This window comes from Odontesthes bonariensis, chromosome 8, assembly GCF_027942865.1.
Source record: "Odontesthes bonariensis isolate fOdoBon6 chromosome 8, fOdoBon6.hap1, whole genome shotgun sequence".
Taxonomy (NCBI): Eukaryota; Metazoa; Chordata; class Actinopteri; order Atheriniformes; family Atherinopsidae; genus Odontesthes; species Odontesthes bonariensis.
The window spans coordinates 22,513,191-22,585,279 of NC_134513.1; the positions used below are offsets into that span (position 1 = coordinate 22,513,191).

Consider the following 72,089-nt stretch of genomic DNA (forward strand, 5'->3'; position numbering starts at 1 on the left):
GCCGCCGCGGCCCCCTCCCCCCCTCCCCCCCTCCCCCCCTCCCCCCCTTTCTGTCTTCTCAAACCCCAGCTGGTCGAGGCGGATGGCCACCCTTCCTGAGTCTGGTTCTGCCAGAGGTTTCTTCCTGTTAAAAGGGAGTCGTTTCTCTCCACAGTCGCCTCAGGCACGCTCAGGACGGGAGATTGGACCGAAAAACAAAAAGTTTTCAGTGCAATCTGTTGGTTTCCTTAGCTAGGAAATTGTTTTTGAATTGGCTCTATATGAACGAATTGGATTATTTTATGAATAATTATGATTACAATTAATTGAATTCCAATTGGCTTGAATTGGACTTTATTATCTAAGTGCCTTGAGATGATATTTATTGTATTTGGCGCTATATAAATAAAAATGAATTGAATTGAATTGAATTTCATTTGTCACTGCAGTCAGTGGACCTTATTTATCAAAGTGGTGTAACATTAAATCCAAGAATACAATAGTTTTTTTTCTTTGGCATCTAACTTCTGTCTGTGGACTGATTGGAACATTTGAACAAGATACATAAATGTCTGAATTGGCTGTAAATATTAGACCAACCTGGGGGCTTTCCATGACTATTGCAGGTTTTATCAAAACCTAGGAACCCTGCAGAATAACCAAGCCACATCGCACAAACACCATTTAACTTACCTCCTGTGTGAAGTCTATGTGAGCAGAGAGTGACATAATCAGAGTCATTTCACTCATGCATATGAACTCGAGATAGTCCAGGTCCAAGGGCAGTCGCTGCAATGCCTGCTCCAACCTGGACTGCAGTCGGTCCAGAATATGCCTGCCCACCATCACGTCCTGCCATAGAGGAATTGAAGAGGTTATCATTTATACCTCCTCCCCATAAGCAAGTGTATAATACATTCTGTGCAATTTATGAACTCCAAAAATATACAGATGTAGCCTATCTATCATAAAATCTAAACATTAGCATCACCAAATAGACTCCTGTGGGAGTATCCATCACAAAAGGTACGCTGCCTGTCAGGTAGGGATATAACAGTCAAATCTTGTAAATATAACTCTGCAGAGTGATAAAAAGTCATTTTGAGACCAAAAAGAAATCCAAATGTCTTTATAAGCCTTAAAGGGGAACTGCGGTATTTTCAACATTAAGCCTCTTTTATGAGTCGTCTGCAACGTTTTAGAACCCCCCTCACCGCTTTTTTTAATTTTCCTGCTGTCTCCGGTATTTGCCTAATTTTGATTAATCTCAACCTGCTTCAGAATGGCAAGTCATATGCATGTCCAAAAAGGTCTGTAAAAGCACCATAAACGTCCGTTTTCAAAATCATCAACTCACCGGAGTGGGCACGATTGTCCTGTAGTGTGTAGTGTTTCCTTGTGCGTTCGAATCTTATGCGATCATGTTGACACACTGATTCAGTGTCACTGAAGCACACATTTAACACTGGACTTTTTTTCAACACCGAACAGCCTAGAGTGTAGTTTTTATATATATTTTTGCCGTGGTAAAGGTCTTAAAAGTCATTAAATTTGTTGATAAAAAATGTGCAGATACCCTGTCAAAGAGTGTCTAGTTACTTATTTATTCTTTACATGTATATTTTAAAAATAACAATGTTTTTCATGTTTGGAATAAAAAGAGGTTTTATTTCATACATTTTTTGTTGGTGACAGATGTTTTGGTGACGAACACTGGTCGGTAGGGCCCCCTAGGATTTTTTTGCTTGGGGCCCCCACAGACTCTAGAATCGCCACTGGGTGAGTGGAGGAGGGAAACATCGAAACAATGAGCTACGCTTTTCAAATTGAACAGACTGTGCGCGCTCCCGGAAATCAATTTCTGGCAGCAATCAACTTTTGGCACGGCACCTGTCATTTCACATCGTTAGGCCTATATGACCGCTTATATGACGACATTGAGAAACTTTTGCTACATCGTGAAATTGCCGATATCTTTAATTAACTTACCTGAGCAGAAGCGTTTGACTCCATCCTGTTTTTCCTCCATCAGTACCAACGTGTACCCACTGAGTGTCGTTGGCGCTCAGATCCCGGCCGGCAGAAATTGCTGCTCCTTGATTGGATGGTTGGTTGGCGCGTGGGTGGGCACCGGGTAGATTGGCAAGTCAGTAAGCAACGTGCTGATTGGCTATTCACTCAGGCGTCAAAACAACCTGTGTGAAGTCGGCACCCCATATGTTGAAAATATGAATAAAAGCATTTTGGTTCGTTTGTGCATCGTTTGTACATGATTGTGCAGGCAAAATCAGCGTTTGTGCACAAACCGTCTTTAAGATATTTAACTTTTAAGAGGTTGGTGACCTTAGGTCACTCAGCACCCCATCAACCTCCGAATGACTCGAAAATGGTTGGAATCGTTTGTGCATCGTTTGTGCACGTTTGTGCAGGCAAAATTAACGTTCGTGCACAAACCATTTTTATGTTATTTAACTTTTAAGTTTTTGAAAGTAGGTCACTCAGCACCCCATCAACATCCGAATGACTCAAAAATGGTTGGAATCGTTTGTGCATCGTTTGTGCATCGTTTGTGCATCGTTTGTGCAGGCAAAATTAATGTTTGTGCACAAATAGTTTTTTTATAATTTAACTTTTAATTTTTTGAAATTAGGTCACTCAGCACCCCATCAACATCCGAATGACTCGAAAATGGTTGGAATCGTTTGTGCATCGTTTGTGCACGTTTGTGCAGGCAAAATTAATGTTTGTGCACCAATAGTTTTTTTATAATTTAACGTTTAATTTTTTTAAAGTAGTTTACTCATCAACATGTCTTGGCAGTCATTATTTACCAGAGGTGTAAAAATGTTGAATATTGTCGCACACTGTTGTGATTACATACCCCTATTTTGCACAACATAAGTTAGCATTGGTCAACTGATCAAACATTAGTATTTATGCAATCACAAGGGTTGTCTTCATATTTTCAGAGTGGTAAAGCATGATTAAGTTTAATTTTGGTAAATAGTACCACTCCCTATTTTAAATGTCTAGCTGTATATCACCATGCGTATACACCAATGTTCATTCTCTTGTCTGCAAAGTAATAGCGTAAACTACAACACAAATAAAATGCAACATGCATGCACTTCATACTTTACTGGCACAATGAAGGAAGTGCTTCATGTGTACTGTGCAAAAAATCATGGCCCGGGAAAATGGTGAAATGTATCAATTTGCTACAGGGTGGGAGGGCCTTGGGTAATAAGACTCAGTTTACCTTAAAGGACTTATGAAACGAATTTTAATTGTTGGAATTTCACAGTTTTTGCTGCTGATTCTAAAGGTTCCAAGCCTTGCGATTAAAATGAGATATTGTCTGGATAATAATTTATCCGGGAAGTCATGTTAAAACGGGCTCAAAAGGAGCCACATTTTGTCTTTTTGTGCGAATTCATTTTTTTATGCGTGACGTCATAGGGTTGACACAGAAGTTCTAGTAGTCTAACTGTAATGGCGGCGTCTATGGCTAAGACATCAAAGCACGGTGGAAAATATTGTGTTGCTGGAGGGCCAAATGGTGTTAGTTGCAAAAATAGCAGCTTCACTGAAGGCATCTCTCTGCACATGTTTCCCAAACTAAAAAATACTGGAACTGAGGCTGACAAGGAGAAGGCAAACACAAGAGCACGGTGGATGTATCACTGCCTGCTGCCGCCTGCCGATAGCTGCACCTGTTACGGTGTTTGCTGCTCGGAAGCAGGGGACTGCTCGGTCTGCACTTCGGTCTGCACACATATCCAGCTATAATTTGGCGACGTTGTGAGTGGCTGGCCGTCTACCTCTGCTAGCTTTTTTTGTGTTTTGTCATGTTTTTATCGTTTTCATCACCACTGATGCATGATCGCCTGAGTCTCTTGAAAATCAGAGATGCTGTGGACATAATATCGATCACGTCAACGATCAGACAAAGCCACCGCCACCTGTTTTGGCGTCTGTGCCCTCTTCTTACCTATTGCATCTACCTGGTCGGTTGCCACGCAACAGCCGTCGCAGAAGACGTGGAAAGAGAGGTGGAGTAATATGCCGGGTGAAAGCCCACCTGGCTTTGCCCTCCACCAACAACGCTCGCCATCTGCTGTCTGGTCTCTCCGGTGATTGCGCCGGCTATGACATCCGAGGCTCCGTGGATCAGTCTTACCGATGGCTGCTGCCGGTCGTGCCGAGGCCGGGTGCCCATCTCCCTGCCGCCGACCCGTGAGGATCCGCAGATGGGGCCGCGCACTGGAGGATCTCCGACCCGTTAATCCACGCCATTGTTTATTAAGCTTACATTAAAACCATGTTATTATCACATACGTTTTTTTTAAGTGGCTGGATTTCAAAGTGCCCCTTCGTTAGGTTTCAAGTGTCAAAGACAGCGCAGCAGAATGCCATATCTGCGAAACCGGCATGTTCAAATCTTTTCCAGTTTACCACAGCAAACATACACTATTGTGTCATTTGATTGATAACATCTTAATAATAATCAGCGTGTAGTAGGAGCGATGGCTGTTTTGTGCCCGTCGATCCTGTGCCGAAAATGGTAACTTTCATTCATTTCCATTACCCATACGGGAGGTGCAGAGAGCCTCTACAATATAGATACTAAATCGATTTGTGTGGCTTAAATTCAACGAAAGTTTTTCCACATAATGTTAGAGGTGTGTTCTTTCGACCTGCTGATGTTTGTATCAGAATTTTGTTTCCTTTATGAGATATAAGTCCATCAAATGTATGTTGTTTTCACAGCCAGCCATACTAGCAAATAAGGGAGTCAACCCTATGACGTCACGGTCATGTGGCCAATTTCGCACCAAAGGCCACATAATTCTTTTAAATGGCCGTTTTAACATAGCCTGGCGACGCCATCCTACGTACTTCCGCCCAAAGATTTTGGCTCCGCACATAGTCTGGCCAAATCCCCCTACCTCGGTTCGCTCAGTGTTTTGCCAATCAGCAAACAGTTGCGAGTGGTGACGCAGAACTCACGCGCGCAGTCCATTGTAGTCCATGTAATTGTAGTTCAACCGCAGCGGAAATAAACATGGCGACGGAAGAACGCTAGAAGCTATCCATGAAGTTGTCTCAACTCTGGAGATCATTGCACAATTAAAACGAGAGCAAGAGAAATGCCTCGTCAATTTTGTTAGTGGCAAGGATGTCGTAGCTCTCCTTCCAACTGGCTTTGGGAAAAGTTTGATTTATCAAATGGTACCGGTATAATGAAAGCGGATGTGGGAAGCGTGATTCGCGAGCTAGAGCCTCGCGAGAGTAAGCATGAAACTCGGCGCATAACCAACGTCATTTCTAAACATTATGATTGGTTAAGGGAACTCCGTTACTCCAATGAATTTAAGTTGCTGGGTAAGGTCCCGCCTTCCATGGAAACGGATTCCTCTTGGGTTTTCCCAGACTGTTTGACAGAGTCAACAGTCGGCTTTCGCCCAGGCTAGTTTTAACAAGTTATGCCCGGAAAATTTAGTTCAAGTTGGATTGATGGTTTTAGAAAAAGACAAAAATTTCATTTGAATGATAGATGAACATTCGTTTCAGTTCATCTTTAAATACAAAAACCATTTCTGCAGCACCAGCCATCTGGCCAAGGTAACTAATTTATATCTATACACTGTTAGATACTGTTATCTTAAATGCCTAATATCTCTACATATTGATGATTGATTTAAAGACAACTACAAATCCAATTCCTAAACGTTTGGGACACTTAGCCCTAAGATGTAAATATAATTTTGTGCAAAGATTTGTGTGAAAGACACATATCGGTGTTAAAACCAAAATTACAGGGAAATAAAGGGATTACAAGGAGTTTTATTTTATTTTAGTAAGCTGTAATAGCTGCAAATGTGGACCGACATCATATTGAGAACAGTATAACTACAGAAACACAAGAGAACACTTACAGAACACAGTGAATGAAGGGTTTCACTAACTTAGTGAAAGATCAGAGTCCAAGACATGAAACACATGCGATTTGTTACATGTATCAAATGAAAATATACGTATTTTCCTCTAAACAATCAGAGGTGTCAAAAGTATTCACATTTACTACTTAAGTAGAAGTATAGATACTTGGGTTTGAAAATACTTATTTACAAGTAGAGGTATCTACTGAAGCTTTTTACTCAAGTAAAAGTAAAAAAGTATACAGTTTCCAAGCTACTTTAAAAGTAAAGTAAAAGTAATAAAACGGGAAAAAATGCCATTGAGGACAATAGCGTAACTTATGGATCAGATATGTGACTCATAGAATGTATGGTTTGGAAAGATATTATTATTATTATTAGGCCTATTATTATTACATATTGTTATTATTATTATCATACTATTTTTCTCTGAATCAACAACATTATACAGTAATACTGTACAAAAATTCGGCCATCTTGAAAGTGTTGGCCTCCAAAATCTAATCAGTTCATGAACCTACCCTAGAGCATTAACACACCGAATCTGGGACAAATCCATCCATCCGTTCAAAAGTTATCACGTTAACATGAAAGACCTAACGCGGCGGACACGGCGGCGCACGCAAAACCGTTACATCCCCGACGCTCCGCGTTTTGGGGATATAATAATAATTACTCCAGTTAAGTACAAATTACCCAAATCTTTACTTAAGTACAGTACTTTGTACTTTGTTACTTGACACCTCTGAAAACTATAAATATCTTGATTTTAACAGCTGGTATGTTGTCTGAAATAAAATTGCATTCATGCGTTTTGCTTTTACTCAGAATTTAGCAAGTGTCCCAACCTTTTTGGCATTGAGTTGGTACACTCAAGCAATGACACTCTACTTTCATTTACACCAGATGCCAAAGTCATCCCGGTATGACAGGGATGAAGTCATACAGGTCATCACCACGGCCCGAGACAGAATCTTAAATGAGAAGAAAATTGCTGGTCTCACAGACACAGTGTGGGCTGAACTCAGTGAGCAGCTAAGGGGGACAGCAAAACTGAAAACTCTCTACACAATTGTAAAATTAGATAGACATGACAGCTGGAAAATACTAGGGATACATTCTGACAATGATAGTGATTTGGAGCCCGAATCTGTGGACAGCTGTGAGGAAAATAAACACACAGATCGAAGTGGAAACAAAAATGAAAATGAAATTAACATTGAGCTAGAAATTACAAATCAGGAGAGGAAGGATGACTGGGTGGAAGAAGTGATGTACAACGACACATGTCAGCCCTCAAAAAAGAGAGAACACCAAGTGTTGAAGCGATGAGTTTGGACACATTCTATAAATATGAAAATCTGGGAGGCCAGTAAATGTCCTTGCACAATTGCTTTTAAAAGGGGAAAGATATATCCAAATGGCAACCTGAAGTGCCTTGATGTAATTGGAGTTTGCACAGACTGTAACGCGCAAATAAGCATTTACAGTCAGAGCTTGCCAACAGACAGTACACCTATGGTGTTACACTGTGAAATAAAGAAGATTGCGCATCACCACCTCAAGAGAAAGAAGAGGAAGTTATTAGGCACATACAGAAAGCAGGTGTCAGAGGAACTGTGGGAAGGCAGAAAAGTGTCACATGTCTGGCGTACTGCAGCTGCCAATGAAATTATGGATTTGAGTGACCCAGAACCTAGCCACCTCCCAAGCCTTACTGTGTTGAGGAAAGCCAAACAAGAAACGGGACTTAAGGAGCTTGGCCATGCCCATCCAGTAATCTCTCTCCAGACCATGAAGTACAGTGTGCCTTACAATGGTAGCATATTTGACATTGGCCTTGACAAGTTTTTCTGCCATTATCACACCCCCTCTCAGCTGCAGGTCTACAAGACAATGTCCAAGACTAGAGGGTCTACTGTCAGTTTTGATGCAAAAGCACAGTTGTCAGAAAACTTCAGAGAGAAACAGGGCCTTCTGGGCATATCTTTTTATATCAAGGTGTCCTCTCCTCACCAGGTGTGCACATTCCAATTGTACAGATGCTCTCAGAACGCCATGACATTGGTGCAATTGCAAATTGGTTAACTGACTGGCAAAGAAGTGGTGCAGCCGTGCCATGAGAAGCAGTGAGCGACTTCTCTCTTGCGTTGTTGGGAGGACTTGTCAAAGCATTCACCACCTGCCCTGATCTGAAGTCCTACATCAACCAGTGCTTTGGAGTGCTGCAGGGAAAAGATTCCAACACACTACCCCCCTGCTACATCAGAGTGGATGTTGCCCACTGTATAAAATTGATCAGTCGATGGGAGTGCCTCCGCAAAAAGGGTAACCGCGTGAGGGACTTCTATTTAAGGGCTATGGGCCAGCTCATCCAGGTCACCTCTCTTGATGAGGCCAGACAGCTGATCAGTTCAATCACAGTTGTGGCATTGAGTGAATCTGAGGGCATGGGTGGTCAAGGTATGCCTGTCAGTTCAGAGACCTGCAAGCTGTCCATCAAAAACCTCATTGCCAAAGGTTCATCAGCTGAAGAGAAGGGGATTGAGGATCCAATGGCAAATGTAGAGGATGAGGACATGGGTCAGATGAAGGAGTGCCAAACTAAATCTCAAATGTGGGCACTGGAAATATGCGAGGAGAGTTGGCGTTTGGCGTCGAGCGATGGTGACCGGGACAACTTGCACTTTCTCCCAGACCTTGTTCCACACCTGATCCGAATGGCAGCGTATCTGCCACTGTGGACTGCAGTCATGGTTCCACACTTTAAAAGTGTCCACATAACAAGTTCAGCCAATGTTGAGGCGGAATTTAAAAACGTGAAGAAAGGCCTCTTCAAGCATGACAGCTTGCCTCTCTGTGTGGACCGCTTTGTGCGACGCCATCTGGATCACATCGAAGGTCAAATGAAGTTGTCCGCCGCCAACATCAAGACAGAGCTGTCGAATGAGGACTCAGAGGAGACGGAAGAGCAGGAACCAGTGGAGAATTGGAGAGGTCTGGTTGCCCCACCTAGAAAAAGAACATCATACCTAACACCATGTCCTGAATGGCAACATATGACTACAAGACAAAAGAAAACACAAATTGGGCTTTTGAGAAATGGCAACTACTTAGCCAACCACACAATTAAAACTGGAAAGGCACAGCTTTCAGTTGTGAACACCTGTGCGTTCGACTCCTTTTGCCAGTGCCTCTGCTGCGCCTACTGCGACAGTGAAAGATTCAGCACATATGTGCAAGGGATCAATCAACCTGTACTGGATCTGGTTAAATCCATTGTGACCAGTGGCATTAACAGCACCACATACAGGCAGAGGGCACTGATCTTGGAGCAGATGTTTTCTCATGAATCATTGAAATCTGGGGCACACCAAATTAATGCAGCATGCAATGTTGCACGAATAGTGACAGACACAATGAAGAATGTTGACACACTGACCTTCACCTCTCACTGCACTTCTCCAAACTGTCCATAGCATGAATCAAGGAGCTTGCCTCTTGTCCCTGTGAATGTCAAAACTTTGGGCAGAAGGGGAAAAAAAGATCTCCAGGCAGCAACTGAAGATGGGCTCCATGTCCACCCCGCAGAGTGCCATCAGCCAGTTGATGCAGCTGACTCCTCATCCGAAGTGCCAAGGTGTGATGGTGTGGTTACACACACTTATGGTACAGGAGAGGCCCTGTTTGTGGAGTTGGGAACAAATCATCACTTCATGCTCAATCAATTTCCAGTGAACATCATGCTACAGCAGGAGCAGTTCACGCTCAGGGGCATTGTTGCTTTTCGGCCGGGGTCAAGCAAAAAAGCAATTGGGTATTATGTGGCCCTCTGTCGGCGATCCTCATGTAAATGGGAGGAATATAATGACCTGGCCAAACGGGTCACAATTGCCACAGAAAAGTCTGTCATCCTACCGCATGTTGTCATCTACACCAAAGATTGATTTGGTTCAACCGCCCTGACTGAGGAAAATGTTTTTGCTTTGGAGGTCCGTCACAAAAGGACAACAAACCCGTCTTCCACTCACAAGTTACCCCCCACGTTTGAATCACTGTTGCTGCAGAGGCAGTTTGACTGGTTTGGAGCCACCCACAGCCTGCAGTTTTCTGAACGTTGCACTGCCAGACAAAACGTTTCATGTTCTAGTCTGGCTTGTTTAAACCAAACTTATTTACAGTTTTAGTTACAGTCTGATAATTTCTGTTCACATCAAATAAATGATTCAACAACAATACATACATACCTAGATAAAATAAGTAATTCACTGACCATGCCATGAGATGAACTCAAGGTGACCTGCTAAAAGGTCAGGCCTAAAAAAAAGAAGTTTGGTTCCGGTTTTGGCTGCAACAAGTTCTGAATCTCGTCGAACATGGAACGTGACTGAACAGAAGCCTTCTTCCAACAAGACGAGATGATATAATCAATGTTAATTTAAAAAGAATGTGCTTACTCATAACGTTACCGATGTATTGCAGTTTGAGGCAGGTGGTAATCTGTCTGTGTCAGCATATTTTCCTTTCTAAGTCTAAGTTTGTATTATACAATAATACAAATAAACACATAATCATTAAATACAAAATTGACACGTTAAAACCAAACAGCTCGACGAGAAATGAAACACACACATATCTCGCTGGCTGCACATAAATCAGGGGGAATGAGTCTTCTTATTTAACCAAAAAATATCTTCCAAAAATCAAATATGGAAAATACTTGGCTTATACCTTATACCTTATAACTTAGTGTGAACTTATAACTTAGCGTGAACTTCTTAAATCTTTCGTTTTCTTCCTTCTGTAAATTGCGTCCCCTGCGCAACAGGTGGCTAACGTTGGATCCCACCCAGTACACAACACAAATAACTCTATACAAAAATAAACCACATGAATAAAATATTTAAACAAACAAAAATAACATACACAGCAGTTATAAACTATTTGTGCAAAAACATTAATTTTGCCTGCACAAACGATGCACAAACGATTCCAACCATTTTCGAGTCATTTGGATGTTAATGGGGTGCTGAGTGACCTAAGGTCACCAACCATTTAAAAGTTAAATATCTTAAAGACGGTTTGTGCACAAACGCTGATTTTGCCTGCACAATCGTGCACAAACGATGCACAAACGAACCAAAACGCTTTTATTCATATTTTCAATATAAGGGGTGCCAACTTCACACAGGCGTCAAAACAGGATCAAAATTCGTACTCGTAACTTGAGTTTTTTAAACTTGTAACTTCAGGGTCGTACTTGAAGGTGGGGAATTTGTGTGTCTGTCGGATTTAGTTTTACACATACACAAAATGTTTTTACAATTTCAAAACTTTGTTACAGATGCAAAAAAAAAATTACAACTTCAAAACTTTGTTACACATGCACAAAATGTTTTTACATAGACACAAAATATTTTTAAAACTTCAAAACTTTATTACACATCATTGTACAAGTACAAAATCTTTCTGACCCTTATTTGATCGCATAGAACTCCACTCGACTGGATCCCACTCAGCTGTTAGGGTTTTCCAAGAGGTAATACCACCTGGCACAAGGTGGAACATTTTTAGCACCTACTCGGTCGGGGTCGAGTTGAGTCCAGCCAAAAATGTGACATTTACAGACTGCAGGCAACTTATTGGCCAGGGAGTGATGTCACTGGATGAGTCATGAAAGCCACTCCTTAACAAGAACCCGGCAACAGCAACAGTTGGATTTGATGTATTCTGTGATCATCAACGAGGTGGATTACTAGACGCAAAGACACAGACCAAGTAGCATGTATACCTTCACCTTGATGTCCTAAATTGTTGTGTCATGTTTTGTCCAATAAAAGTGACATCACAGGACTTTTGGACCTCCTTGCTATAACGACCCCACCCACATTGAGGTGGTTGTGAGTAAGTACGAGTGGAAAAGAGCTTAATGTAGCAGGAGAACTGCCTCATCGCACATCAGAATTGTGTATGTTAATGGGAGGAACTGAAGGCCCGTCTTCAGAGATAAATTCCCTTTTTTCACCATGGCCTGACATGGCTTTCTTCAAGGTCTTCTAATAAGAAAGTAAGATTTAAGCAATAAATTAGTGTCAGGTGTGGGATTTGAACCCACGCCTCCTTTTGGAGACCAGAAGTCCCTGTCCCAAGGAAGGAATGAAGCCTTGAGTCTGGCGCCTTAGACCGCTCGGCCATCCTGACGCCATTACTTCCCTGACTGTGTAAAATATGAGAAACGTGAACCAAAATGCAAAACGCTACTCCACTTGACTATATTCGACTCAGGTTTTAGGGTTTTTCATGAGATAGTAACAGCTGGTAGCAGCTACATTTTTAGCACCTACACGGCAGGGATTCGAGTTGAGTCCAGCCGAAAATGTGACGTCTACAGACTGCAGGCCACTGATTGGCCAGGGAGTGATGTCACTGGATGAGTAATGAAAGTAAGAGAGGGCCAGAGGCCATGGGTTGTTATTCAGATTTTCCTTCATTTGTTTTAAAGTGAATGATCATACTTGAGCAAACGGGGAATACAGAAATGACATGAGCCCAAAGAAAGGTCAAAGTAATGCTCTTGCACAAGTTTGAATGTTTTTTACTCATATTGTGCATTTCAGGAGGTTTGTGATCATTCAAAGAGGCACCACTGAGGACGCTGTGATGGTGGTAACAGAACTGAACTTTGACTTTAAGTGCTGGATCAAACATCTGTTGGCCGTACCTCCTCACGCCATATCCTGATCCAGGAACAAGGGCATGTGCACATGCACATGCACATGCACATGCACATGCACATGCACATGCACATGCACATGCACATGCACATGCACATGCACATGCACATGCACATGCACATGCTAAAACAAGGGCACGGATAGAAATGACCTTTGTCCAAATTAAATACAGGTTCATTGCTTAAAGTTCTCAGGCACCATAGCTGACTTCTGACAGAGCCATCTTAAATTTTATAGTATACTTCATATTTTATACATTTTGTCTTGTGGACAACTTTTCAGGCTGAAGTCTGAGTCCCTGCAGGTTCTAGTGCCTGAAAGGGCTCAGTTTCTCCTGACACAGTGAGGGACCTATACAGGGACACATATTTCCTTTGATCCTTATTGTTGTGACCTTTGAGTTAGAACTTCTTTTCATAATTTAGCATTGACACAGTAGCAGTTTAAGTCAGAGCAAGTGTAAGAAGGCTAAATGGACAGAGATGATTTATAACTTTCCACACGTTTAGCTCATGGCACCCCACTGTGAATATAAATGTAAAAAACACATTTCTAACACTTTGCATGAACCGTACAATAATGACAAGTTTGAGTTCAAGTTGTGTTGAATTGTTTAATTATTATTACATGTTTCTCAAGCTGTGGAGAGAAAACAGAATTAAATACAGTTCACAACACGAAATTCTCCTTTATCTGAATTTATACTAACATCCCTCTCCAGTTTCTTGATCTCTTTTATTTTCAGTTTCTTGTGTTCCATATATAGTTTGCTGCTCTCTTTATTGGACAAACACATTTCTTCAAAGGCTACTTACCACTCTGAAATATGTTGCTGTACTTTACCTTCACCTGCTGCCAGGTATGCTTTTGGCTGTTAAGATAGCTCCTGTTGAGATGTAACAGTGAAAAAATAATATGTGGGTCACACATTCACGATAATATAGTCAGAAAGTATGATGATGCGTGTCGATTATTGAGTTATTAATAAAGTGAGCAGGGCCAGTATATTTGTGTTGTACATCTCATCCAGAGATAATTCAGCATGCTTTATGTAAACACATTATAACACAAAGAGGAGAGCATAAATACATGAGTACAGTAAAATAAATGTCTAACAATTGAAACTTTCAGAACTTAGGCGTTTAGTCTGTCTGCAGTTGTTAGTCATGCCGTTTCTTCGCTTTTTTGATCGCAGCTGTATTACCATTTCTGGTGATGACACTTTTAAAATCCTCATACAGCTCCATCAGTATTACTTGTTCAGCTGCCGAAAAATTTAGAGCTGTTGTCTTGCTCTCCTTTTCTGCCATCTCCATTTTTCCACCATCCACTCGTCAGGGCTTCTTACGTTCCTCGTGCACTCACACTTAGCTAGGCTGTGTAAGCCTTGCTTGGATTAGCCTCGCTGAGATGCAGCTGAAATGTCTTTGTGGAGCAACTTGAGGCTTAATTGGGAGATTGTGCTAGTTCAAGCGACAATTTCTGGCTATAGCCTGGCTTTCTTTAGCTACTTTTGAGGAATACCCCCCTGGTTGTTGACCAGTGGATTTGTTGGTATACACACTCGTCCCTGGGTGGGTTCGAACCACCAACCTTTCGGTTAACAGCCGAACGCGCTGGCCGATTGCACCACAGAGACTTGCTGTAGCTGTCTGTGGGCGTGGCCTCGATCATTACCGCCTCTCATCCCTTCATTAGAGTATGTGTTCGATTTATTTATGTTTTTCATAAGGTTGATATCTGCTGTGTAGGTAACAAGTAAAGTAGCACACAACAAGTAGTCAATAACTTCCTGGTCTGACTTGTTAAAGAAAGAGATTTAATGTCAAATTGTTTCCCAAGTGCCCTCATTTGGTCTCTCAGCCTTTTTGAATTTTTTCTTGTTTGTGTGTGACTTTCATAGCAATATGACAAAAAGGTTGTTTTTTCACTTTGCTTGTGCAATTTTGACAAAAGACAGAGGAGCCTCCAGGTTGAGTCATGCATTACACTGCACTTAACAGGTCATCCATGGAGAAATATTTTGCCAAGGAGCGTGTATAATGCGTAAGGAGAGCGTTTTGGCAGCAGAATGTTTACTTTAACTCACGTAATACACATAAGTCAGAACGTCCCTGGGTGGGTTTGACCCACCAACCTTTCAGTTAACAGCCGAACGCTTTAACCTATTGCGCCACAGAGACTCTGCCTGGCTTTTGTTGGCAGTGGGCGTGGCTTCGAGCTTGACTGCCCCCTCATGGCAGTAGATGCAAGCGTTCTGTATTTTTACGTGATGAGACTCGAGTGAACTGCTGCTGATCTATGTCAAACTTGAACCGAAAAGTAGGAGGTGCTATACAGCAAGATTACCAGTTACAATACAATTGTAATGTCTCTCATCAAAAAGCTCAGAATGCTTTGGCACCTTAACTCTTGTCAACCAAATGACTTAAAGGATAACTTGTGGGTTCAGAGGGACAAGTTAACCATTACAGCTATCGATTTGCTACCAAACCTACAACTGGTTGCTGACTGGTAGATTTGTTGGTACACACACTCGTCCCTGGGTGGGCTCGAACCACCAACCTTTCGGTTAACAGCCGAACGCGCTAACCAATTGCGCCACAGAGACTCTGCCTGGCTTTTGTTGGCAGTGGGCGTGGCTTCGAGCTTGACTGTCCCCTCATGGCGGTAGATGCAAGCGTTCTGTATTTTTGCGTGATGAGACTCGAGTGAACTGCTGCTGATCTATGTCAAACTTGAACCGAAAAGTAGGAGGTGCTATACAGCAAGATTACCAGTTACAATACAATTGTAATATCTCTCATCAAACAGCTCAGCATGCTTTGGCACCTTAACTCTTGTCAACCAAATGACTTAAAGGATAACTTGTGAGTTCAGCGGGACAAGTCACCCATTACAGCTATTTGATTTGCTACCAAACCTACAACTGGTTGCTGACCGGTAGATTTGTTGGTACACACACTCGTCCCTGGGTGGGCTCAAACCACCAACCTTTCGGTTGACAGCCTAACGCGCTGGCCGATTGCGCCACAGAGACTTGCTGTAGTTGTCTGTGGGCGTGGCCTCGATCATTACGACCTCTCATCCCTTCATTAGAGTATGTGTTCCATTTATTTATGTTTGTCATAAGGTTGATATCTGCTGTGTAGGTAACAAGTAAAGTAGCACACAACAAGTAGTCAATGACTTCCTGGTCGGACTTGTTAAAGAAAGAGATTTAATGTCAAATTTTTTCCCAAGTGCCCTCATTTGGTCTCTCAGCCTTTTTGAATTTTTTCTTGTTTGTGTGTGACTTTCATAGCAATATGACAAAAAGGTTGTTTTTTCACTTTGCATGTGCAATTTTGACAAAAGACAGAGGAGCCTCCAGGTTGAGTCATGCATTACACTGCACTTAACAGGTCACCCTTGGAGAAATATTTTGCCAAGGAGCGTGTATAATGCGTAAGGAGAGCGTTTTGGCGGCAGAATGTTTGCTTTAACTCACGTAATACGCATGTGTCAGAACACACCTGGGTGGGCTTGACCCACCAACCTTTCGGTTAACAGCCGAACACGCTGGCCGATTCCGCCACAGAGACTCTGCCTGGCTTTTGTTGGCAGTGGGCGTGGCTTCGAGCTTGACTGCCCCCTCATGGCGGTAGATGCAAGCGTTCTGTATTTTTGCGTGATGAGACTCGAGTGAACTGCTGCTGATCTATGTCAAACTTGAACCGAAAAGTAGGAGGTGCTATACAGCAAGATTACCAGTTACAATACAATTGTAATATCTCTCATCAAACAGCTCAGCATGCTTTGGCACCTTAACTCTTGTCAACCAAATGACTTAAAGGATAACTTGTGAGTTCAGTGGGACAAGTTAACCATTACAGCTATCGATTTGCTACCAAACCTACAACTGGTTGCTGACCGGTAGATTTGTTGGTACACACACTCGTCCCTGGGTGGGCTCAAACCACCAACCTTTCGGTTAACAGCCGAACGCGCTGGCCGATTGCACCACAGGGACTTGCTGTAGTTGTCTGTGGGCGTGGCCTCGATCATTACCACCTCTCATCCCTTCATTAGAGTATGTGTTCGATTTATTTATGTTTTTCATAAGGTTGATATCTGCTGTGTAGGTAACAAGTAAAGTAGCACACAACAAGTAGTCAATGACTTCCTGGTCGGACTTGTTAAAGAAAGAGATTTAATGTCAAATTGTTTCCCAAGTGCCCTCATTTGGTCTCTCAGCCTTTTTGAATTTTTTCTTGTTTGTGTGTGACTTTCATAGCAATATGACAAAAAGGTTGTTTTTTCACTTTGCATGTGCAATTTTGACAAAAGACAGAGGAGCCTCCAGGTTGAGTCATGCATTACACTGCAGTTAACAGGTCACCCTTGGAGAAATATTTTGCCAAGGAGCGTGTATAATACGTAAGGAGAGCGTTTTGGCGGCAGAATGTTTGCTTTAACTCACGTAATACGCATGTGTCAGAACACACCTGGGTGGGCTTGACCCACCAACCTTTCGGTTAACAGCCGAACGCGCTAACCTATTGCTCCACAGAGACTCTGCCTGGCTTTTGTTGGCAGTGGGCGTGGCTTCGAGCTTGACTGCCCCCTCATGGCGGTAGATGCAAGCGTTCTGTATTTTTATGTGATGAGACTCGAGTGAACTGCTGCTGATCTATGTCAAACTTGAACCGAAAAGTAGGAGGTGCTATACAGCAAGATTACCAGTTACAATACAATTGTAATGTCTCTCATCAAACAGCTCAGCATGCTTTGGCACCTTAACTCTTGTCAACCAAATGACTTAAAGGATAACTTGTGGATTCAGTGGGACAAGTTACCCATTACAGATATCGATTTGCTACCAAACCTACAACTGGTTTCTGACTGGTAGATTTGTTGGTGCACACACTCGTCCCTGGGTGGGCTTGAACCACCAACCTTTCGGTTAACAGCCGAACACGCTGGCCTATTGCGCCACAGAGACGTGCTGTAGCTGTCTGTGGGCGTGGCATAGATCACTACCACCTCTCATCCCTTCATTAGAGTATGTGTTCGATTTATTTATGTTTGTCATAAGGTTGATATCTGCTGTGTAGGTAACAAGTAAAGTAGCACACAACAAGTAGTCAATAACTTCCTGCTCTGACTTGTTAAAGCTGCGGTCTGCAACTTTTTTTAGTCATATTAGCTTGAACTGTCATGGGATTCTGGAAGTAGAATATTAAATAGTCTGTTTAGGAAAAAATCTGTACCTCCCTCTGAAGCCTGTAATCATGCTTGCAAAAAACGAGCGCTCCCGACTGTTTTTAACCAATCAAGTTAGGGTGGAGGAATCCTACCTGTCAATCACAGCTTGTGCACACGCTGCTGAGCGTGAGTCTGCACACAGCTTGTGTGCGCTCACACTGGTGTGAACTTACGTGCACAACCTCGTCCACAGAGGGGGAGGGGTTTGGGGGGCGATTCGGAGCTTGTTAGAGGTTGGGGGAGGGACCTGAAAGTTGTATCAGTTCGAATTTTCCGACTTTAGACTCTTAATTTTGAAAACCTGCCGACTGCAGCTTTAAAGAAAGAGATTTAATGTCAAATTTTTTCCCAACTGCCCTCATTTGGTCTCTCAGCCTTTTTGAATTTTGCAAGCATGTCATCCAAATGACTTAAAGGATAACTTGTGGGTTCAGTGGGACAAGTTACCCCGTGAATCTTTTGATTTGCTATCAAACATACAACTGGTTGCTGGCCAGTGGATTTTTTGGTATAAAAACTGTCGCTGGGTGGGCTTGAACCACCAACCTTTCGGTTAACAGCCACACACGCTAAACAATTGCGCCACAGACACTCTGCCTGTCTTTTGTTGGCAGTGAGCGTGGCTTCGAGCTGCCCCCTCATGGCGGTAGATGCAAGAGTTCTGTATTTTTGCGTGATGAGACTTGAGTGAACATTTGACTGCTGACTAAATCTATGTCAAACTTGAACCGAAAAGTAGGAGGTTCTATACAGCAAGATTACCAGTTACAATACAATTGTAATATCTCTCATCAAACAGCTCAGCATGCTTTGGCACTAGAGCTGGGTCAAATAGTCGACGTATTTGACTTATTCGACGTCATAAATTCGTCGACATGAATAATTTGCGTTTTATGCGTCGCTAATTTTTTTTTTTTTTGGTTGAAGTCCCCGTTCCAAACGACCTACTAGATGAACTCTCACTCCAGTCCAGTGGTGGCAGTAAATATGCACCAGAGTCGCCAATCGGTGTAGACGCCTTAGTTTAAAACGGAAGAAGAAGAATTCATAACGATGGCGGCGGCAAGCAGTAGTTGGAGCACTGAAGAGCATATAGCTAAAAAATCACGCACACGGTCTTCCAAAGTCTGGGAATTTTTCACCCTTAATGCTGCTAACAATGTGGTTGTTTGCAGACTATGCAAATTTAATTTGGCGTACCACAGCAGTACATCAGCGATGCACGAACACTTAAAACGAAAGCACCCTGGAGCTCGTCAGGATGGCAGCAAAACACCGTAAGTTCTGTTAATTTCAAGATCCTCTCTGAATAAATGCTACGTTAGACTGTTGAGTTGTTGTCCAGTTATATTCCCGGCGTAAAATTTACGTCTTTTAATTACGACTAGAACAGGTCCCATGTTTGCCTAGTTTAAAGCTGTTAGCGCTACCAGTCCCGACATGTTTCTTCTGTGTTATCTATTTGCTAACACCGGACGGTGGATTTTATACTCTGCCATTATGTAGTTCTAGTCTACCTGTTGACTGTCGAAATTCCACGATCTAGTAGCAACCAGATCCAAGTAGTAAACACGCATTACAAGTTGACAATTTAAATTACATAAATAATTTTTTAAGTTGAGCCTCTGAGATGGCTGTAGTATAGCCTACTGTTAGCTAAATGTATCATAATAACAGCAATGATGTGGACGATGCTATATTTTTGATTTGCTGCTGTGAATATTCATGTACTTTATGTTTTTTGCCATTACAGGAGTAAGGAAAGCAGTGTGGCGGACCTTTTTCATAAAAAGAACCAGGCACCTTGCACACCCCAGGAGGCTAGTGTGTACACAAACAGGATCGTCTCTATGATTGTGAAGGACATGAGGCCCCTTGCGATTGTTGAAGGGGAAGGCTTCCGTGAAATGATAAACACTTTCCACTCAGGATACACCCTTCCATCCAGGCGCCACTTCCTGACTTAATGGAGAAGAAGTATATGGTTACCATGGACAAAGTGAAAAGTGAACTAGAAAAAAAGCATTTCCAAACTATCCCTAACAACTGATGCTTGGACCAGTCTGGCCACTGAGGCATATTTAGGTGTCACCTGTCATTTCATTAATGAAATTAGGAGCTGACCTCGTTTAGCTTAACTACAATGCCACTTGAGGAGCGCCACACTGCTGAAAATATTGCCTCTTGGGTTGAGATGGTGGCAGATAAATTTGATTTCTCCCTTTGAGATGATGTACTGGCGATTGTACATGATAACGCAGCAAATGTTGTTGCAGCTCTTCGCATCCTAGAGGAGAAACATGGGGTAGCATCACATCGTTGTGCCGGCCATACGCTTCAGTTGGTGGTAAATCATGCCTTGAAGAACAACCCCATGATCGACAGGACACTCGGGGCTGCATGGTCTCTTGTGAAGCATTTCAAGAAAAGTGAGCCGGCTAGCAGCAAGCTGAAACAGAAACAAAAACAGTGGGGTACAGCTGAGCATACCCTGCTCCAGGATGTGTCTGTAAGATGGAACAGCTCATGCTACATGGTGAGTCGCCTTTTGGAACAACGGTGGCCGGTGGTCGCAACACTTTCTGACCCAGACGTTACACAGCGTGGGAAGCAATACATGGATTTGAGGAATGATCAGTGGATCTTACTAGAGGAACTGGAGCAGGTCCTCAAGCCTTTCGAACAGGCCACTGTTTTTCTCAGTGGAGAGTCCTATGTCACAATATCTGTTTTACCTCCACTGCTGAAGGGTCTCCATAAGTCTACAAAGAAAACCACATACGGGTCTGCTTCAGATTGCTGCAGACCAAGAGATGAAAGCAAGGTGGGAGTCTGAGTCTGCTTCAAAGAGAATGGACAAAATGTGGCCATCATTGCTGCTGCCCTTGACCCCCGCTTTCGTAGGATGAAGTTCCTGTCACCCGAGGATGCTTTGAAGGTACAAGTACAAATTCAGGCTCTGATAATTTATATCAAAAGAGCCAAGCAACAACTGGAAACGACTGAGCAGGAGCACTCGGCCAGTCCCCAGCAAAAGAACACCTATTTGCTGGACCTTCTGCTTGGCTCTGCGTAGTGTGACAGGATGGGGTCAATCGCCGCGTGCAACTGCTTCAACTGTGCGAGAGCCTCACGAGCGGCGACCAGGATTTCAAACAAGTTTGATTTTCATCCGAACGATCGGGAGGTGGTCGGGAGGGCTTAATCGTTTGTTGTTACCCCATGTATACTACACGATGCGAGACGCACGATTGAGCCAAAACTTGGTCCGATCTCCAAAATAGTCGCACGAGTGAAAGTCTTGTCGACATCGGGCCAAAAATTGCACAGTGTATGCCCAGCTTTAGGAGGCCAGTGCCTTATCCACGTGACTATTCAAAATAAAAAACACAACTTAAAGAGATCGGGTAAACGATCCTCTAATCCATTTAACAAAAGTGAAAGATTTCAGTCTTTTGACAAAATAATTCTTTTTTTTTACTTATATCAGAAAAGTGGACTTTGGAGAACACTCGTGAGCACACCAAACGAGTTTTAATTAAGAGTGTGTTGAAAGGTTTTCAGAGTTGGTCAAGTGTCAATTGTGATGCTATGAGTGTTACATCGTCTTTTCCAGGTTTTTTAATGAGAGATGTCGAGTTTGATTTGAAAATGTATACATAGCAGAGGATGGTTTTGGTCTATTGACCTCTGGGTTATGGGCCCAGCACGCTTCCGCTGCGCCACTCTGCTACACACCTCTGATGGGATTTTCGGCTCTTTTTCGAGATGCGGCTCTAATGGCTCTTCTTACTGTGAAGAGCCGGCTCTTTCGGCTCCCAAACGGCTCCCCATATATATTTTTACATTATTAATTATTAACAGCTTAAACCTAATTTTATAACATTTTGTTTCATTATTGACATTGTTAAGCACTTATGATGAGTAAAAATGCTGCATAACAGTGCTTTATAAATAAAAGTTTTATTATAACCAATTAAATTATCACAAAATAGCACCACTTCCACAAAAATAACTTAAAATAAATTAAACAGATAAAATACAAACACTCACCACAATACGAAAAAGTATCAAAGCAGCTTCATAACAAAAAAGGTGCCACAATACAAATATCAAATACAGTTCTATTAAATTAAAGTATAAAACTATGAAGGATAAAAGAGACCATGTGAACAACACCAGTTTTGAACTACTAGGCCTAGAGATGGAGAACTCACTGTATTACAAATACTCACCACAGTACGAAAAAGTATTAAAGCAGCTTCATAACAAAAAGGCACCATAATACAAGTATCACTTTCAGTGCTATTAAATTAAAGTATAAAACTATGAAGGATAAAAAACATGTGAACAACACAAGTTTTGAACCACTAGAGATGAAGAACTCACTGTGTTAAATACAAATACCCACCACAGTACGAAAAAGTATAAAAGCAGCCCCGTCACCTTATTAATTGAAAGCTGCGTGTGATTAGTCAGATGTGTGGAGCACACGCTTCCATGAGGGCAGTGGAGACCGAGGAAAAAAAACTCTCCGTCTACCACTGGCAGAAGCTGAGCAGAGTGAGGGGGGGGGGGGAGAGACAGCGAGGTATGAGGGACAAAAGAAACGACGTGGGGACAAAACTGTCGGCTCTGTGGCACTTGCAGAGCACAAGCGAGACAGCGAGATACTGAAAGGAAAAAAAACGGCTCCCAAATAGGATCCCAAAACGGCTCCCATTGTGGAGCCAGTTCCTGTCGTTCACTTCAAAGAGCCGGCTCTTAGAGCCGGATCGTTCGAGACCGACACATCACTAGTCTGAGGCAGACACACTCACTGACCCTGTGGACTTCGGGGTCCCGGGCTGCTTGGCCGTGAGTCATGTACAGTCTGTGGGAGAGAAGTGTGATATGATCTGGACCGTGAACAAGGTTGTAAAGCCACGAAGAACCAAGTGACAATGTCAGTAGGGATTGCAATAAAGTAATTTACACTTAATTACATGTGCTGTCTCTTAATCAATGATTTGCAATGAACCAAAATGATAGAAAGCACCTCTCTGCCGCCTGCTGTCCAGGAGCAGAGCCACTCGGCTTCCTCGGTGCTCTCCACGGTCCTCCTGATGCCCGCGCTTTCTTCCTAGCCTTCTGGGTGTAGCTAAATGGTGAAAGAGTCATCCATATTCTTCATTCAGCCCATGGAATGTATGTTTAATTCTGGTGCACAAAATAATTACTATTTTGTACCTTGAAGGCTTCTTGTCCATGGCATGGAGAGCTGTGTAGCGGTGGACTATTTCCTCCTCCTTGGCTGACTAGGCTGTACTACATGCAACTCAGAATCCTACACTCACAGTTTTCTCCAGAATTGTGCAGATATATATTGTTCAATAAATAAATCCACATGCTGCAGTGGCTTACCAGGACTTAGTAAATCATTTCACCTACCTTGTGGAACCCACAGGAGCACAGAAGGCTTCCCCCGAACAGATCCTTTGTGTGGTTCTGCAGGGGACAAGCATCAATTTTCTCCAGGGCCCTTTTCCACTTCTTGGCCCCTGGACGTTTGCCAGTAGAGAAGTGGTATTGGCCCTGGGCATATTTTACACAGATGTCCCTCCAGTAAGCATCAGGTTTCCCTGTCTTAGTCATCTGCAAACATTAATAAAACAGGTTAATGTAAAGCTAGGCTATGTGTACAGAGGGTATGAATTCATCCTCCTTTCACAAAAATAGAATCATTATCATCTAAATGTGGTTTCATGTAGGGATGTTTGAGGTTGTTTGATTTAAAATTAGGCGAAACAAAAGCAATTGCACTAAGAACAAGTCAAATTTAGGGTTGGGGTTATTACAATCTCTTCAGTATATACCCAAATGTGGAAGGCAAATTAGCTCAAATTATAAAGGGCTTGCTTTCCAGGTAAAATGTGGTGGGATTTATGTCCACACTCCTCAGAAATCTTTTAGGTGCTCTTCTGGTGAGAGGCCTTAAACATATCACAGAAAATAATAATGGACTTACTGTGCTTTCTATGTTAAAATTCTCAGAATATTCCTTCCCTATTCTCACTTGTATTTTTCTTCCTTCTAAATTTTTTTTAATCCATTTAAACATACAACCATTTATACCCATTCTTTTAATTTGAACTAATAACCCTTCTCTCCACATCATATCATACGCTCTTTCAATATAAAAAATTACTGCTACAACACTCTCTTTATTTACTTGAGCCTTTCTTATTTCATTCTCTAGACATATTACTGGATCCATTGTACTTCTCCCTCTCCTAAATCCACTTTGATACTTTGATATAAGTCCTTTACTTTCTATGTAATATAACAATCTTTCATTTATCATTCTCTCCATAATTTTACATATATTGGATGTTAAAGCTCTTGGTCTATCATTTTTTATTTTTGGTTTTGATTCATCTTTTCCTGGCTTTCTAATTGGTATAACCACAGCTTCTTTCCAACTTTTTGGTAATTCTCCCTCCTCCCAAATTCTATTATACAATTCCAATCAAATATTTTTAGAAAATTCACTTAAATTACTTATCATTCCATAACAAATCTGATCTTTCCTGGAGCTGATAATTTATATTTTTAAACTGCCCTATTCAATTCCATTATTGTAAATGACATATTCAATAAATCATTCGATTCGACCATTTTCTCCAATAACTCCTTATTTTCTAGAATTGTCTTTTCTCGCCCTACTACACTGATAATTTCAGAACTATGAATTCTAACAAACACTTTTCTCAACATCTCTGCCTTATCTTTATTTTTCACTGCTGTTGTTTCTCCATTATTTAATATTGGACATCCATTCACTCTTTTAATTCCTTTCATTCTTTTAATCACTTTTAACAGTTCTTCTTACCTTCACTTGCAATTTTTTGTATTCAATCAAATTCTGAGGGCTATGATTTCTTTTTAATACTTTAAAGGCTTTATTTTGTTTCTTCAATAGCTGCAGTACATTCTATTGTCCACCATGGTACCAACTTCCTTTTCTTTTTCCCACCTTTTATCCTTATAGTTTGACTAGCCACTTCTACAATAGCATTATATATATATAAAGATTAAAATCCTCAATACTACTATTTAAATCCACTTTTGGTATTTTTAATTCACTATTATCTGAATGAGCCCTGAATCTTCTAAATCTAATTATACCTGATGAGCAACAGCTCTGTCACCTCCATGAGGAGCTGATTTAAACCTCACAGGTGGGTTGGGATGTTGTTTGCTGACTGGAACAATGGGAGCTGTTGGAGTGCTGCTGATTTCTGTGCTGACGGCTTGGCTGGCCAAAGGTTTTGCATTTTGTCTGCTGTTTTTGGTGTTAAGTCCTAAAACTGGATTGTGTCTGTTGTTCTGTCTCACGATTAGCATTTTTGCAAAATATGCTCTCTCCATAGGATCATGTTGGCCAATAGTTGGGATGAATCATGGAGCTGCCAGTGAGGTTCAGAAAAAGCAAAGCGGTAAGGACAGCTGTAAGAAATGTTTTAAAGCTGTAGGTTTTCATAGTAACTCAATGCCTTTTGTGTCATAGACTTGTCTTCAAGGAAACCCCTTGAACTTGTCCAGCCAATGGATTCCATGTTTGGGAAGAACTCAAAAGAAGGTATGCAAAATGAGTTTGAGTCTTCCTTGGGTGGTGAAACTTTATAAACTGCGTTTGAGCATCGACTGGAAAATGGTTTTCAGAAGACTTCTGTCTGAACAGTGACCCGTTTCAATCTGCAGCTGTTTACTTGACTTCTGCATAGTTGTATAGTACGTGTCAGGATATGGTAAAGCCCTTTAAAGCTTTGTCACACTGCAAGGAAAGTAACTAAACTGAGTTTAATGCCATATATTGGGGCAGGTCTGAAGTATTTGCATTTTCTGTTTATGGCTAACTTGTCTATATTTCTTAATCCACTTTTGAACTTCTTTGCAGTCTTAATGGAAAGCAAAGAAGTTAAAACTGCTGCATCCATTGGCAACATGAAATATAAGCAAGCTGACATCTCACAAGTAAATCTGAAGGCTAAAAGAGAAGTGAATGTTTTTCTGGCTGTCGCCGCCAATCCGACGGAGGAAGCTGCCGCAGCCGCAGCGGTTGCGGCCGCCAATCCGACAGAACCTGCCGCAGCGGTTGCGGCCGCCAATCCGACAGAACCTGCCGCAGCGGTTGCGGCCGCCAATCCGACAGAACCTGCCGCAGCGGTTGCGGCCGCCAATCCGACAGAACCTGCCGCAGCGGTTGCGGCCGCCAATCCGACAGAACCTGCCGCAGCAGTGGCGGTTGCGGCCGCCAATCCGACAGAACCTGCCGCAGCAGTGGCGGTTGCGGCCGCCAATCCGACAGAACCTGCCGCAGCAGTGGCGGTTGCGGCCGCCAATCCGACAGAAGCTGCCGTCTAAGGCGGCTGTCATGAAGCTGTCTAACTTGCCAGCCTGAACCTCTTTTTAAATAAAACGGTGGTATTGTACAATGTGTGCTGCTGAAACCAATTCTTTGGCTCCAAATAATTTATTTATTCGTCTCGATGGAAGGGTGGCTGTCGAAGGGAACCAGGGAGAAACATCTTGATGTTTGGAAATGGATTTAATTTGGAGGGAACTATTTGGAGCTGCATATTCTTATAGATGCAGCACCTCAAAATGATGGCTCTTTACAGCCAGTTGCCAGCAGGGTCCTATCCAGTTTTCAGCCAAGTAACACCACCCCCAGCCATAACAAAGTAGTAATGTCCTTAATCAAGGAATTGAGCTGCAATGCCTTTTCTCCACATGGGGAGGAGCAGTGACTGTTGAAGCTAAAACTGTGTACAGCTGTCTCTGTATTAGTTTGGCTCGTGGAGTCATCTGAAAGTAAAATATTATGCCAGAACTTTTTAAATGGTGATGAAGATGTAGGCGCCTGCAATGGTTTTTACTTCCTGCTTCTGAAGAGTGCAGACGTCTCTGTTTCCTCCTGCTGCTTACAGCTTTATTCACTTTTAAATCATTCTACTTCTTTCCACAAGTCTTGGATATAATTTTATTTGAGGTACAATGTGATCGACACATCCACCTCTCGGTGTCTAATGAGTTAATGCGATAATAACAAGTTGACTCGCCCAGCCCTGTTTAAAATAATGGATGAAAGTAAACTAAACCCAAATTAATAAATGAAATAAAATTCAGCTGTCAGCTAAACTAAAAAAGGTAGGTATTGAGCCTCTTTTTAAAAACGACAGTCTCTGCAGCCCTGAGGTTCTCTGGCAGGTCCATAATAATGGAACGACGTCTCACCATAAGTTTTTGTTCCAACTTTAGGAACAACTAAAAGGCTGGTACCAGAGGACTTCAGGGTCCGCGAGGGCCAATAATTTAAAAGCAGATCAGAAAAACAAGACCATTAAGACATTTATAAACAACTGAAAGAACCTTCAAATCAAACGGACAGGGAGCCAATGCAGCGGTTTTAAACCTGGTGTCATGTGTTCCCACCCTCTGGTCTTCGTCAGCACACGTGCAGCTGATTCTGTAGTAATTGTCGGTAAGAAATACTTTTTTTTGGGAAGACCAGAGAGCAGGGCATTGCAATAATCTATTCTACTAGAAATAAAAGCATGCATCAGCACCTCCGTGCTGGCAAGAGAGAGAAATGGGTGAACTCTGGCAATATTTTTAAGATGATAAAATCCTGTCTTACATTTCTATTTCATTCTATTTGTTACATTTCTAATATGTTGGATAAAATCCAGCTCAGAGTAAAAAATCTGACCAGTGATGACATGTTTAGCCGCATGTCGTCCTACAATCGCTGGTTGTCTAGATGGTGTCCAGCAAACAACGTGGGCTACATAGATAATTGGCAATCTTTCTGGAGAAAACCTGGTCTGATGAGGAGAGACGGCATCCATCCCACTTTGGAAGGAGCGGCTCTCATTTCTAGAAATATGGATGAATTTATTTGCCACCCTAAAACATGACAACCCAGGGCTCAGACCAGGATGCAGAGTTGTAGTCTTACACACTTCTCTGCAGCTTCCCACCTGCTGCTACCCACCCAATCAATTAACACAAAAGGAGCAAATCCTCTTGTGCAAAAAGAAATTAAAACAAAAACTTTAACTGAACAAAAACATCAAAATATTAAATGTGGTTTGCTGAATATCAGATCTCTCCTTTCCAAGTCTCTGTTAGTGAATGAGTTGATTTGTGATCATCATATTGATATATTTTGTCTTACAGAAACCTGGCTGCAGCAGGAGGATCATGTTAGCATTAATGAAGCAACTCCCTCTGACTGTTTAAATGTTCAGGTTCCTGGAACCACAGGCAGAGGAGGAGGAGTGGCAGCTATCTTCAGATCAGGGTTAGGCCGATTTCAGACCAGAGCGTGGCGTGGCGGCAGCGAAACGACGGCAGCGAAACGACGGCAGTCTTACGCCGGTTATCAGGCGGTGTGTTCAACTTGGCTTTTCACACCGGACAGTCCGCGGCCGCGGTAGTTCTGCTCCAGCCCTGTCTGCATTCCCCATTCATTTCAACGGGACACCGCCGGCCGCCGGCGGCCGCTGCCGTCCAAAGTCCGCTTGAGTTCTATTTTCCAAAAGCAGCGCGAGACGGAGGCGTCTCCGCGCCGCTACCGCCCGACTACCGCCGCGTCGGTGTGCAAGGACAGATCTGTTTCCATGTATTTTCACCTCCGCCGGTGAAAATCGCTTCCGTTCCGCCACGCTTTGCCGCCCTGGTCTGAAATAGGCCTTACTAATCAGTCCCAGACCCAAGATTAGTTTGAGCTCTTTTGAATCTCTGATTCTCAGTTTTTCCCACGCAAAGTGGAAATCCCAGAAACCTCTTGTGTTTGTTGTTGTGTATCGTCCACCTGGCCCTTATTCTGAGTTTCTGTCTGAATTCTCAGAGTTTTTATCCCAGTTAGTGCTGAGTACAGATAAAGTCATTGTAGTGGGTGACTTTGATAATCATGTAGATGTTGAAAATGACAGCCTAAATATGAACTTTAATTCTATATTAGACTCTATTGGATTTTCTCAGAGTGTTCACAGACCGACTCACTGCCTTAATCACACCCTTGATCTTGTGCTGACTTATGGCATTGAGAGTGAACAGTTAACAATGTTCCCTCATAACCCTGTCTTATCTGACCATTTTCTGATAACCTTTGAGTTTACATTACTTGACTATACAGTTTCTGAGAAGAAATTTACGTATAGAAGGTGTCTATCAGAGGATGCTGTAACCAGATTTAAAGAGTTAATTCCATCATCCTTTTCTTCACTGCCATGTGCAGATATGACAGAAGACGACTACCTAAACTTTACTCCAGCAACACTTGACTCTCTTGTTGACAGCACTATAGTTTCAATGCTTACAGCACTGGGCAATGTTGCACCTCTGAAAAGGAAGGTAATCAGTCAGAAGAGGTTGGCTCCTTGGTATAATTCACAGCTGCGTGCTTTAAAGCAGACTGCAAGAAAGCTGGAGAGACAGTGGCGTTCCTCTAATTTAGAAGAGTCTCAGTTAGTCTGGAAAGATAGTTTAATAACGTATAAGAAAGCCCTTCGTAAAGCTAGAACTGCTTATTATTCATCATTGATAGAAGAGAATAAGAACAATCCCAGGTTTCTTTTCAGCACTGTAGCCAGTCTGACTAAGAGTCCGAGCTCTGCTGAGCCAGTTATTCCTTTAACTCTCAGCAGTGATGATTTCATGAGCTTTTTTATCAATAAAATTGTTTCTATCAGAGAGAAGATTGATGGAGTCCTTCCCACTATTTTCAGTGATGTATCATCAAGTACAGCAGCTTTAGAAGTATCTTTAGAACCTGATTTGTATTTAGACGGCTTCTGTCCAGTTGATCTCTCTGAACTAACAACAGCAATAGTCTCTTCTAAACCATCAACTTGTGTTTTAGACCCAATCCCAACCAGACTGTTCAAGGAGGTATCCATAAAACCAGATGAACCCAATAGGTTGGTCAGACTACAAGCATGTCTTAAAGACATAAAGACCTGGATGACTCAGAACTGTCTGCTTCTAAATTCAGACAAAACTGAAGTCCTTATCTTTGGACCTGAGCGTTTCAGGGAGAAATTGTCTAGCTATATAGTTACTCTAGATGGTATTTCCTTTGCTTCTAGTTCTACAGTGAGGAACCTTGGAGTTATTTTTGACCAGAACTTATCATTTGACTCGCATATAAAACAGGTTTCTAGGACTGCCTTCTTTCATCTTCGTAATATTGTTAAAATCAGGAACATCTTGTCTCAGAGTGATGCAGAAAAACTAGTCCATGCATTTGTTACTTCAAGATTGGACTACTGTAATTCTTTATTATTGGGCTGTCCCACATAATCTCTGAAAAGCCTCCAGCTGATCCAAAATGCTGCAGCCAGAGTTCTGATGAGAACTAACAGGAGAGATCATATTTCTCCAGTTTTAGCTTCTCTTCATTGGCTCCCTGTTAAATTCAGAATAGAATTTAAGATTCTTCTCCTAACATATAAAGCTCTTAATGACCGAGCTCCATCATATCTTAAAGATCTCATTGTAAGATATTTTCCTAACAGAGCACTTCGTTCCCAAACTGCAGGTTTACTTGAGGTTCCCAGAGTTTCTAAAAGTAGAATGGGAGGCAGAGCCTTCAGTTATCAGGCCCCTCTCTTGTGGAATAAGCTGCCAGTAAATGTCCGGGAAGCAGACACCCTTTCCCCTTTTAAGACCAGGCTTAAAACTTTCCTTTTTTATAAAGCTTATAGTTAGGAATGGCTCAGGTGATCCTGAAACATCCCATAGTTAAGCTGCTATAGGCCCAGACTGCTGGGGGGCCTCATCTGTCACACCTTTCCTCACTTTACTCTCTTTATGTATATGTGACATTATTGTGGTCATTAACTCGTGTTTCCCTGTTCCAACAGATATCCTTTGAATGGTGTTACAGTGCCCCCCCCCCCTCTCTCTGTCTTCTCAAACCCCAGCTGGTGGAGGCGGATGGCCACCCTTCCTGAGTCTGGTTCTGCCAGAGGTTTCTTCCTGTTAAAAGGGAGTCGTTTCTCTCCACAGTCGCCTCAGGCACGCTCAGGACGGGACATTGGACCGAAAAACAAAAAGTTTTCAGTGCAATCTGTTGGTTTCCTTAGCTAGGAAATTGTTTTTGAATTGGCTCTATATGAACGAATTGGATTATTTTATGAATAATTATGATTACAATTAATTGAATTCCAATTGGCTTGAATTGGACTTTATTATCTAAGTGCCTTGAGATGACATTTGTTGTATTTGGCGCTATATAAATAAAAATGAATTGAAAATGAAAATGAATTAAACCCAATGTACCGTCTTCTAAGTGTGCAGCACTGCTTCAACACAGAACTCTTAGAAATAAACTTCCTAATAATTCCAAGTCGGTCTGTGAATTCATATGTGTAGTCCACTGATAGTGGATTTATGGCATAGCTTTAGGTATAAAACCCTGGATTATACTCAAGGGCAATACCAGCTGTCTATGTATACAGTATATGACTATATAATGAGGTATAAGCAGTCAGCTGTGGTGTAGCTCACAGTATGTATAGCTACAGTACAAAATAAAACCTAAACATAACTAGCAGTTACCTTAAAGTTTACTGCTCTCACACCAGAGGTACTCTTACAGTACATAATAACATGATTTATACTCTCGAAAGATCTATTTGTTGTACTAAATCACGGGACAGTATGACAAATGCGTACTTTTAATGCAAAACAGGAAATCCCCAAAAATGAAAACTTCAGACAAAACTAGACATCGAGCAGAGCTGGAACACAAAACTGACAACAAACTCACAAGAAGGGAACAACAACAATGAGGCTCTGGCTATGAAAAAAGGAAACTGAGAGCATTCATATTGAGGAGGCTGATGATTAACACAGGACAGGTGGTGGTCTTTGGCTAACTTAAGCCAGTTTTACAGGCTGAGCAGAAAACAAGAGTATAACTGAATAAATGGAAGAAGACAAAAGGACACGAAACAGAGATCCAGCATGAGCCAAACGGAACTAACCCAGATTCCTGAAATCAAAATGACCAAGTATGACAAATGGAAGCAAAAACCCACAGGCTGTGACATACAGGGTATATTTTAGAAATACACTAAAACTTTTTTCTTGAGTCCACTTAGTAAAATTTGTTTAAAAATGAACGTTCTTTTATTTTGCCAAGGCTTTCCCAGCTTTCTTATCTTACAATCAGCTGCAGGTTTGACTGAAAGATCTGCAGGAACACACACCAACACACGAGTTTGCTTTCTGGTCAATAACATAGTATTATTCAGAAAATATTTCATACATAAATGTAAATATATGAATGTAAAACCCAGATTTTTTGTATTTCATAAAGATTTTCTTTCCTTTACCAAAGCCCCTTAATATTATAAAAAGTAAAAATGCTCCTTTAAAATGTATATAAGATGATGTAAGCCATGTATTTTATAGATGATTTAATAAAAAAGTTGAAAATGTAACAGAGGGTCGTCTTGACTTTATTTACTGAAGAAAACAAAAGAACCACACGTGGCGTTCAACATTGGCTGGCTCCTTTAACCTTTAATCCTCACCTTCACTTCCAGGTCAACCACAGAACCACTTCCTGCCTTGCTTATAAAATAAAGGTCTTAACATTAATACAGGATGTTATGTTTCCCTGTTCAAAAATGCTACTATCCAGGGCTCATAAAAATACTTTATCAGGGCTCTCAAGTCTCACCAATGAGCGTGAGACACGCATTTCAACAAGTTCACACGCTCACACGCCACACATGCCATTTCTCACGCTGAGAAATGATCAACTTCGTCGCACAGAAATTCTAATGGCCTATACTATAAACGAATCACTGGCATGTTACTGTACGCTTGTACAGCTCAGAACTATAGCTCTGGTACAGCTGTCTTGATTTGGCAACCCATCGGCAAATCACAAAATGGAATTTCTCCCTGAAATAAGAGAGAAGTCTAAAGCGTGAAACTTGATCACAGGCCTCAAGCAGAGGGAGGATCGGATGGATGGAAGTCTGGACAGAGCAAATGAGCTGAACACATTCTTCAACAGGTTCAGTTCAGGAACAAGCTCACCATCCTCCCATCCTGTTCCCAGCCAAAGAGACATCCCACCCTCCTCTGACCCACAGCTTTCCTGTAACATCTCCACCTCCACCTCAGTCATGGATTCTTCTGCTTCCACTAGTTTGTCATCAACCCAATCAGGAGATGCTGCTGTCCCCTTTGCCTCCCCCTCCCACTTTTCTGTTTCTAGAAGTCAGGTGAAGAGGCAGTTGGAAAGACTGAACCGGAACAAGGCTGCAGGTCCAGATGGTGTCAGCCCCCGAGTCCTGAAGGCCTGTGCAGAGCAGCTCTGTGGGATTGTGCAACACATTTTCAACCTTAGCTTGACCCAAGAGAAGGTACCACTGTTGTGGAAGACATCCTGTCTGGTTCCGGTACCAAAGAAAACTCACCCTTCAGACATCAATGACTACAGACCTGTTTCCCTGACATCCCACATCATGAAGGTCCTGGAGAGACTCCTGTTGACCCACCTGTGTAAGCAAACCAGCACATATCAGGACCCCCTGCAGTTTGCTTATCGCCATGGAGTTGGAGTTGAAGACGCTATCATACACCTGCTTCAACAAACCCACTGTCATCTGGACAAAGCAGGCAGCACTGTGAGGATCATGTTCTTTGATTTCTCCAGTGCATTTAACACAATCCAGCCTGATCTGCTTAGTCTGAAACTCCAGAAGACTCAGGTGGAGGCCTCAACAATCACCTGGATTAATGACTACCTGACAAACAGACCACAGTTTGTCAGACTGAAGAATTGTGTGTCTAACCAGGTGATCAGCAGCACAGGAGCACCACAGGGGACTGTACTCTCACCATTCCTTTTCACTCTGTACACTTCAGACTTCCAGTACAAGTCAGACTCCTGTCATCTACAGAAATATTCAGATGACTCTGCAGTTGTCGGGTGTATCAGAGATGGACAAGAAGCTGAGTACAGAGAGCTGGTGGACCGCTTTGTGGCATGGTGTGGGAACAATCATCTCATCTTGAATGTTAACAAAACAAAGGAGATGATTGTAGATTTCAGGAGAAACAAGGTCAGATCAAACCCTGTTTCCATCATGGGAGAAGAAGTGGAGGTGGTTGAGGAATATAAATACCTTGGTGTTCATGTGGACAACAGACTGGACTGGAGACACAACAGTGAAGCAATCTACAAGAAAGGACAGAGCAGACTGTACTTCTTGAGGAAGCTAAGGTCCTTCAAGGTTTGCAACAAGATGTTGCAGATCTTCTACAAGTCTGTTGTTGAGAGCGTCATTTCCTCTTGCGTCATCTGTTGGGGCAGCAGCATCAGAATCAGGGACCTAAAAAGACTCAACAACCTGATAAAGAAGGCTGGTTCTGTTCTGGGGACGACTGTGGAACCTCTGGAGACAATAATGCAAAGAAGGATTTTGCATAAAATCAAGAGAATTATGGACAACCCTGAACATCCTCTCCATGAGACTGTTATCAGAAAACAGAGTCTCTTCAGTCAAAGGCTTCTTCAGTTTGGATGCAAAACGGACCGCTACAGGAAATCTTTCCTGCCCACAGCCATCAGCATCTATAATAACTCTTTGATTTAATTGAGTTACATCAACATTTAATTTCCCTCTGGGATAAATAAAGTATTTTGAATTGAATTGAATGAATTGTGCTTGCTTGGATTCATTCTCCTGATGCGCACAATTGCTTTCATCTAAGGCTAAAATGTTCACAACTTCAGTACAATGCACTATGCCAATTAATTTGCCAGTCAGGAATGAGTTTACCACAGTCTTGCAACCTGTACCGTGTGCACTGCTTTCGGGTCCCTGATGGTCTAGTGGCTAGGATTCGGCGCTCTCACAGCCGCGACCTGGGTTCAATTCCCGGTCATGGAATGAGGGAACCAGGTTTTGGCACTGTGTAGCGTAAACCAAAGACATTTCTGCTGTTGTTTTCCAATGACATGACAAGAATGTCAATTTAATCGAGCCCTGTCACAAATTCAATAGGACGTTGGTTTGTAAGGAGTCATCCTATGCGCACCACTTGATTAGAAATAACACTTTACAGCCAGCAGATTTACTACTTCTCTTTAGAGAAGGGCTCGCTTAACTCTTTCCAGCAGCTCTAGGACCATTGTGGCTTTTAAAAACTAAAAGAATGATCAAGTTTTTCTGATACTTTGATGTGTAACACGGTGCTTAATAACATTTTGAGAAGCAAAGACAAATGCTATTTGTCATTAAATGACATGGGCATCCACGAATGGTACGGAAAAAGAGAAATTTCATGGTCTATTGTCGGACAAAATGTTTTTGTCCGCGGACTTGGACCATTTGGTGATCTGGCAGGTGCTGGCCGTCCATCTGTCCGTCCGGCTTGGATCGAGTTTGAGGGAGGCCCGTTTTTTGTGTCGTACGGCACTGTGGAATCTAATCTTCCCCACTTGCTTTGTAGAGGAGGAACTTAGAATGCACATGAGAAAACAGACCATCACTTTAACTGAAGAGTCATAGCAAAAAATGCTTCCTTGGTTGAAGAGTTGCTAGAGTGCATTAGCTTGAGACTGTGTTTTCCCTACAAGCCACCCATATTCTGAGCAGAGGTAGAGATAGCAAGGTACATTTGAAAGCTGATTATTCAAGGAGCAGAGAATGCATTGGCCGGGAATCGAACCCGGGTCATCTGCTTAGCAAGCAGCTATTCTCTCCACTATACCACCAATGCCCTGACAGACCCTTATTTAGTCATCTATCAACTGTTTTTCTTGCAGGGCTATGACACACTCACTCTTACTCAGGAATCTTTCTATTTCTCCCTGAAATAAGAGAGAAGTCTAAAGCGTGAAACTTGTGTTTGCTTGGATTCATTCTCCAGATGCGCACAATTGCTTTCATCTAAGGCTAAAATGTTCACAACTTCAGTACAATGCACTATGCCAATTAATTTGCCAGTCAGGAATGAGTTTACCACAGTCTTGCAACCTGTACCGTGTGCACTGCTTTTGGGTCCCTGATGGTCTAGTGGCTAGGATTCGGCGCTCTCACTGCCGCGGCGGGGGTTCGATTCCCGGTCAGGGAATAAGGGAACCAGGTTTTGGCACTGTGAGTAGCGTAAACCAAAGACATTTCTGCTGTGTTTTTCCAGTGACATGAAAAGAATGTCAATTTAATCGAGCTCTGTCACAAATTCAATAGGACGTTGGTTTATAACGAGTCATCCTATGCGCACCACTTGATTTGAAATAACACTTTACAGCCAGCAGATTTACTACTTCTCTTTAGAGAAGGGCTCGCTTAACTCTTTCCAGCAGCTCTAGGACCATTGTGGCTTTTAAAAACTAAAAGAATGATCAAGTTTTTCTGATACTTTGATGTGTAACACGGTGCTTAATAACATTTTGAGAAGCAAAGACAAATGCTATTTGTCATTAAATGACATGGGCATCCACGAATGGTACGGAAAAAGAGAAATTTCATGGTCTATTGTCGGACAAAATGTTTTTGTCCGCGGACTTGGACCATTTGGTGATCTGGCAGGTGCTGGCCGTCCATCTGTCCGTCCGGCTTGGATCGAGTTTGAGGGAGGCCCGTTTTTTGTGTCGTACGGCACTGTGGAATCTAATCTTCCCCACTTGCTTTGTAGAGGAGGAACTTAGAATGCACATGAGAAAACAGACCATCACTTTAACTGAAGAGTCATAGCAAAAAATGCTTCCTTGGTTGAAGAGTTGCTAGAGTGCATTAGCTTGAGACTGTGTTTTCCCTACAAGCCACCCATATTCTGAGCAGAGGTAGAGATAGCAAGGTACATTTGAAAGCTGATTATTCAAGGAGCAGAGAATGCATTGGCCGGGAATCGAACCCGGGTCAACTGCTTAGCAAGCAGCTATTCTCTCCACTATACCACCAATGCCCTGACAGACCCTTATTTAGTCATCTATCAACTGTTTTTCTTGCAGGGCTATGACACACTCACTCTTACTCAGGAATCTTTCTATTTCTCCCTGAAATAAGAGAGAAGTCTAAAGCGTGAAACTTGTGTTTGCTTGGATTCATTCTCCAGATGTGCAGAATTGCTTTCATCTAAGGCTAAAATGTTCACAACTTCAGTACAATGCACTATGCCAATTAATTTGCCAGTTAGGAATGAGTTTACCACAGTCTTGCAACCTGTACCGTGTGCACTGCTTTCGGGTCCCTGATGGTCTAGTGGCTAGGATTCAGAGCTCTCACTGCCGCGGCCCGGGTTCGATTCCCGGTCAGGGAATGAGGAAACCAGGTTTTGGCACTTTTAGTAGCGTAAACCAAAGACATTTATAATGTTGTTTTCCAATGCCATGACAAGAATGTCAATTTAATCGAGCCCTGTCACAAATTCAATAGGACGTTGGTTTGTAAGGAGTCATCCTATGCGCACCACTTGATTTGAAATAACACTTTACAGCCAGCAGATTTACTACTTCTCTTTAGAGAAGGGCTCGCTTAACTCTTTCCAGCAGCTCTAGGACCATTGTGGCTTTTAAAAACTAAAAGAATGATCGAGTCTTTCTGATACTTTGATGTGTAACACGGTGCTTAATAACATTTTGAGCAACAAAGACAAATGCTATTTGTCATTAAATGACATGGGCATCCACGAATGATACGGAAAAAGAGAAATTTCATGGTCTATTGTCGGACAAAATGTTTTTGTCCGCGGACTTGGAGCATTTGGCGATCTGGCATGGGGGAAATTTTGGGTGAAAAAAATGTATATAAATATGAACGTATTTATAAATGTACATATAATTAATATAAAAATAAAAAAATCTTTCCTTACGCATTATACACGCTCCTTGGCAAAATATTTTTCCAAGGGTGACAACAATATTACTGGGCATGTATTGTTGTAATGTTTTAAATACTTGAACACAGTTTTTCTAGAGAAGATAATTGCTTTGTATTTGGGAGTATTGTCCATTGACTCTTTTGGGCTTTCACATGCGTGAGCATACAAACAACAGGTAAGTGACATGCTGTTTATAAAGTTGTTTTGTAACGTCCCCATGCCAGTAATGTGAGAACCATGCATATGGTTTTGATGGTAAGGCTTGTGACTTTATTGTCGGATGGTTTATAAAGTGGTGTGACGTTTCTGCAGTGTGCAAGTTGTTGTTTTACGTGGAAGGGTTAGCACTTGCCCCTTAGCCACCACGTATTAGCCTCGCATGACAGGCTGCGCAAACAGCGCAATATCCGCACAGGGAGCGCAGATTTGCACCTGTCTGTGTCCTACTATCAGTATTTGACAACCTCTAGCAATGGAAACGCGCTTCAAATGCCCCGGAGTTCCCCTTTAAGTGCAGTGTAATGCATGACTCAACCTGGAGGCTCCTCTGTCTTTTGTCAAAATTGCACAAGCAAAGTTAAAAAAGAACCTTTTTGTCATATTGCTTTGAAAGTCACACACAAAACAAAAAAATTTCAAAAAGCCTGAGAGACCTAATGAGGGAACCTGGGAAAAAATTTGACATCAAACCTCTTTCTTTAACAAGTCAGACCAGGAAGTTATTGACTACTTGTTGTGTGCTACTTTACTTGTTACCTACTCAGCAGATATCAACCTTATGACAAACATAAAGAAATCTAACACACACTCTGATGATTGGATGAGAGGTGGTAATGATCGAGGCCACGCCCACAGGCAACTACAGCAAGTCTCTGTGGCGCAAGCGGCCAGCGGGTTCGGCTGTTAACCGAAAGGTTGGTGGTTTGAGCCCACCCAGGGGTGAGTGTGTGCACCAACAAATCTACCGGTGAGCTACAGGTTGTAGGTTGGGTAGCAAATCAAAAGATGTACTGGGTAATACCATCGCTCTTTTACGCTAGTCGTCCATTGTTCCGTCAACGCAAGCCGTATCCAACGCATTCAGTTAATTTTCAATGAAATCCGGCCGATCGTTGTCGCCGTGCTCGCAAAGCATGCTGGGATTCTGGCACGGCGAGCTGGGGACCTGCGGTACGTCAAAAAGTTGGGCTCGCTCGAAGTTTATGCAAATTTGCCACGGCAGACGTAGTGCGTTACCCAATGACAGTAGATCATGTAGTTTCTTTTCCCTTTGTTAATTCACTCCTGAACGTTTCGGGTATTGCTCATGTCATTGCTATTGCGGGCAAAATGAACAGCAGCAGGGGCCAGAATGGCTGTGCTAAAACGATTGTAGGCGAATAAACACACCTAAAACATCAGGCAATTGTGAGCATCTCCACTTTTGCAGTAAAGTAATGACCATCAAGGAATAGAGGTTCAATCCAGTGCATCAAATTCTTTCATGGGCAGAGGTGGAGTAGTGGATTAAACGTTATCAATAATTGTGATAGGCATTCATTTCAACAAAAGAACCAAATCACACCCATGGCCATGTTTTCACAACATGTCTTGTTTATGTTTCATTTTCAAATCAGAGAAAAGGTGCAGGGACAGGTGATGCAGCGAGAAGGAGATCTCCTGTGTCGCAGCAGCAGCACAATAGCAACTCTCCTCGCTCGCAGATCCACATCCATGGTGCAATATGAAATAATGTTCCATTGCTGACGATTTATACACATTAATTTCCCTCCGAAACTCCGAAACTTCGGTTGATTAAAATCACAAGTTATTTACTTTCCCCCGGAGCCGTTCTACCGTATGTTCTATCTACAACTCCGTATACACGCCCACTGTAGTAGCAACACGGCGACACTAGGCATCCAATCCGGCGAGTTAAGTTGACGTGACGGAACAATGGACGATTATCGTTAGAGATGCCTTGCAATCAGATATTTGTCGTCTTTCAGTTTCTCCTTCCTTTATTATCTACTTAAACTTGTCATGTCAGACACATTTTTCTTCGGTTTTGCCGTTCTCGCCCCCCATAGATGTCACAGGGGGCTGCAGATTAGAATATCTTATTTCCTACCATCCACTTATTTGATTGCCATGCAATCCATGTGAGCTGGGCAAGTGGGCATCACATACCTTTAGCAAAGTCTGCAGGACCAATGAATGGGTGTGGGAAAGTGAGCCTAGGCTGACAATACATGCATGTTTATGATTTTTAAGCCTCGTTGGCGCTACCTCGCTCACGTTAGTCTGCATCTCCCCTCCAATAGGCTTCGCACTTCTCCATTCTCACATTGAACGGTTTAGCCAATGTCGCACCGACTCACAATGAACCGAGCCTATCAACGCCCGAGCTCACAATGGAACTCGGCCAATCAAGGTGAAGCCCTAACTTGGAGTTAACCTCCCTTCCCCTCCCGCTCCCGCTCTCCCTCCTCCAACAAAACCAACAAAAAAACAAATTAAAGATTTTGTTTTCGTTAGGTTAGAGGATTATAAAAGTTAGCCGTTACAGAAGAGGGATTTTTCATCGAGCCGTTGTCTCTGCCGACTTAAAAAAACAATCTTACAGTAAGTATCAAGTTATATTGTTTCTTATATATCCTTCCATTCAAACAAACGTCCTATTACAGTTTTTCTCTATTGGTTTGGCTCATTTCTTGAAACAGAAATTACATTCTCAAAACTCTAAGATCATTTGGCATAACACTCTTATAGTTCAGCACAACACCATAGCTAACCTGCAAAAGCACATATCTCTCCCAAAACTGTTCACCCATGCTTCAGACCTGATTTCTTTCCCATGAAAAGAGTCAGTGCCACCCAAATTGCAAAGATCTTTCTCAGTTGCCTAGGCTCATTTCTTGAAACAGACCGAACGTTTTAAACACTCTTTAGTACTTTTTGCAAAACTAAACTGAATGGTTCAGCAAAACACCATGGTTCACCAGCAAAAGCTCATATCTCCCCCTAAACAGCTCAGCCATGTGTCAAAATGAAGTTTCTTTCTCATTCAAATAGTCAGTGCCCCCAAAATGCATTGTCATTTTGGCATTGTGTGAGCACAACAAGTCAAACTGTTTAGATGTTTTGTCACTATGGCATAGGACTACCTAACAGAATACAATAGTGTATAAAACTGAAGGAAAAACGTTTCACAGTAAGAGTAGCCTCAAAGCACACACAATACACTCATACCAACCATTTTTATTCACACAAATACTGTTAAGTACGTAACTTCCATACAGTATAGTATTGTAGAAGGAAAAGAAAAATATACATAGCACACATATACTGTAATATAAACACAAACAAAGAACAAGCAAAATTATGTGGCTATGAATGATGACATGATCTATAATTATGGCCCGAATTTCATCTGGGACAGCACGGTGTCTTCGTGCTCCTCGGCCTCTTCCCCCTATTCCGCCACTGCGCATCCTCACTCCTCCTTTTCTTCTTCTTCTTCTTCTGCTGGTGAGAGGAGTGTGAGTGGAAGAGCTGAGAGAAAGGCTAAGTGTAAAGGTGGTTTTTCTACCCATTATTCGCTATCCTTGTTTTCTCTGTTAAATGTTTCATTAGTTGTGTTAGTTCTGTGTACTTTGTGTAGTCTTGTGAGGTTAATTTCGAGGTTTTTTTTCGCATTTGTTTGGTGCGCTTCCCGGCCGCAATGGCGTCTGGCGGCTTCTCCATGCTGTCCCGGAAGCACGGCATCAGAGTCGGTGCCGGCTCTCCGTGCAGCGTGGAGGAAGTGGCGCTGGCCGTGGGGCAGGTGATTGGGCACGGTTCGGTAAAGTCCGCTGCCCGCATGAACAGTGCGGTGGTTTTATTTTTAGCGAAGGTGGAGCAGGTGCACAGCCTGGTGGAGGCGGGCATCACCAGGGGCGCCGCCAGGCGTGTAAAGGTGGTAACGTTTCTAAGGGCCCAGCGGCCTGGGGGGCCCTCGGAGGTAGTGATAATATAATATTAATATTGTTGCCCATTCTTAGAATTTTCTAATGAATTACAACATTTTTAATGGAAAATAAACTAATTAAACACAGTTTTCGATTTCAATAACTTTTCTTTAGTTCTTTGGCATATTGACATTTACTCGGCCCTCCCCCTCTTGCAAAATGGTGCGGTCCAGTTCTGATCGAATTGTAGTTGAACGCATCCGAAATGCAGGCAGGTGTACGGAGCGGCTGTCTGAAACACATGATGGACGGTGAGCTGACTGAAATAATCTAGAATGAAGTCGGGTTATCAGAAGCGGAAGGAAAGACGGGAGAAAGACGAGAGGGCCAGTAGAGGCAGGCAACTGGTCACTCAGTTTTTCTCAAAGAAAGGTAAGTTCACTCACTGACTTTGAGCTTTCAAACACTAGATGTTAGCGAATGGTAGGCTAACATATTAATATACATCTAACTTGGATGTATAACTGAAATCTGCATGCTTTAACCTTTTCCTGTATTAACTTATCTTGCATTCATCACTGATACAGAGCCAGGCTCCACATCAGGCAACGTTGCAGCGGCCAGTGACACCACCACTGCTGAAGTGCAGCAGGACAGGACGAGGACCAGCAGTGAAGATGGTGAGAAAGTAGCAAAGAGTACCATGTCACTTTCAAATTGATTCACAATAAGATGTTTCACTTCTTTTAAGGGTTACACTTTTACAGCTAAGTATGGAGTCAATTTGATTGCATGCATAACTGTAACTTGCATGCATTTAACTTTTCTATGCATTAACGTCCGTGCAACACTAACCTGCATGCTTTAACTAAACTCCATTTGAATCCCTGATACAGAACCAAGCCCCTCATCAGGCCATGATGACGACAACAGGGCCAGTGTCAGCAGTGCAGATGACAGCGCAGCACAGAGTAAGGAGCAAGAGCAGGAGGGGGCAGGGTTAATGGACATTTGCCAGTCTGAAAGTGAGGATCTACTTTCAAATGATCCAGGGTTGTGGCCAGTAAAGCTCATGGACAGTGACATAACTGGTATTGTCAGGAAATTGGCTACTACAAAGCAATTCCCAAAAGACTCTGAAGGGAAATCTTTTCCAGAGTACTTGAGGTACACAAAGGCAGCAAATGGCAGGGAAAAGACAAAAAGGGACTGGCTAATTTACAGGGAAAGTGTGAATGCACTGTTCTGCATCCCATGTGTTCTTTTTGCCTCTGATGTAAAAAGGCCCTCTCAAAGCGCACTGGGTGGATGTGGTTTCAAAATGTGTGATGTCAAATGGCATCACATGTATAACAAATTCCCTAGCCATGAGAACAATAGGGCACACAGGGATTGCTACTTAAAATGGAAAAACCTACAGTGCTCTATTACAGCTGCAAAAGGTGTAGACCACCACATACAAAGCCAGATGCAATCAGAAATAGAGAAAAATGTAGCTCTTTTGACACGCCTCCTTGATGTGACCCTGCACTTGGCATCCAGAAATTTGCCTTTTCGGGGTAAAACAAAAACATTAGGGAATGTCCACAATGGTAATTACTTGGGGACATTGGAACTATTCTCCCATTATGACCCACTTTTAAAGGACCACCTTGACAAAGTATACGCAACCAAAGAAAGCAGACTAACTCATTATTTGTCTTCAGACATTCAAAACGAGTTCATTCAGCTTTGTGGAGATAGAGTCTTGAAATCTATTTTGAAAGAAAGGGAGGATGCCATTTATTACAGCATTATTTGTGATGCCACACCTGACATTTCCCACGCAGAGCAAAATGTTTTGCTAATTCGATATGTCCACTACAATCACGATACAAAGGAATGGCAGATAACCGAAAGGTTCCTTGAATTTAAACATTTTCACAAAAAAAGGGAGTGAACTAGCGGACATGATTGAGAATTTGCTTAAGGAACTAGACATAGATATCGGTGATTGCAGGGGACAAGGCTACGACAATGGTGCAAATATGTCTGGGAAAGTTAAAGGTGTACAAGCCCAAATACTGAAGACAAACAATCTGGCCACATTCTCACCTTGTGCTTCCCACACTTTAAATCTCACTGGGGTACATGCTGCAGGATCAAGCGAAGAAGTCTCTGCTTTTTTTGGCTTCATCAACTGTCTTTACAAATTTGTAAGTGCCAGTCCAGAACGATGGTCCATATACAAGCAAGCTACTGGATGCTCGGTCCACAGCTTATCTGACACTCGCTGGAGTGCGAGAATTGATGCAGTGAAGCCTATAGCCAAACACTTACCAAGTGTCATTGAGGCCCTTGGAAAGATACTGAGCACATGCAGTTTAACTAATGATGCCAGAGCAGAAGCTGTAGGTCTTCAAAGGTATTTTACGTCATTTGATGCCATTGTACTCCTGACAATATGGGTGAAGGTTTTGCATGCAATTGACCTCAGGAATGTGCTACTGCAGTCAGGAAAGATTTCTCTGGATGTGGAGGCAGCCAATATAAATTCCCTCAAAGTTGAAATGCAGAATCTCAGAAATGATTGGGATTCCCTCCTCTCCGAAGCAAACACTCATTGCCAATGAAATGGGGATACCACCCCATTTCAAAAAGGAAGTCAGCCGTGAGAGAAAAAGAAAGAGGTTTTTTGATGAGACACGCACAGAAGAAACAGTTCATAGTCCAAGAGCATTAGCTCAAAATTAGGTCAAACCCGGAACAAATTAATAACAAGCTGCATTTCTCAGAATATGTCCAGAATACCTTTAGGAACAACATACTAGAAGTCCCCGGTAATCCACCTTGGGCTTTCTGAGAAATTCAAGATGGCGTCCAAATTATGATATTATTGTGTTAATGCAATAACTTCTGAACGGGTGAATGGATATTCACCAAATTTTGTGTACTGACATTTTATAAATAATAAGTGAACGGATTTAATTTTGGAGGCCATCACTTTCAAGATGGCCGACTTTCAAGATAGCCGACATTTTGTTTCTGCCATAATTTCCGAACGATTGAACGGATTTCCACCAAATTTTGTGTGCTAACACTCTATAGTAGGTACATGATCTGCTAAAAATTTGGAGGCCAACGCCTTCAAGATGGCCGACTTACAAGATGGCCAGCATTTAGTTTCAGCCATGATTTCCAAATGGTTGAGCAGATTTGCACAAAATCGAACAGGCCAACACTGTCAGGATGGCCAACTTTCATGACGTCACATTGTCACACTGATCTCTGGAAAATGTTTCTACATTCATAATGCAAAAGGGCCGTGCTAGTGAGTTTTTAGAGATCTGAGCTAATCTGCAGTGCTGCCAGTGTTGAAAAAACACTTCTCTACTGAAGTCATTTGCCCCCGCACAACCCAACATCCCAAACAACTGCCAGTTTGTTCTAGATGGGGGTCATCTGTTGCAGTCCGTGATGTGGCCACAACCATCTACTTATGGAGGTGTATGCAATTGCTATATTGCACACACACTAAAACACTATGGGGCTGGTACTGTTATTGTGTTTGATGGCTATAGCATGATCTCCACCAAGGCAGCAGAGCAATTGCGTAGGGCAAAGAAGTCCACATCCAGTGACATCTTATTTGACCAGAACATGCAAACCACAACTACTCAGGCAGCATTCCTGGCAAATGGCAACAACAAGGAGCGTCTGATAGAGATGCTCAGGGACTTGCTGAATGAGGCAGGTGTTCATGTGAAGCAGGCACAAGCTGATGCAGATGCATTTATAGTCTCTACTGCTCGGTCTTTGGCAGAATCAGGCAAACCAGTTGTTGTTGTCGGAACTGACACTGACTTGCTGGTAATGCTGGTGGCTCAAGCAACCACGAACATGGATCTTTACATGTTGTGCTGCAGGAACCCCCTAACTGTGTATAGGGTTCATGACATTCAAAAGAGCATTGGATCCACCAGTAAACATTTGATGGCGTTGCATGCTATAACTGGGTGAGACACTGTGTCTGCTCTATACCGCCAAGGGAAGCGAAAGGCATTTAATCTGGTGCATAACAAGAAAGACTTTGGTCTACTTCACACTTTCAGCAATGCTGCTAGTTCCCAGCAGCAAGTGCAAAAAGCAGGTGAAACTTTCCTCCTGAAGCTGTATGGAGCATCCAGTCGTGAGTCACTTGATCAATTTCGATACATTGCTTACAAGAAGGCAATAAAAAAAACTCCACTTCCATCAACCTTCCAGTTGGCCACTTTGCCTCCAACAAGTGCCGCAGCAAAGCAACATTCATTTAGAACATATCTTACTGTTCAACAATGGATGGGAAGGCCCTTGCAGCCAACAGCTTGGGGATGGAAACTGGATGACATTTTGGCTCCAGTTGAAACTGACCGCCCCATTGCTCGAGACACTCTGCTCAATATGATCTCTTGCGGCTGCAGAGCAGATGGTTGCGGAGTGTCATGTGGCTGCAGGAAGATGGGGGTACACTGCTCTGCCCTGTGTACAAAGTGCAGTGGTCAATCATGCAACAATGCAGCGCCAATGCCATCTTTGCTAAATAATGAGGGATAAACTGAAGAACCAGATTCTGTAGAATCTGATGACAATGAGGATGATGGCTGCACTGATGAATAGATAGATTGATTCATTGATTGGTTGATTGTCTATTTGTTTGATAAATTGAGTTATGGTACATTTATTGATGAAAGGGCCTAGTTGATTTATTTGATTTCATTTTATGTTGAAGTTGCAACGTGTTGAAAAATTACCGATTTTATTCTTGTAAATACATTCATTATTTGAGGAAACAGCTCAGTCACTGTGCTTGAGTAGGATTGGTTTCTTTTATCATTTCAAAGATATATTGTTAGTTTTTACAGTGGTTTTAAGAACAGTTTTTGGAGTTCATGATGTTTTTGGTTCAAGGTAAAGTCCCAGTGAAAAAAAATTACAAAACGTTTTACACATAATACATGTAGATATTGTTATAATAAGTTGTTACCTTTTAATATAAGCATTTAATCAAAACCTAATGTTGACATTGACTCTACATCTACCATCACAACATACATTTTCACCTTTAAAGTGCATTTAAATTACATTTCAAGCCTTAGATATGGACAAATCTCCAAAAGGCGGCCATTTTGGACGCCATCTTGAATTTCTCAGAGAGCCCAAGGGGGATTCCTGGGGACTTTTAGTATGTGATTCCTAAAGGTATTCTAAACATATCCTGAAATTTCCAGCTTGTTATGAATTTGTTCCGGGTGAAACCCTAATGCTACTGGACTATCAGGGCAATCCGGCAGACACATTCCGAAACACGGTCTTTTACAGTGCCATGGATCATATAATTAGTGACTTGGACACAAGGTTTCAAAGCACAGCAAATATCGTTTAGGAATTTGCTTCAATTATCAAAATTGGAAAGTTAAAGCTGCAGTCTGCAACTCTTTTTCAAGCATAATGCCTGGAACTGTCCGGGGATTCTGAAAGTAGTACATTAAATACCCCAATACAAAAAAAAAATGAGTTCTCTAGGTCCCCTATATGTCCCGCTAGGTCCCTCCAAAGCCAGCAGGTTCGTTTACAAAATTGCAGACCGGACCGGTAAAAGGTAACCAATCAGGTTACGAGCTGGGCTCTGCTGCCTGTCAATCACCGATTGTGCACGCGCGATACAAGGTAGGCTCGTCCCCACGCTTATTTATCTGGACTATTGAACTTCATTACGGGCTAGTCTACTTACTGTGTCTTCCATGATCGCAAATGACAGGTGAGTTGATGAATGAGGAGTCGTGTACGCGCATCTGGCGTGCACGTAGACGTGCACGAGTTCTCATGTGTTTTGATGGGGCGGGACAGGAAGTTGAATAACTTTTTATTTTTCGGTTAAAAAAATAAGCATTTCTTGCATTTTGCGACTACGGAGGTCACCGTTTTCAACTTCAAGCGTTCTGATAGATCATGTAAACTCTTAAAATGCCAAAAATTAGGACTTTACGAATGACAACAACAAATCCTGCAGACTGCAGCTTTAAGGGAGAGTGATGTTGCTGCTGTGTGCCGGCCACTGATCCACAAATACACTAAGGACCTCACACCTCAGTTTGAGTGTGAAATCAGACATCTCAACGATGTATATTCTGCCACTTTCCCATCTGATTGTTCTGGTATTGACCTGCTCAATGCAATTTATAAAATGCAGCTGCATAGCATTTTTTTACAGCTATAAGGATTTTTTGCACACTGCCCGTTACAGTCGCAGGTGGAGAAAGGGCATTCAGCAAACTTAAACTGATCAAGAGTTACCTCAGGGCAAAATTAGACTCTTTAATGGGGCCCAAAATTCCTGGCGGCGCCCCTGGGCATCACTGTTAACGGGAGGTTTGAGCCGGTGATGCCGCTAACGCAGCCGGCTACTAAAGTCACCCTGTCTAACGTGCCTCCCTTCATCACCGATGAGTTCCTGGTTAAAGAGCTGTCCAGGCACGGTAAGGTGGTGTCGCCCATAAGGAAGGTGATGTCGGGCTGTAAGTCCCTGCTGCTGAGATACGTGGTGTCTCACCGCAGGCAGCTCTTTATGATTCTTAACAATAAGAACGACGAGTTTGAGTACCGCTTCCTTGTCCGTGTGGACGACTTTGAATACATTCTGTTTGCATCGTCGTCCACTGTGAAGTGTTTTGGTTGTGGTGAGGAGGGACACTTAGTTAAAGCCTATCCCGGTTGCGCTGCTCCGGCGGCGGCCACCGCTGAGCCGGCCGCACCCGCGGAGCGGCGGCCATTACCGCCGCTGAGCCGGCTGCGGCGCCGCGAGTGGCGGCCGCCGCGGGGCCGGTGGCGGCGGTCGCTGCTGGCAGAGCCGGTGCAGCAGAGAAGGGGAGAGACACAGATAACACCTCAGGTCATTCAGCAGGTAAACTGGTGGAGGATGTGGGTGTACCAGGTGCCAAGGATGTGTCAGGTGAGGGTTCTGGAGAGGTGAGTGGAGCATATAAAATGGGAGGTAAGTGAGGTGGGGCAGGGGGACCAGGTGAGGTGGTAGAGGAAGGTGAGCCTGCAGGTGTGCTGGATAGAGCAGGTAAGGCGGTGAGGGGGCTCTGCAAAGGGTCTCAGGTTGCTGGGGGCGTGTGTGTAGTGGGTGAGGAGGGTGAGGCAAGCGAGGTGACTGGTGAGGCGGGTGTGCTGTGTGAGAGGAGCAGAGCAGCTGAGGAGATGGAGGCCTGTGAGGCTGTGGGTGGCTCTGCTCCTGGTAAACTGTGCAGTAAGAGGAGAAAGGTGACGACTGTGGTGGTTGGTGGCAAAGCTGGATGCCTGGCAGGCAGGCCGGGTGCTGCAGTGGGCAGAGCCGCTCTGTCTGACAGCAGTGACAGTGAGGAGGGTGTGTCTGACAGCAGTGTGCTGTCCCACAGCCGGCAGGCTGCTCCAGTGTATCCTGCTGAAGACTTAAAGTCCTTTCTGCGGCAGACCAAAGGGATGAAGGGTCTGCTGTTGGAGCAGCACTTCCCTGACCTGCAGGGTTTCTACAGTTCTGCCAGCTACACCGTGAAACACAGAGCTGAGTCAGACCTGACAGACCAAGAACTGTTCAGGCTGAAGAAGCACATGAGTAAAGTCAGGAAACAACGCGGCTTTTAATGATGATGTACTCACAGCTTCTATCTCTGATTTTCTCATTGTCTGTTCTTGGTCTGTTTTTCCACTTCTCCTTCACCATGGATGGGTTTAAGATGGACAGTCTTAATGTAAATGGTGCCAGAGAGATGACAAAGAGGGCTGTTGTATTTGACATGGCCAGGATGAAACGCATTGATGTGTTGTTTCTTCAGGAAACGCACAGCGGCCCTGGGAATGAGGCAGAGTGGAGCAGAGAGTGGGGAGGGGAGCTGGTGCTGAGCCACAACACCACCCGCAGTGGTGGAGTAGGTTTGCTGTTCTCCAGAAGCTTCACTCCTACTCATCTGGATGTTCAGTATGTTGTGGCGGGGAGGTGCCTCTTGGTCACAGCTCACTTTGAGCATTTTAAGGTGGTTTTTATTAACATCTACGCTCCTAACAACGGTGCAGAGAGAAAACACTTCTTTGAGAACATGAACGACATTTTAAATGGCTGCAGCCAGGAGGATTTTTTATTCGTGGGGGGGGGATTTTAATTGTACTGTCAATGAAGTTTTAGACCGAAACCATGCAGAGCCTCATCCAGCATCCCAGCATGCCTTGGGGCAGCTGGTCTCTTCCCATGGCCTGGTGGACGTGTGGAGAAGGATGCACACGGGCTGCCGACAGTACACATGGTCCCATCTCTGTGAGAACAGGATCTCCTCAGCTAGACTCGATCGTTTTTATATTTTTAATCATAGAGTTGGTGTTTTAAAACAGTGTACGATTTTACCAGTTGGTTTTACTGATCATTCTTTAGTTTTATGTTAGGTTTTTATAAAAAAATATTTTACCCAAAAGCGCCTATTGGCATTTTAACTCGGTTTTAGCTGTCGACAAATCTTTCAGGGAGGCTTTTAGTTTCTTCTGGAGTGATTTTAGGCAGAGGAAACACGAGTTTGTCAGCTTGAGGCAGTGGTGGGACCATGGGAAAGTTCAAATCAAACTCTTATGTCAACAGCACACGCTCAATGTCACACGTGACATCACCAGATCTGTCAGGGATCTGGAGACTGATATTGTGGATCTCGAGTGTGCAAGTGAGTCCACAGGAAATCGAGGATATATTGAAATCCTCAAGACTAAAAAGATGGCTTTGGCCAACCTGCTGGACACTAAGGTACAGGGTGCGCTGGTCCGGTCCCGGCTCCAACACATCACGGAGATGGACGCTCCAACGAGCTACTTCTTCGGGCTGGAGAAGAAGAAAGGGCAGAGCAGACAGATCCACTCCCTGCTCTCTGAGACGGGGCAGGTGCTGACGGAGCCCGGCCTAATCAGAGAGAGGGCTGCTGGGTTTTATGCCTCACTGTATCAGAGTGATTTTAACGAAGATGACGTGCTGATGGACGAGGTCTGTGCTAGCCTCCCTCAGCTGTCTGAGGAGCTCAACTCCCTGCTGGACAGGCCTCTGGCTCCTCAGGAGCTGCAGGCAGCTCTGCAGAGCATGCAGGGGAGGAAAGCTCCGGGCATCGACGGGCTCACGGCTGAGTTTTATAAAGCTTTCTGGGACATCTTTGCCCACGATCTTTTAGATGTCTTTAATGAAAGCCTGATGTCTGGGTCACTGCCAGTCTCGTGCCGGAGAGCCGTCATCACTCTGTTGCCTAAGAAAGGCAACTTGCAGGACGTGAGGAACCGGCGTCCCGTCTCTCTGCTCTGCACCGACTATAAGCTCCTGTCCAAGGTCTTAGCCAATAGGCTGAGAGGAGCCATGGAGCAGGCTCTCCACCGGGACCAGACGTACTGTGTGCCCGGCAGGTCTATGGTAGATAATATCTACCTCATTCGGGACGTTTTGGAGGTCTCCAGTTCATTAGGCTTGAACACGGGATTGATCTCACTGGATCAAGAAAAGGCTTTTGACCGCGTTGAACACGACTTCCTCTGGAAGGTCATGGAGAGGGTTTGGGTTCAGCGCTGGTTTCGTAGCCAAGATCAAGGTGCTGTACAGTGACATTGAGAGTGTGCTGAAGGTTAACGGTAGCCTGTGTGCTCCTTTTGGGGTGCATAGAGGCGTCCGGCAGGGCTGCGCCCTGTCTGGGATGCTCTATGCGCTCTCCCTGGAACCCCTCCTACACATGATGCGTTCGTCTGTCCGAGGCCTGTTTTTACCTGGTTTTAACAGCAGCGTTGTTTTATCGGCTTACGCCGACGATGTCGTTGTTTTTATTAAGGACCAACAGGATGTGTGTATTTTAGACTCCATCATCGCTAAGAGGCCCTGGCTGTTGGCGAGTGGCGCAAAGGCCTCCCTGTTCTCCCCCAAAGCCTGACCTGGACAAGGGACGGCTTCAAGTATCTGGGTGTCTATTTAGGGAGCAACGACATTGTACGAAAGAATTGGGATGCTGTTTTAGACCAGGTTGAGAGCAAGCTAGCTAAGTGGCGGTGGCTCCGCTCGCAAATGTCCTTCAGGGGGAGGGTCCTGGTTTTAAATAACCTGGTGGCCTCCTTATTGTGGGACCGGTTGGCCTGTCTGGACACTCCACCTGGACTGCTGGCCCAGATTCAGGCATAGGTTGGTCACCTTTTTCTGGGATAGGTTTCATTGGGGGGCCTCAGTCTGTTTTGTTTTTATCCAGAGATGAGGGGGGCCAGGGCCTGGTCCACCTGGCCAGTAAGACAGCCACCTTCAGACTCCGGTTCTTTCAGCGTTATTTGACTGGACCGGAGGATCTGGTGTGGAGGGACGTGGACAGCTGCATACTCAGGCGTGTTAACGACCTGGGGCTGGATGCTGCTCTGTTTTTTACCGATTTTAATTCTCTAAAGTTAAGTGGGTTGCCTCCTTTTTATCGTGGTGCTTTTAAGTCCTGGGCGCTGTTCCACACTCGAAGAAGTGATAAGTGTAACTCTCTGCACTGGCTGTTACAGGAGCCTTTGATCTGTGGTGCCACGCTGGACGTCTGCTGCAGTGCTGTGCCCGGTCTGCAGGGGGCGCTCTGCAGGTCAAAGGTCGTCTGCCTGCATCAGCTGGTGAGTGTTGCAGGTCCAGCACTCACGGACAGCCGAGCTCTGGGCTCCGTTCTGGGGGTGCGCTCCCTCCGCCTGGTGGAGAGGTGCCTGGAGCTGTGGAGGGGGAGGCTGACGGAGAAGGAGAGAGGCCTTCTCCTCGCATACGGCAGGGGAGAGGCGGACCCGGACCCGGACCCCAGGGACCCGTACCCAGACATCCACCTGAGGCCTGTGTTGGCAGAGCTGAGCGGGCCTCTGCTGACGTCCTGCAGTGCGGTGAAGCTGAGCCTGCACTCGGCAGATAAGAAGGCACTGTACATATCCTATGTTAAAGCCATCCAACAGAAGGGCCTGTGCGACAGGGCAGAGTGTGTGTGGACCGGGAGGCTGGGTGGGCTGAGCCCACAATGGAGGGTCCTGTACAAACCACCTCTGAAAAAGAGAACAGGGGATCTCCAGTGGCGAATTCTACATGGCGCCATCGCGACTAACGCCTTTTTGTCTGTGTTTAGTCCCAGTGTTATCAATGTCTGTCCTTTCTGTAACCTGCCCGAAACCCTCTTCCACATTTTCACTGAGTGCAGCAGATTAACCAGTTTCTTTAGTGTTCTCACTCATGTTTTTGGTTTGTTTGATGTTATTTTTACTGCACCCATCTTTATTTGTGGAGTTAAGTATTGTAAAACACAAAAGGAAAAGTGTACACTCCTTAATTTTTTAGTTGGGGAAACTAAGTTGTCCATTTATTTAATTCGCAGAGACAAGCTGAAGGGTGAGCCGACCCTTGCCCCAGAAACTCTGTGGAAGTTCCATGTGAAGGCCAGGTTAAAACTGGAGTTTTGTTTCCACAGGCTCACCGGGAACCTGGATGTTTTTGTACAGCAGTGGGCTTACAAAGAGCTTTTGTGCCAAGTAGCTCACGGAAAATTATGATTTGCATCCTTTTTGAATTGATTTGTTGCCTTCGCTGTCGTTGACAATGTTATTTGCATCCTTTTTGACCTGATTTATTGACTGAGCTGTCGTTACCGCTGTGGCTTTCAGTAATTAAATGTATATAAAGTTGTGTTTTTAAAAATAAAAAAAAACAATCTTCTTGGGTTATTATGGAGGTTGGCAGCTTAACGAAAAAGGTGCATTACCGCCACCTGCTGGACTGGAGTGTGGATGCAAGAGAGCCTACTCTAATGCTAGACTGGGGCTGCACGCTTTTTGGACTTCACGAAGTCCTACGATCTTTTTTTTTTTTTGTCCCGCCCACTTCAAATCAAACCGTGATTGGTGAATTTTTCCATCACTCTCCAAACCAAAACACATAGCTTGGCCTTCCCCGAGATGCGTGAAGTCCTAACCAATTAATGAGCCGGTTAATCTTGCTTCGATAGAGATGGACAATTCTGATTGGATAGTATGTTTCAGGACAGTAACCCTTTCATTGCCGATGTGAATTTGACAGTAAACTTAACTTTGGAACATAGATTAGCGAGAATGTAGTATTAAATGTATCGTATTAAATTAATTGAGAGTGATTGAGTTTTTTTTATGTATACATACATTATTATTTAACACTAATATGTTTTTACGCTGGTTTTAGTCTCTCACTTCTCCCACTGCTATGAAACAGGATCGCTTTAAACCTTCTACTCCCTGGGTATCCCAGCTCACTTACGCCCCAAAGATACCTCACAGTGTGTTGTCTTGCAACACATGTGGCTGACCCCACACCTTAAGGAAAGCTCGTCTTCCTCTTTATCTCTGCTGTCAATGATTTTGCTCCAAACACAAAAAAAAAACATGCCTGCCAGCCACATGCCGCAGAGCTACATATGCTATCCTTGGGATACGAAGGTGTTTCGGATCACATCAAAGCCACACACGACAAAAACCCACAACCAGCTGTGATTGTATAGTGGTTAGTACTCTGCGTTGTGGTCGCAGCAACCCCGGTTCGAATCTGGGTCACGGCAACCCCCCGACCGGATTTGTTTGCATCACTGAAAAAAGATCCCACTTTCAACTTAGATTAATTAAACTTTAAAAAAGAATAATTTTGTCTACAGGCCTCTGTCCCGTATCAAAGGTCTGAAAGAATCAAACAGCACAAATGCAGAAGGTCTGCCCATTTAAAGAGCATAAAAGGGGTCAAAGTATCAAACAGGCCCCAATGAGAAATAGTGCCTTTTTAATGAGTCGCCAAGGCCGCATATGTTCTGTGTTTTTTAGCTCTTCTAAAGGGAGGGTTTTCACACACCGCCACACCCAAAGTATAAACATCCTAACAACAGAAGATGAAAATCGTTTGCCAAATGAATGGATGGATAGACCTGACAAAAAAAGAACCAAACAAAAAGGCTGGACTTTTGCGCTGGACAATGTGAGGGTATATTGAGGATCAACATCTGTGTTGGACGATGTGGAGACTTTCCCAGATAGATGCCAGATATGTTTTTGTAACGACTAAATGCATGATAGAAACTGAGGCTGATTTGATCTGAAACGCATCTGAAACTGATGGTTTGTCATCACTTTTTGTGTTTATTTAACTGATAAACAGGCCAAAGCGCCTGGCTCCCTTCCATAACTCATTTGGTACAGCAGAGAACTGCAGGTGTCCCATGATACGCATCTTAAGATATATATATATAAATATCATATATCATATAGACCCTCCAGAAAAACGCGGGCATAAATCCTTGATTACGCGGGCTAAAATCCTTGATCTTGCGGGCTAAAATCCTGGATGTTGCGATTGAATATGCGGGTTTTTTAATTATTTTCTGCCGTGAAATTGCGAAAAGTTGCGGAAACTTGCGAATTATGCAAAAAGTTGTGAATTATGCAAAGTTGCAAAATATGCTGCTACTGAATGAAAAAGAGTCATTTTAAAGACCTCCTATGATAAACAAGCATTCCAAGTTACTTCACAGAAGGTTTTTTATTTTAACAACTTGAGCAGTTTCACAATACATACATACACACACTTCTCGGTCTCATTCTGTTTAATTTATTCTTTATTTGGCCAATTTCAAGCTTGTACGCTACTCACCTCGTTTCTGGTAGCCCTCGCAAGGGTTTTGGAGGTTGATGCCTCGGTGAACGTCAGCTGTCTGGCTTTGGCTTTCCTTTCCGCAGCTGCAGAAAGCATTTTCAAATGTTTCGCGCTGGTAAAGTGGCACGTCACCGATGATTTTCTTTTATGCTCCAACACACAGTTGCACGGGGTGCAGAATAGTTTCCCCCCGCTTTCGTGCAAGACATCGGGGTACTGGTTTGCCCGGTCTTTGGCAGTAATGTGCGTCGGTAGGTGAGATCGATTAGCTTTTTTCATTTTGTCTCTCGTTAATTTTCTCTTCACGCCACGGTGCTGTTTTCCTTGTGTGTGTCGGTGACAATGACGTCGCAAGCCGCGAGTCGCCAGTTAATTTGGTTCATTTAGACATTTTTTCTCTTCCCAACTTTATGCAGAAAAGTGCGGAGATTGTGAAATCAAGCGAGTCCTGCATATTTCGCATATTTTGCGCGGAAAATGTGATTATTGCGGTGAATATGCGGCTTTTTTGAAAAATGTTGACCCCCGCATAATCAGCGGTATTTTGCTGATTTTGCAATAAAATCAGCGATCGCAAAATCGCGTTTTTCTGGAGGGCCTAATCATATATAGATAATCAAGCATCACTCGCTGTCTTTTCTGTGTGATTACAGATCACAAAGAAGCTGTCAGGGTTAGCAAAGGGGACAGCTTTGTGGCTGACATCTGTTGGAAATGAGGTGGGCCAGATCCTCATCAGTGTTCTGACAGCTCAAGAGGGTCCTGCCCTGGACCGAATGGCAGCTGGCCTCATCCAGAGGTACACTGATGCAGGTGTGGCTCCACCTCAAGTTCTTTATGTGGACAGTGACTGCTGTCTGGAGGGCACTGGGCAGACCAAGCTCAAGCAGCGATTTGGTGGGTGGCCAGACTTGGTCGTGAAACTGGACATCTACCACTTCATGCGGCGTCTGGCAGCTGGTTGCACGAAGGATGCACATCCACTTTACCCCATTTTCATGGCGCGTATGTCCCGCTGCATTTTTGAATGGGACAGTAGGGATGTGTCTCTGCTGAGGCGGGCCAAGAGGGAGCAGCTGATCCATGAAGGTGTCCCTGGCATCACCGACACTATGGTGGACCAACGGATCTCCAAGGAGGAATTGGCCCTGCACTGCCGAAGGCGGACAAGAGGAGAGCAGCAGACCATTTTGATGATCGAGCGTCTCCTCAACGAGCTGATGGGAGTAAAGGGTCGAAACCTTCTTGGTGTCCCTCTCTTGTACCAGGAGAGGATGCAGCACATCTGGCAAGTCCAGAAGAGGCATGTGAAGTGCATTCAGGATGAACCCGGACTGCTCCTCTACACACAGACTGGCACCACCACCAAAGAGGGTATTGTCCTGCCCAACTACCGATGTGCAAGGGGGTCCACATCACTGGAGTCATTTCACCTTCACCTGAACAGGTTCATTCCCGGTCAGTATAAATCAGTATTCATCGGAAATATGAAAAGTGACACAATGAATGTCTTTCAAATAGCCAAACACAAAACAATTAACTTAAAGTTATTCATCTCATCCAAAGGAACAAGTGCAAACAGTTTGAATTTCCAACTGTAACTCCTGGAAGGCCTGAACAGGTGGAATCAGGACCGCAAAGTAGCTTCTCTGGCAGGCGAACCTCCGTCCCTCTTGAGCTACTCTGGGGACCTGGTGCACTGTGCCAACACCCTCAGTGCTCTGGTGCTTGGAAGACAGCTTATACCATCTTTTCAGCCATCATCTGTCTATACTGGTGAGTTTTGGCTTTAAAGCACTTGTATTCATAAATTCATATATTCATTTTTACTGATTTCCTTCTATTGTGTTCTAACATCTGTCCCAGGTGAACTCCTAGGTGTAGATTACCTGTATAGCCAAACAGGACAGGCCTTGCAGGACGTGGATCCTGACTCTGAGGCAACAGACCAGCTGTTGGAGGATGTGGGCACAGAGGAAGAGTTGGAGGACGAGGGCTTTGGAGACAGCAGTTTGGACCTCAACCTGGATCCTACTATTGAGATGCTGGACCCGTCCGATGGCTCATCACCTGCCACGACCAGTGTAGCCAGCACTCCTGCCACTGTCCAGACTACAGAACTGGTAACCATTCTTAATAATAACAGTACATGTAGTATTATTTGTATAGCACTGCTAACTTTGACTGAAAACACATCTCTTTTCCCTGGCCTTCCACTAGCTGAAATGGAGTTCACCTTGGCTTGCTACTTTTATTGTTATTGTTATTTTATTGCTAATTTTATCTTAAATTTTATTTTTATCTGTGATGATGATAAGTCATTCTTATTGCTTTTATTGATGACTCTCTTGTGATGCAGTTGCTGTTGTGAAGCACTTTGGTCAGCTGAGGCTGTTTTAATGTGCTATATAAATAAATTTTGAATTTGAATTTGAAACTTTCTTTGAATAGCTCAATGAAGAAAAAAATAGAAACAAACAATATAACATGTATACCATCTAAAGAGTAAATAGATTAAAATCATAATCCATAAACAAATCCATAAACATGTTTTGACGTGACTTTTTTTCAGTCTTTCGACTGGATGACCACGGTGCCTTCTGCTCCATCATCCATGATGGCCACTGTCACCGCCCATGGTCCATCTTCTACAATGACCACATTCACCAGCTATGGACCAACCTCAACAATGAGCCGTTACGCCGCCTCTGCTCCATCCTCCACAATTACCACCCATGCCGCCTCTGCTCCATCCTCCACAACCACCTCCGCCTCCATCCTTCCTCTCTCGACCACCCTTACTGTCTGTGATGCTGCAGCCTTTGCACCCCCAGCAGCGCAACCGGTGCCTGAGCAACCGATGGTAAGACTTTTTGTGACAATTACATTGTGATAATTGTGTTCGTCTCCCTGTGATATTGTATCTTTTTTTGACATTGATCCATTGTTATATTTTACCAGGCTGTGGATGATCGCAGTGTGCCAGGGATGGACAGAGTGGACAGTCTGGCAGACTTCTTGGTGGGGCTACGCATGGAAAGTGGGCAAACGCTGAGCCACCAGCATGCCAGCAATATAATTGGCCTATGGCAAAACCTACTGCCATATGACCAGCGGAGAGTGGCGTACGCTGCGCGGCACCAGGTACGCTTTACGACAGGGCGCTTCAGGTGCTCAAAACCCATCCATCCATCCATTATCTATACCGCTGAATCCATCGGTCGGGTCGCAGGGGGGCTGGAGCCTATCCCAGCAGTCAATGGGCAAGAGGCGGGGTACACCCTGGACAGGCCGCCAGTCCATCGCAGGGCCACATAGAGACAAACAACCACACACGCTCACAAGGACAATTTAGAGTCACCAATGAACCTAACATGCATGGTTTTTGGACAGTGGGAGGAAGCCGGAGTACCCAGAGAGAACCCATGCATTCACAGGGAGAACATGCAAACTCCACACAGAAAGGTCCCAGCTGGGAGTTGAACCTGGAACCTTCTTGCTGTGAGGCGACAGTGCTAACCACTACACCACCGTGCAGCCCATGCACAAAACCCAAACCTGAATTCACGCCTGGTGTTGACAGCATGACCCGTTGTGTCCTGGGGTCAACAGGATCCCCTGCCCAGTGGCCGACAGTTGCCGTCTGGTCTGGTAGAGTCCATCTTTATTAAAATGTGCGATATTCACAGGAGCCCCAAAAAAATGGGACATTAGGCTGTAACAAGGTGGACCCTAATTCTTAGGGACTACAGCAAGATCCGCCAGCTGGTTCTGGGCAATGGGACTGTTATGGAGAACACAACCCTTCAATTGTTTGAGGTCAATCAAACAACTTTGATCCAGTGGCACAACAGGCGGCTGAAGGGGCAGGAATGTGCCATCCTGCTGCAGGGAGTGAACTTGCCTGGCCCCATTCCTGTTGCTGGTCAACCCCTTCCCCCAGGACAGATTCGTCCCACTGCAGCACCCCCACAGCTTCGTCCCCAACACCACTACCATCTTCCAGAGAGCACAGTGGGAAAGGCAGTGGACAAACGCAAGTCTGGAGTTCGTCCCAAGGCTTTCCAGCCAAGGCAGCTGTTCCCTGCTGATCCCGCTCCCGTACCTGTTGTCCGCAACCCCAGGCCTGCATGTCCCACCATGATCCAAACACCTTCACACCTTTCTGCTCCTTCACCTGTCATCCCCAACCCCAGTCCTTCCTCTGGCCCATTTGTTTTTGTGTGTCCAACTCCAGTTCCTGCTGTCCGGCAGATTGCTCCTGCTGGACCCATTCCCTCTCCACCACTTGCTCGTAAGCCCTATGTCCGCACTGTGGAGAAAAACAAGTGTTGTCTGTGCCACCAGCCCCGCAACAAAGATACTGGCCACAGCCAGTATTATGGCCACATTTACTGCCCACAGACAGCTGTTGTGCCACTTGACCAGTGGATGGAGGAGATGAAGAGGAAGAGGGCAAAAAAAATAAATAATTTACTCATTCTTTTCATTGACTGTTATTGTGTGTGTGTGTGTGTGTGTGTGTGTGTGTGTGTGTGTGTGTGTGTGCGTGTGTGCATGCGTGTCTGTGTGTGTGTGTATGTTTGTCAGTGTTTTTGTAAATATAAATAAAAATAACTTTATTTCTACAGCAGTATCCTTTGTTTTTTCCTAGCACACCTATGGAAAACCTTTGTAAACTCACACAAATATGAAATTTACAATAAAGGGAAATAATGGTATTGCTGATAGATCCACAGGCTGTGAGAACTGAATCTCAGAAACATTTCTTTGATATAAATGTTAATTATTATAAGCAGGAGTAGTAATAGTAATATAACATTCTTATTTTTATCAATATTCTTGAAATAAAACATAAAAAATTACAATTCAATTAATACAATTAATTTTCTTAATTTTATCAATCTTATACAACATTAAAACTACAAGAAAGGGACAGACTTATATTGCAGACAGTTTGTGAGAAGTTATTAACAGAAAAAAAATTTATAATGTAAGAAATATAAGCAGTATTAGGTGTGTGGTGGTTTAATATTCTTCTCTGTATTGTTCTTATTGCAACAAATTGCATTATTATTCTTACCAATTGTATTTGTATCAGTTTTAAAGCTATATTTGTTAGATTTACAGCACTTTGTTAGAGTTTGCATGAATTGATGCATGTTCCAAACGGGATTCGAACCTGCGATTTTGTCATTTTTCTTTTCTTTTTTTCTCTTCTACTTCCCCTTTCTTCCCACTTCTTCCCCCCCTTATACAAGCGATTGTGCACAAGCTTTAGCTCAGTAGGTAGAGCATGCAACTCTTAATCTCAGGGTAGTGGGTTCAAGCCCCACGTTAATAATCAACAGATGTTTGATCCAGCACTTAAAGTCAAAGTTTAGCTCTTTTACCACCATCACAGCGTCCTCAGTGGCGCCTCTTTGAATGATCACAAACCTCCTGTAATGCACAATATGAATAAAAAACATTCAAACTTGCGTAAGAGCATTACTTTGACCTTTCTTTGGGCTCATGTCATTTCTGTATTTCCTTTTTGCTCAAGTATGATCATTCACTTTAAAACAAAAGAAGGAAAATCTGAATAACGACCCATGGCCTCATGCCCTCTCTGGCTTTCATTACTCATCCACTGACATCACTCCCTGGCCAATCAGTGGCCTGCAGTCTGTAGACGTCACATTTTCGGCTGGACTCAACTCGAATCCCTGCCGTGTAGGTGCTAAAAATGTAGCTGCTACCAGCTGTAACTACCTCATGGAAAACCCTAAAACCTGAGTCGAATATAGTCAAGTGGAGAAGTGTTTTGCATTTTGGTTCATGTTTCTTATATTTTACACAGGCAGGAAAGAAATGGTGTCAGGATGGCCGAGCGGTCTACGGCGCCAGACTCAAGGCTTCATTCCTTCCTTAGCACAGGGACTTCTGGTCTCCAAAAGGAGGCGTGGGTTCAAATCCCACTCCTGACACTAATTTCTTGCTTGAATCTTACTTGCTTATTAGAAGACCGTGAAGAAAGCCATGTCAGGCCATGGTGAAAAAAGGCATTTATCTCTGAAGACGGGCCTTCAGTTCCTCCCATTAACATACACAATTCTGATGTGCGATGGTGCAGTTCTCCTGCTACATTAAGCTCTTTTCCACTCGTACTTACTCACAACCACCTCAATGTGGGTGGGGTCGTTATAGCAAGGAGGTCCGAAAGTCCTGTGTTGTCACTTTTATTGGACAAAACATGACACAACAATTTAGGACATCAAGGTGAAGGTATACATGCTACTTTGTCTGTGTCTTTGCGTCTAGTAATCCACCTCGTTGATGATCACAGAATACATCAAATCCAACTGTTGCTGTTGCCGGGTTCTTGTCAAGGAGTGGCTTTCATGACTCATCCAGTGACATCACTTCCTGGCCAATCAGTTGCCTAAAGTCTGTAAATGTCACATTTTCGGCTGGACTCAACTCGACCCCGACCGAGTAGGTGCTAAAAATGTACCACCTTGTGCCAGGTGGTATTACCTCTTGGGAAACCCTAACAGCTGAGTGGGATCCAGTCGAGTGGAGTAGGTAGAGGTTGAAAAGGGAGGAATGTGTTCCGATGTCATTCGAAATCTCTGAAAGTTGACTTTGGCTTGTTATATCTCTTCTTTTTTTTCGGAAGGCATGTTTTATAACATATGAATAGCCCGGCTAGCTCAGTCGGTAGAGCATGAGACTCTTAATCTCAGGGTCGTGGGTTCGAGCCCCACGTTGGGCATAGCACTTTTAATAATCAACAGATGTTTGATCCAGCACTTAAAGTCAAAGTTCAAATCTGTTACCACCATCACAGCGTCCTCAGTGGCGCCTCTTTGAATGATCACAAACCTCCTGTAATGCACAATATGAGTAAAAAACATTCAAACTTGCGTAAGAGCATAACGTTTACCTTTCTTTGGGCTCATATCATTTCTGTATTCCCTTTTTGCTCAAGTATGATTATTCACTTTAAAGCAAAAGAATGAAAATCTGAATAACAACCCATGGCCTCTGGCCCTCTCTTCCTTTCATTACTCATCCAGTGACATCACTCCCTGGCCAATCAGTGGCCTGCAGTCTGTAGACCTCACATTTTCGGCTGGACTCAACTCGAATCCCTGCCGTGTAGGTGCTCAAAATGTAGCTGCTACCAGCTGTTACTACCTCATTGAAAACCCTAAAACCTGAGTTGAATATAGTCAAGTGGAGTAGCGTTTTGCATTTTGGTTCACGTTTGTCATATTTTACACAGTCAGGGAAGTAATGGTGTCAGGATGGTCGAGCAGTCTAAGGCACCAGACTCAAGGCTTCATTCCTTCCTTGGGACAGGGACTTCTGGTCTCCAAAAGGAGGCGTGGGTTCAAATCCCACTCCTGACACTAATTTCTTGCTTAAATCTTACTTGCTTATTAGAAGACCGTGAAGAAAGCCATGTCAGGCCATGGTGAAAAAGGGCATTTATCTCTGAAGACGGGCCTTCAGTTCCTCCCATTAACATACACAATTCTGATGTGCGATGGTGCAGTTCTCCTGCTACATTAAGCTCTTTTCCACTCGTACTTACTCACAACCACCTGAATGTGGGTGGGGTCGTTATTGCAAGGAGGTCCAAAAGTCCTGTGATGTCAGTTTTATGTGACACAAACATGACACAAGAATTTAGGACATCAAGGCGAAGGTATACATGCTACTTGGTCTGTGTCTTTGCGTCTAGTAATCCACCTCGTTGATGATCACAGAATACATCAAATCCAACTGTTGCTGTTGCCGGGTTCTTGTTAAAGCGATACTCCGGAGTAGATTCAACCTGGGGTCATTTGAACCGTGATATCCAGCCAAGTAGCCCACCCGCAGTTTTTTCGATATTGGCTGAATATCAGCTGAGTTACTGAGTTATCCCGAATAGCTTCGTACAAGGGTTAATGGATCCCGGCAGTATCTCCAAAATTACCACACTAAAACCACATGCCATGACACCAAACTTCTACAGTAGTACAAATATGGTCTCTACTCACAAAACGATGCATTTGGAAGTTTGAAAATAGTCCAGGAGTTTATTATTATCAACACAAGCTTGATAGCTTTTCTGCTGCTAAAGCTGCGTCGACGTCACTTCTGGGAGCTGGGAGCTTCAAAGTAAGATGAGGGTTGATCTACTACTGTAGACAACAAAGCAAGGCTGCTCAATTTCTCCATTGATAAAATAATTTCACAACTCTACAACATAAAAATTCATTAAAAAACATGTAGAATATAGCATATACTTTGTTGTCTACAGTAGTAGATCAACCCTCATCTTACTTTGAAGCTCCCAGATCAAGGAAGTGACGTCGACGCAGCTTTAGCAGCAGAAAAGCTATCAGGCTTGTGTTGATAATAATAAACTCCTGGACTATTTTCAAACTTCCAAATGCATCGTTTTGTGAGTACAGACCATATTTGTACTACTGTAGAAGTTTGGTGTCATGGCATGTAATTTTAGTGTGGTAATTTTGGAGATACTGCCAGGTTCCATCAGCGCTTGTACTAAGCTGTTCGGGATAACTCAGTAATTCAGCTGATGTTCAGCCAATATCGAAAAAACGTCGGGTGGACTACTTGGCTGGATGTCACGGTTCAAATGACCCTAGGGTGAATCTACTCATAACTATCACTTTAACTCTTGTCAACCAAATGATTTGAAGGATAACTTGTGGGTTCAGTTACCCATTACAGCTATCGATTTGCTACCCAACCTACAACTGGTTGCTGACCAGTGGGTTTTTTGGTATACACACTCATCCCTGGGTGGGCTCAAACCACCAACCTTTCGGTTAACAGCCGAACGCGCTGGCCGATTGCGCCACAGAGACTTGCTGTAGCTGTCTGTGGGCGTGGCCGCGATCATTACCACCTCTCATCCCTTCATTACAGTGTGTGTTCGATTTCTTTATGTTTGTCATAAGGTTGATATCTGCTGTGTAGGTAACAAGTAAAGTAGCACACAACAAGTAGTCATTAACTTCCTGGTCTGACTTGTTAAAGAAATTTAATGTCAAAATTTTTTCCCAAGTGCCCTCATTTGGTCTCTCAGCCTTTTTGAATTTTTTCTTGTTTGTGTGTGACTTTCATAGCAATATGACAAAAAGGTTGTTTTTTCACTTTGCTTGTGCAATTTTGACAAAAGATAGAGGAGCCTCCAGGTTGAGTCATGCATTACACTGCACTTAACAGGTCACCCTTGGAGAAATATTTTGCCAAGGAGCGTGTATAATGCATAAGGAGAGCGTTTTGGCGACAGAATGTTTGCGTTAACTCCCGTAATACGCATAAGTCAGAACGTCCCTGGGTGGGCTTGAACCACCAACCTTTCGGTTAACCCTTTAGGCGCCAAGATTTTTTTTTGAAAATACTGGATTTTGACATTAATATTTCAAAAGCTGGTGGCTGAAAGGGGGTTAAAGATAGATGCCTACTGTACATTAGAAAAATGTTGCCCATGATCCATAGTTTATGTGGGGTATGAAATTATTGATCTAATTTGCATATTATGACATCATCAGGTGGCAGCCATTTTGAATCTCATTATGTTCAGGAAATATTGGAATTGAGTGATTGTGAACTTGTTTTTTTAAAACTTTTTTTTTCTTTTTGTCTATTTATCATCATCTATAATGATCAGGGAACAGGAAAGCAACAATAAAACAGAATAATTTAGTAAAATATTACTATATCATCATTACCATATAGTAGGAAAACGCATGCGAAAAGTTGCCTATATTTTTTCAGGAAATGGTGGATATTAACTTGATGTTTGAACTTATTTTCATTTTTCTGTCTTTTACCATCATTCATAAGGAGGAAACCAACAATAAAACAGGAGAAAGTGGTAAAATACTGTCATCATTAGGCTACCATAGGGTAGGAAAACACATGCAAGAAGTGGAAGACATTGAATTGATTTTTTTTTTTTTTAACCTGTTCAACCTTATTCATAATGATCAGGAATGAGGAATACAATAATAAAACAAGTGGTAAAATGTCAGGATCATTGCGCTGGCGGATAGGCGCGCCGCGGCACCGGGGGCTGGATGGAGAGAGCGCATGCTAAAGATACCAGACCCACTTCTCCCACCCCCGATTCCTCGACCAACACGGACACTGCGACCGCGTTCCCCACTACCACCCACTCCATTGAGGTTGGATAACGACACCGAATGAGTTGAAGTTTATGTGTGTGCTTGGAGAACAGCCTCGCTTCGCATGCCGGCACCATTGCCTTCGGAAGTTTCACGGTGGGAAGCATGAGCGCTCGTCCGATCCTCCTCCTCACGAGGTAAAAACTCTCCTTCGGAGTCGGAATCGGCAAATAGCATGCTCAATACTTCCGCACGGTTCAACTTCTTACAAGCCATGGTGTTAAAAACTCACTAATAGTTCGCGGACAATAAAAATTCGACTCGCACGTCTCTACAGAAAAGCTCTGAATAACTGCTTCCGTCTGAGCTCGCGCGGCTTTTTTGCACTGCCTTATAAAAACACTGTGAACTACAAAATGACTACAAAATGACTTGAGCTTGGTCTTGTTTGAAAGGGTAACATGTTTGCCAACTAGTGGTAGGAGGACTGAACACCTTAAAGCCCGTTTAGTTTATCTACAGACTGTTTTGTTTATGCTGACGTCATGTCGCAATTCTGCGACTTTGGCGGTTAGAGGGTTAACAGCCGAACGCGCTAACCGATTGCGCCACAGAGACTCTGCCTGGCTTTTGTTGGCAGTGGGTGTGGCTTCGAGCTTGATTGCCCCCTCATGGCGGTAACCTTTCTACCTTAAAATAACAGCTTGAAAAAAATTGTGCGGCTAGAATGAGTTTTAATATTACGATTGGCCTGTCTCCTATGCCCTTCGGGGGTCTGAGTTGGAAAAACTGCACTATGTAACTTTGCTGGACCGGCCTGGGAACTGAGCGGAAGTACTTCGACTTGCTTTCTGGCACACCTACCGCAAAAACAAATAGACCCTCTCACGCTCCCAGGTACATTACATTGATTATTCTTACATTCTCGGTCGGCATCAGTGGTGTAGTCTACGTTGAACGCAGGTATACGGCGTATACCCACCTCTTTTTTTGGGGGATTTCCGTATACCTACCTAAAATGCTCCGTATACCCACTTAAAATTCGCTTTTCAATATTTAAAATAGCACAGCCACGTTTCATCAACTACCACTTCTCATGGAAGCCTTGTTATAATGTAACAATACAACGACAACACTTCAGAATAGCATTCATTCGGAAATTGCGGCAGTCAGTCAATCTCCCAGGGATTCCCCATCAGTTGTTTGACAATAACGTCCCATAGAAACTCTTCTTCTTTGTATTAGTTGAAAGCGGTGATTCTCTAACGCACAACAGCGCCCCCTATAGGAGTGGAAGGTGGAAAACTAAAATGGATGTGTGTGTATATATATTTTTTTTATGTACCGTATATTACATGAATGTAATACACATATATATATTACAATTAATTAATTCTGAAAGCCCTTGTGTATATATATATATATATATATATATATATATTTATATATATATATATATATATATATATATATATATATATATATATAAAACAACCTGTCTCAAGATGTGATGGTGTTCTGCTGCTTTAAAACAATCACTCTGTTAGGCCTCGCTCTATGAGGGATGAGTACAAAGATTAAGTGCCACAGGGAGTCCCATTGCCACTGAGATACACAGCACACAGTCCACACAATCAAAGTGAGTTTATGCTGTCCCTCATGCATGCAAGGGGCAGGTAAGTGCAAAGCTGCGACCCCACAAACATGTTTGTCCCTTAACACGTTAAGACAGCATTATAAATGTGCCGTTACCAGAATGGCAATGACCAAGTCGTAGTGCATTATTAAAAGCCCTGTGTTATGTCATAGTATTGTAGTACTATGGTACTTAACTTTTCAATGACTATTGCAGCGCGCCACTGGAGGTACGGCGTGCATTAAGGGGCTACTATTGGTCCCGAGGGGTCCCGAGGGGTCCCGAGGGGTCCCGAGTCCCGACCCCTAGTTTGGTACCACGGGCCTATGACTGGCCAACTATACAGTATACCCACCTCAAAAAGGTAGACTACACCACTGGTCGGCATAGCTTGTACCTTCTGACTCCTCGCGGGTTCGTCAACAAACGTGAAACGTGAAAGCGAAAGGGTGTTGTATTTACGACAGTGTAACCGTACATTACCTCCAAGCCTGTAGGGGGAGCTCCATAATGGGCTTTTTGAGAAGTTACATTGTATTGCTTTAATGGTGATGATTAGTTAACTTTACTATTTAGGAACAACCAGTTTTACACTGAGTATGTTTTATTTGTAATTAAACTGTAGAAAATGTGAATTTGAAGTGTTTTTATTGTACATTTTTGTGCTGAAGTGGAACAACTTAAAGTACTCCTCAGTACATGTGTATATAAACATTTACAGGATGAAGCAGTAAAATTAAATATACTGACTTTGCTTTATATAGATGCTAAAAATTTAGACTACATACCATTAATATGCTGTTATCTTATCAATAATACGCATCACACTTTTTGCACATTTCTATTAATAAAAATGAGTATTAAATGCAACTTATCACTTTACTTTGTTATTAGTTTACTTGCTAAAATGTAAAAAATGCCCTTAAAATTACGTTAAAATCCAATATGAATATGCAAAAACTTTAGGATATATTTAAAAAATAAGCTTTCGGTGCACTGTTACAAAGATATGATTATGAAAATACAGTTTTTAAACGTACAAAAATATATTCAACAACATTTTAAATAAATAACTTTAATTTAAAATCTTTTTTTTAAATCAATTCCAAATAAGTTGTAATATTGCAAAGATTAAAAGAGTTTTAATGAAAAAAAAAGCTCAAAGTGTGACATGAGCATGATTCTCAAGTTCTGTAGATATTACACTTTTTTATTAGTACTTTAAATACTTTAAAGTTTGTGTATTTTGCACCGGTTTACTACTCAGTGCCCTTCCTGTTTTACACATGACGCCCAAAGAAGAGGAAAAACAAGATAAACTCTGATATGTGTTGAAGAAATGACGACATCTGCCTCATTTACTCAAATATATTCACATAAACAAAGGAAATGCACAGTTTTTACATGTTGAATTCAGTCTCTACACCGACATCCGGCTGTTCAGAGCAGCTATGTCCTCCATCTTCTCAAACAAGCCTTCGGTCACGGCGTTGTTTCTTTTGCTGGTCAGCACGTGGTACCTGCCCCCACACCTCTGAATGAGCGCCATCAGCTCCCCGTTCCTCAGGATGTGCTGCTCGGCACTCTCTCCAAAAGTTTCCCCCCACGTGAAAAGCACCAGCGTGCGCCTCCAGATCCCTTCCCCGAGCAGGCCCACGTGCTCCTCCACGGCCCTCCAGAATCTTTTTCTTGCAGTCTAAGTTGTCCTTTTCTTTTTCCTCTTTTGTCTGCCGCAGTTGTTGCTCGAGCTCTTTTAATCGTTCATTCGCTGCTTCCATTTCCCTTTCTGTTTCCTCCAGTTGTTGCTCCACATCTGTTTTATAATACAGATAAAGAGTTTCTTTCTCCTCCTTTGTTTCCTTTATATTTGATTTATTTCTCTTTTTCCTCCAGTTGTTGCTCCACATCTGTTATTAACTCAGAGACCATTTCCACTCATGACTTCCAGCTGTGTGAGGAGCATTACTGCCCCCTGCTGGACTGATTAGAAGTTATTAAGCTGCAGCAGCCTCTCAGCCATAGATATGTATAGAATGGCTTGTGTTGATGGTGAAACATTCAAGACATAACTTGCTTAATTCTCAAACGTTTAGGTTATTATAAACATCAAAGTAGTAAGCTAATTATCACACTACAGACGAAGTCCATATTTATTTTTGAAAATAAAAACGTAAATATTTCCCGTTTATTTGTACCATGACTGAACTTTATTTATCCCTTGGGATGACTCCCTCAGGGAAATTCAAGTCCCCAGTAGCTCCAAACACACACATAGGATACAATACAGTAAAATACAGTATAATATAGAATAATTAATAAAATATATCATTAAAATATAATTAATATAGAATAATCTAAAACAAAGTGTAAAAGAAGAATATAGGCTATACAAGATATACAAAGTAAAGAGAGTTAATTAAAATAAGTTATAGCACTATGGTTGAGTTATTGCCCATATTGCACTAATTGTGTTAATTACACATTGTATGCACATAGTCTGACCATAAATAGATGAGATATTCACAGTAGTGACATGAAGTATTGCTCTCTCTCTCTCTATTTTTCCTTTTCTTTTCTCTCTCTCTATTTTTTCTCTCTTTTTTTCTTTCTCTCTCTTTTTCTTTCTTTCTTTCGCGTGCGCATGCGTGAGCATCTGCTGCATGTGTGGAGAGGAGAACGAATATGAGGATTGCTAAAGGTTTGAACTTCACTCTTTACAGCGGTGTTTCTCTTTGTTTTTCACACTTTAACATAGTTTGGTTTCACTGGTGTTTCTTTAGTGTCTTTTTCGGCAGCACCTAGCTTTTTAGCTGGGTGCGATGGTTGGAAGAAGTTATGGTTCTGAAGGCTTTCGGAGCCTTTCCCGTCGACATGGAATTAAAATACCAGTCGGCGTGGATTTTTCGGTTGAGGAGTGTGGTTTGGCTGTTGGAGAAGTTGTTGGATGTGAAAGCGTGACGGCAGCATCTAGAATGAATAATGCGGTAGTTTGGTTTTTGGACTCTATTGATAAAGTAAATAGCGTAGTTGAGAAGGGAATTGTTTTGAGAAACTCGCAAATCACTGTTTTCCTACGGTGGACCCGCCATTGCTGCAAATAAAAGTAAAGCTGCAAACAAAAACAAACTCTACTGCAAATAAAAGAGAGGCTGCAAGTAAAAAGAGCCACAACGGAAGTGGGTAATCGGGGACTGTTTTTGCCGATTCACCTGTGTGAGGAGAAGTAACTTAGAAGAAGAAACGAGGAGTAATCACTGGGAAACGAATGAGAAAGTAAGTGAAAATGTTCGTGTTTAATGTCGCTACGTGTGCTTTTAATGTGTTATTTGGTTAGGCTTTGTAGCCCCAGGTTTAAAATTGAACTGGAGGATGCTAGTGTGTTGTTAGCTTCGGCTAACACGGAGAGACCGCTAACGAGAGGAGAATCGAGTTCGGTAACTTTACTCGAATATGCAGCAAAACACAGATATTATGTAGGCTACCCTCATGTGTAGTGCTTTCTCTAATATTTGACACTTAGTTTAACCCAAGATCATAGCTTGTCTTTGGGTCTCTGCATCCTTGTCCTGTAAGAAACTCTGGAGATAATTGGAATGACCATGATGCTAAAACTTAACAGGAAAACTACAGTGAACAATTTTCTGTTCTTGTTCCTAGGTTTGATGGGAGCAATTGCGGTTTCCCAGCATCTGCCCAAACCCTGAACCACATTACCAGCATCACACTAGTGCCAGCAACTCCTAGTGGGGATGAGCATGAAACTCTCTTTGGAGAACTGCAACGACAGAGTGGTCTAAAGGCTGATTCATACTCGGCGCAAACGCGCAACTGTTCTGGCTCGAGAACCATTAATGACGTCATCGAAAGCGCCAGCCCCTTCACAGTTCCTTCAGCTCATAAGCGCAGTTTGCGCCGAGTATGCGTCACATTTGCAGTTCTCTCCAGACCAGCGAGCGTCACTGTTGAGGAAACAAGCTGAAAAGCATAGGAAGAAAGCATACACAATGCCACCTGTGGTGTCACGTCAGCAGAGGCTGGCACATCTGATGAGGAATAAATTTACTCTGGGTGTAGAACTGTATATGTATCTCAGAGCTAAGCGGCTGCGGCAAAAACAGAAGAGAAGGTGGAATGTTCGTCCTTTGCAACAAGACGAACTTTGTCAAACGTTGTCCCAGTGTAACTTCATAGACGTGTCGTACAGATGTTTGTAGAGGCGCATCCTCTCGGTCACCGTGGTCTCTGCAGTGTTCATTTTTTCTTTTTCTTGGTCAGCTGTTTCCGGTTGAGCGCGCGTGAAGTCAGAAAAAAAGTTGTGTGCGCGCCCTTGCGCCGCGCGAGGATTTTCTAGCTTGCGAAGGGGGGCGTGTCGGAATTTTGGGACACGTGACCGTTTGCGCCATTTGCGACCAGCTAGTATGAGCGAGGTCGCGCCGAGTATGAATCAGCCTTAAGAGCTACTCTGCAGTGGGAATCAGCTGTAGAGAACTACATCACCCTGAAATTCATGGCTGGTCTGTAAAACCTTTAGGGACATATTTGTGCTGTAACAACACCAAAACAAACCTTTTTATGTGTAGTATTTGCCATATGTCATTTTCCTCTCTCTCATGTATTTTCCTGTCTCTAATAAAGTTGTCCATGCCTGAAAAGAAATCTTTGAAAAAAAAAGAACAGTCTGAAGTTTGGCATTTTTTATTATAGAAGCAAGCTTAAGCTGCAAGCACGTTCCTGATATCAAATAATGATACAATAAGAAATGTGTGGTGTTGTATACCATGTATTTGCAATACAAAACAAAAATATTTAAAAAAAAATGTTGCAGTGCAACTTACGTTTGAATATGCAACGTAATATATAACATAACTGCCATAAAAAATATAACAAATATCACAAATCTGCCATGAAAAAT

The 72,089-nt window shown here is 43.1% G+C and overlaps 10 non-coding genes across 10 annotated transcripts; 3 read left to right on the plus strand and 7 right to left on the minus strand.

Annotated features, from left to right (window-relative positions):
* Positions 1–12,011: 12,011 nt before the first annotated feature.
* trnal-caa (transfer RNA leucine (anticodon CAA)) lies at positions 12,012–12,122 on the minus strand. Its single transcript has 2 exons — positions 12,085–12,122; positions 12,012–12,057 (listed from the first exon to the last, which is right to left on the minus strand). It is a non-coding gene; the product is annotated as a tRNA-Leu (tRNA).
* A 2,098-nt stretch (positions 12,123–14,220) lies between these two features.
* trnan-guu (transfer RNA asparagine (anticodon GUU)) lies at positions 14,221–14,294 on the minus strand. The gene has a single exon. It is a non-coding gene; the product is annotated as a tRNA-Asn (tRNA).
* Positions 14,295–15,192: 898 nt separating this feature from the next.
* trnan-guu (transfer RNA asparagine (anticodon GUU)) lies at positions 15,193–15,266 on the minus strand. Its single transcript has one exon. It is a non-coding gene; the product is annotated as a tRNA-Asn (tRNA).
* Positions 15,267–15,621: 355 nt separating this feature from the next.
* Positions 15,622–15,695, minus strand: trnad-guc (transfer RNA aspartic acid (anticodon GUC)). The gene has a single exon. It is a non-coding gene; the product is annotated as a tRNA-Asp (tRNA).
* Positions 15,696–16,593: 898 nt separating this feature from the next.
* trnan-guu (transfer RNA asparagine (anticodon GUU)) lies at positions 16,594–16,667 on the minus strand. The gene has a single exon. It is a non-coding gene; the product is annotated as a tRNA-Asn (tRNA).
* Positions 16,668–17,565: 898 nt separating this feature from the next.
* Positions 17,566–17,639, minus strand: trnan-guu (transfer RNA asparagine (anticodon GUU)). Its single transcript has one exon. It is a non-coding gene; the product is annotated as a tRNA-Asn (tRNA).
* A 19,178-nt stretch (positions 17,640–36,817) lies between these two features.
* On the minus strand, positions 36,818–36,889 carry trnas-gcu (transfer RNA serine (anticodon GCU)). Its single transcript has one exon. It is a non-coding gene; the product is annotated as a tRNA-Ser (tRNA).
* A 24,374-nt stretch (positions 36,890–61,263) lies between these two features.
* On the plus strand, positions 61,264–61,374 carry trnal-caa (transfer RNA leucine (anticodon CAA)). Its single transcript has 2 exons — positions 61,264–61,301; positions 61,329–61,374. It is a non-coding gene; the product is annotated as a tRNA-Leu (tRNA).
* Positions 61,375–62,089: 715 nt separating this feature from the next.
* trnak-cuu (transfer RNA lysine (anticodon CUU)) lies at positions 62,090–62,162 on the plus strand. The gene has a single exon. It is a non-coding gene; the product is annotated as a tRNA-Lys (tRNA).
* Positions 62,163–62,691: 529 nt separating this feature from the next.
* Positions 62,692–62,802, plus strand: trnal-caa (transfer RNA leucine (anticodon CAA)). Its single transcript has 2 exons — positions 62,692–62,729; positions 62,757–62,802. It is a non-coding gene; the product is annotated as a tRNA-Leu (tRNA).
* Positions 62,803–72,089: the final 9,287 nt, after the last annotated feature.